The 72,089-nt window shown below is 40.8% G+C and overlaps 1 long non-coding RNA gene and 1 pseudogene across 1 annotated transcript; one reads left to right on the top strand and one right to left on the bottom strand.

The window, feature by feature from the left end:
* Positions 1 to 12,415: 12,415 nt before the first annotated feature.
* LOC112448045 (uncharacterized) lies at positions 12,416 to 31,271 on the bottom strand. The gene is made up of 3 exons (XR_003036379.2): positions 31,113 to 31,271; positions 21,775 to 21,894; positions 12,416 to 14,339 (listed from the first exon to the last, which is right to left on the bottom strand). It is a non-coding gene; the product is annotated as an uncharacterized lncRNA (long non-coding RNA).
* An 8,591-nt stretch (positions 31,272 to 39,862) lies between these two features.
* On the top strand, positions 39,863 to 47,332 carry LOC132346100 (protein Mis18-beta-like; annotated as a pseudogene).
* The last annotated feature ends 24,757 nt before the right edge of the window (positions 47,333 to 72,089 follow it).

Raw genomic sequence — 72,089 nt, 5'->3', positions numbered from 1 at the left:
GCTGGATTTTAAAGAGGCAGAGGAACCAGAGATCAAATTGCCAACCTATTTTGGATCATGAAGAAAGCAAGGGAGTTCCAGAAAAACATCTATTTCTGCTTCACTGACAATGCTAAAACCTTTGACTGTGTGGATAACAACAAACTGGAAAATTCCTGAAGAGATGGAAATACCAGACCACCTTACCTGTCTCCTGACAAACTTATATGCAGGTCAAGAAGCAACAGTTAAAACCGGGTATGGAACAATAGATTGGTTCAAAATTGGGAAAGCAGTACATCAAGGCTGTATGTTGTCATCCTGCTTATTTAACTTCTATGCAGAGTACATCATGTGAAATGCTAGGCTGGATGAATCCCAAGCTGGAATCAAGATTGCCAGGAGAAATATCAACAACCTCAGATATGCAAATGGTACCACTCTAATGGTGGAAAGTGAAGAGGAATTAAAGAGCCTCTTGATAAAGGTGAAAGAGGAGAGTGAAAAAGCTGGCTTGAAACTCAAAGGTCAAAAAACTAAGTTCATGGCATCTGGTCCCATCACTTCATAGAAAATAGATGAGGGAAAAGTGGAAACAATGACAGATTTTATTTTCCTAGGCTCCAAGATCACTGTGGACCAGTGACTGCAGCCATGAAATTTTAAAAAAAGACTCACTCCTTGGAAGGAAAACCATAACAAATCTAGACAGCGTATTAAAAAGCAGAGACATCACTTTGCTGACAAAGGTCCAAATAGTCAAAGCTGTGGTTTTTCCAGTAGTCTTGTCCAGAGGTGAGTGTTACAATAACGAAGACTGAGCACCAAAGAATTGATGCTTTCAAATTCTGTACTGGAGAAGACTCTTGAGAGTCCCTTGGATAGCAGGAAGATCAAACCAGTCAATCCTAAAGGAAATCAACCCTGAATATTCATTGGAAAGACTGATGCCGAAGTGAAGCTCCAGTCCTTTGGCCACCTGATGCAAAGAGCTGACTCATTGGAAAACACCTGATCCTAGGAAAGATGGAAGGCAAAAAGAGAAAGGGGCAGCAGAGGATGAGATAATTAGATAGCATCACTGACTCAGTGGACATGAATTTGAGCAAACTTCGGGAGATAGTGAAGGACAGAGGAGCCTGGTGTACTACATATAGTGCATGGGGTCACAAACAGTTGGACACAACTTAGCAACTGAACAACAGCAGCATTGTAAACAAACTTTCAGGTAATCATCTTTTTAGCTCCTCCACCTACATTTTCAGAGGTACCTGAGGTCCCCCATTTCTTGGGTTGTTTGAGAGTTCTAAAATGTAATATTCTTGCTTTTTCTCCCCTACTGCAGGCTTAGGATTCAGTTTTCCTGGTTCTGCTGTCAGTTGTCATTAGTCCATCTGCTTTCCAGCTTCCAGGATTCTTACTTTGTTTTCTTCCCTCCTGTTCTCTATGTCTTTATGTGTCTTTAAAAAAGGGGGATGGGGGGACTTCCCTGGGGTTCAGTGGTAAACAGTCTGCCTGCAAATGCAAAAGACACAGGTAGATCCTTTGTCTCGGAAGATTCCACATGCTACAGGGCAACTAAACCTGTGCAGTAGTGACTTACTAGCAAAATTTTTCCTTCCTGTCCACGAAACTCTGTGCTTTGCTAGCCTAGAGGTGTTAGTTCCAAAAGGTGGAATGTTTCCACCAGGCGACACAACAGGCGACAGCACAATAATTCCATTTAACTGGAAGTTAAGGCTGCTGCCTGGCCAAATTAGGCTCCGCATGCATCTTAATCAGTAAGCACAGAAGGAAATTTCTGTGTTGACTGGGGTGATTGATCCTGACTACCAGGGGAAAACTGCACTATTGCTTCACATGAAGGTAAGGAAGAGTATGTCTGAAATACAGGAGGTCCCTTAGTATCACCATACCCTGTGATTAAGGCCAGTGGAAAACTAAAACAACCCAATCCATTCAGGACTACTAATACCCCAGGCCCTTCAGGAATAAAGATTTGGGTCACTCCACCAGGTAAAGAACCATAATCAGCTGAAGTGCTTGCTGAAGACAAAAGGAATACAGAATTGGCAGTGGAAGTAGGCAGTTATAAATACCAGCTATGATCAAAAAGCTAGTTATAGAAATGAGGATGTAATTGTCATGAGTATTCTTCCTTATTTTGTTACAAGTATGTGTTTATGTATCTTAAATATCTTTGTTTTCTTCCCTCTCTTATTCCTTTATCATATAAAATATTTGGTTTTATATCATAGAATTTAAGTATTATTAATTTTACATCATACAGTTTAAGTTACGTGAAATCAAAGAACAGAATAAACACCATTCCAGGATATTACCTTCTCTTCTGCAGATGTGGTTAGTATGTTTCTGTCCATATACAGGATAGTTGTATCATCATAGGTAGAATTATGACATTATTGTCTTTATTTAGATATTAAACTTGTTTTAAGGAGAGGCACATGGGTGCCAAATTTACAAGGGGTGGATTTGTGATGGTTAATTTTATGTGTCAGCTTAACTGGGCCATTGGGTGTTCAGCATTTAGTCAAATTATTCAGGGTGGTCTGTGAGGATGTATTGAGGTAAGCCAACATTTGAATGAGTACCCTGAGTAAAGCAGATTGCTCTGCCTAATGTGAGTAACCTTATCCAATCAAGCAGAGACCTAAATAGAATAAAAAGGTTGAGTAAGAGGGAACTCATCCTACCTGACTGCTTTGAGCCAAGACATTGACTTTTTTCCCTGTCTTTGGACTTGAACTGAAACATTAGCACTTTTTGGGTCTTGAGTCTGTCAGCTTTTAAACTGAAACTTATACCATTGGCTCTCCTGGTTCTTAGGCCTTCAGACTCAGACTATACCTATATATCAGTTCTAGATCTCCTGCTTTCCCACTGCAGATCTTAGAAACTCTCAGCCTCCAAAATCATGTGAGGTAATTCCTCATAATAAATACCCCTCCCTCCCCATGTATATCTGTATCTACATATCTATATTGTATCTCCTATTGGTTCCATTCCTTTGGAGAATCCTAACTCATATAGATGGAGAAGGCAATGGCACCCTACTCCAGTACTCTTGCCTGGAAAATCCCATGGACAGAGGAGCCTGGAAGGCTGCAGTCCATGGGGTCGCTAAGGGTCGGACACGACTGAGCGACTTCACTTTCACTTTTCACTTTCATGCATTGGAGAGGGAAATGGCAGCACACTCCAATGTTCTTGCCTGGAGAATCCCAGGGATGGGGGAGCCTGGTGGGCTGCCATCTATGGGGTCGCACAGAGTCATACGTGACTGAAGCGACTTAGCAGCAGCAGCAGCAGCAACTAATATAGATACCTTAATTATAAATAGAAAGATGATTGTACTATTTAAAAAATCTTGTTAATTATTCAATTCTTATTAATAACCATATACTATAGATTTTATGTATCTCTTAACAGTTTCAAAGTATATTTTATTATTTATTGTTTACTATCCATTAAGTTTCCTGGGATAAGTAGATTGCTAGAGAAATCAATAAGATGTATTTCTAAACAATATGTCTTTTTAAATATAAAAATTTAAATATTCTTTGTAAGTTAAGTCATATTCACCATGTACGTGACAATAGAAGCAGGAGGAAGCAAATGTTACAAACAAGGTAAAATTATGAATATGTGTGTCTCAGAGAAGTGGATGTTGTTCAGTTTACCTATGGCCTCATTTGAAGCTAGTACCACTTGTTATTATCCCTTACTTGAAGACCTGGCCAATGTTAAATGGTTTGCTTTCCCTCTTTTGTAAACTGTTTTATTTTCCTTCCAATTCTAATTCTGCCCAATTGCTCTATTGAAGTGAAGTCCTTTAATCTCCCCTGTTCTGATTGATATTTTAATTATTCAGTTATTTCCAGCTGCGTCCACCTCAACTTTGTTTGAAGAACAGGGAGCTATGCTTTCTGTATTTGAGTAATAAAACTAGGGACTAGGTCATTTTTTTTCCTCCCAAAAATTAGAGAAAGAAATTATCCACCAAGAAAAACTGTCCCATTTTTTCTGAGTACCATAAAGGAGATAGTGGCCTATCTGTTCCCTTTTGTTAGTCTAGTAACATTTTAAAGAGTATAACAATTATTTAAAACAATTACTTGGTTTTACAGCAAATCAATCAGTCAATCAATCAATCAATCTTGGACTTGTCACATGTGAACTAAGATCTCATTTTGACTTTCCTGGATACCTAGATTGTATTCCTAGGTCTTCAGAGACAGAGATTCTCTGTGCATTTGAGAATAACTACTGGCTGATATGATAGAGGCAATAATGTGACGTGGAACTTGCCAGTAGGCTTCCATCAAGATAGCCTGTCTGTTGGATCTCTTGATTTCAACAAACAAAAACCAACACAATCAACTTAAGCAAAAAGTAGAAAATATAAGGATGAAACCAAGGCCATGTCTCAGGATGGGACTGAAACTGTGCACCAGACACTCTCTTTGTTCTACTTTGTGTCTCTTTACCCCAGTGTTCATGGTAGAAAAAATGGCTGAACAAACTCCAGTTTTTATATCTCATACATTAAAGATTTCAACCTAGACAAAGACCAGATCTTTTACACCCAGTTTCAAGTTTTCTAAGGATGAATCTGTTCAGCCCAAACTTACAGCCAGGACAAAAATTGGGGGCCATAATTCATACCCATGGCTGCCTGGAGGCTATCCTGTTACCATGTAGATGAGAGCAACTTCCCTAAAAGTCTGCAGAGGAGGGAGGCTGGATGACAGACTTAACAGGTATCTACTGCAAGGCCCTCCCTCATAGAAAACTGATCTTAAACAGTAGCCTACTGGAGTCCATGTTGTGGAAAAGGAAGTGGATAGAATTAAGATAGGTTAGGTAAAATGAATTTTGAGGCAACTGGGCTTTTGGGGATCACTTTAATATTTATCATAAGTATGTTTTTAAAAATATATAGCTCATTATTTGAACAATTCTTATACAAAGAGATTTAATTAACTGTAGCAAATTTGTTCCTGGATCTTGAGCCATATTCAAATTCAAATGTATGTTAATTATCCAGGTCAGCTTTTCAGGGGTTCAACTCAATTGTCATAGAGCCTGAAATGACCATAATGTACAAGCAGTGACTCAACTGTTTGTATCCCGTGAACCAGTGGGTTCCAGTCTAAGATCCCTGGACATCTATGAGTCCATAAGGGAAGAATTGAAGGTCCATAAGCTTTTTGCAGTATTTCATATAGTTGAAAGGAAGTCACTGAGGGTCCAGTGGTAAAGAATCCATTTTCCAGTGCAGGGGACGTGAGTTTGATCGCTGGCAGGGGAACTAATAGTCTACATGCCAGGGGCAACTAAGCCCACGCACCACAACTACTGAGCCGGAATGCCACAACTACAGAAGCCTGCACAACACAATGAAGACCCAGTGGGGTAGAAAAAAAAATCGAATTTCTCTGTTCTATAATGGAATTATATCAAGTCAGGGCAGCAAGTCTGTTTTACAGTGCTGATCTGAAGCTCTGGTTTAATGCACAGATACTGACATCCATATTGATATATACACATACAGTGACTGGTTAAATAAATTCTGGGTCCACTTCCCATGGACTATCAGGGAAGTCCCAGAAATTTGAGTCAGGTAAGTATATGATTTCCTTTCAACTTTATGAACTGCAAAAAGCTTGTGGATCTTCAGTTCTTCCCTTATGGGCTCCTAGATGTCCAGGGATTTCAGGCTGGAACCCACCTATTTATAGGATAAAAACAACTGAGTCACTGCTTGTCCATTATGGTCACTTCAGGCACTATGATAATTGGCGAGATGTGATTTTAATACATGTTTATATGGCTGCTATTATTCTGTTTATACGGGCTTCCCTAGTAGCTCAAACAGTAAAGCATCTGCCTGGGTTCAATCCCTGGTTCAGGACGACCCCCTGGAGAAGGAAATGGCAACCCACTCCAGGATTCTTACCTGGAGAGTTTCATGGACAGAGGAGCCTGGTGGGCTGCAGTCCTTGGGGTCACAAAGAGTCAGACACTACTGAGTGACTAACACACATACACACATTCTGTTTATAGGGGGCTTCCCTGGTGGCTCAGTGGTAAAGCATTTGCCTGTCAAAGCAGGAGGCTCCAGTTCCATCCCTGAGTTGGGAAAATCCCCTGGAGAAGGAAATGGCAGCCCTCTCCAGTATTCTTGCCTGCAAATCCCATGGACAGAGGAACCTGGCAAGCTGCAGTCCAAGAGGTTGCAAAAGAGTTGGACACAACTGAGTGACTAAACAACAACATTCTATTTATATTCTAAAGACTGTTGAAAGAGAAATTTAAAGCTCAAGATTACTAAAGTCATTTTTCCTGGAGATCTATAAACATGAGATAATTAGCCAGCTCTCTAAAATAATGATCTCTTGGAAATCCTTTTACTTTCCTCTTAAAATATATTAAAATATCATCTACCCCATTATTAGAAAATATATTGATTAGGTGAATATAATGCCTTAATGACAGAGACCTGTGGGTAATAAATTTTTTCCAGAAATGATCTGCCTTTACAACATGGATTTTAGGTCATCCTGTGAATGACAAGACCTTGATGTTGAGGATTTTCAGCAAGTCCTCATCTCCATAATGATAGTAAGCACTTGGTTATTTCTCTGCTTTATCCATGATTAGGCCTTCTGGATCCATATGTAAGGACAAAATGGACAAGAAGAATTGCTAAGATATTAACTCTCTATTTATAGTCCAAGTTTTCAGAAATCTTTTAAGCCCTAGGCAGTTGTACATTCAGTTGAGTTCAGTTCAGTCACTCAGTTGCGTCCGACTCTTTGTGACCCCATGAATCACAGCACGCCAGGCCTCCCTGTCTGTCACCAACTCCCGGAGTTTATTCAAACTCACGTCCATCGAGTCAGTGATGCCATCCAGCCATCTCATCTTCTGTCATCCCCTTCTCCTCCTGCCCCTAATTCCTCCCAGCATCAGAGTCTTTTCCTATGAGTCAACTCTTCGCATGAGGTGGCCAAAGTATTGGAGTTTCAGCTTTAGCATCAGTCTTTCCAAAGAACATCCAGGACTGATCTCCTTTAGAATGGACTGGTTGGATCTCCTTGCAGTCCAAGGGACTCTCAACAGTCTTCTTCAACACCACAGTTCAAAAGCATCAATTCTTCGGCACTCAGCCTTCTTCACAGTCCAACTCTCACATCCATACATGACCACTGGAAAAACCATAGCCTTGACTAGATGGACTTTGTTGGCAAAGTAATATCTCTACTTTTGAATATGCTGTCTAGGTTGGTCATAACTTTCCTTCCAAGGAGTAAGCATCTTTTAATTTCATAGCTGCAATCACCATCTGCAGTGATTTTGGAGCCCCCAAAATAAAGTCTGACACTGTTTCCACTGTTTCTCCATCTATTTCCCATGAAGTTGATGGGACCAGATGCCATGATCTTAGTTTTCTGAATGTTGAGCTTTAAGCCAACTTTTTCACTGTCCTCTTTCACTTTCATCAAGAGGCTTTTGAGTTCCTCTTCACTTTCTGCCATAAGGGTGGTGTCATCTGCATATCTGAGGTTATTGATATTTCTCCCTGCAATCTTGATTCCAGGTTGTGCTTCTTCCAGCCCAGCAGTTCTCATGATGTACTCTGCATAGAAGTTAAATAAGCAGGGTGATAATATACAGCCTTGACTTACTCCTTTTCCTATTTGGAGCCAGTCTGTTGTTCCATGTCCAGTTCTAACTGTTGCTTCCTGACCTGCATACAAATTTCTCAAGAGGGAGGTACTCCCATCTCTTTCAGAATTTTCCACAGTTTATTGTGATCCACACAGTCAAAGGCTTTGGCATAGTCAAGAAAGCAGAAATAGATGTTTTTCTGGAACTTTCTTGCTTTTTCCATGATCCAGCGGATGTTGGCAATTTGACTCTGGTTCCTTTGCCTTTTCTAAAAGCAGCTTGAACATCTGGAAGTTCACAGTTCACGTATTGCCAAAGCCTGGCTTGGAGAATTTTGAACATTACTTTACTAGCGTGTGAGATAAGTGCAATTGTGCAGTGGTTTGAGCATTCTTTGGTATTGCCTTTCTTTGGGATTGGAATGAAAACTGATCTTTTCCAGTCCTGTGGCCACTGCTGAGTTTTCCAAATTTGCTGGCATATTGAGTGCATCACTTTCACAGCATCATCTTCCAGGATTTGAAATAGCTCAACTGGAATTCCATCATCTCCACTAGCTTTGTTCGTAGTGATGCTTTCTAAGGCCCACTTGACTTCACACTCCAGGATGTCTGGCCCTAGTATAATTGCCTAAAATTTACTTTGGAACAAAGCTATTCCTCTTCTTAAAGCCAAGACATGTCAGTAGGTCACTTTCAGCAGCTTTGAATTCAGCTCTCTCACCTCACCAAGATTCAAACTTCTACACTAAGTTGCTGTTCCAGTCTACCCTTCAGAATAGTAATTAATCTTAATTCAGATTAGAAAACCCATAATTGCAACATCATCTTTAAATATACCCTCTACTTCAGTCTTAGAAATGATACATCTAAGTTTGAAAAGAAGTTGATGGGATTAGAAGCAGTATTGAAGACAAATTCTAACAGGAAACAGTTTTTTTTTTTTTTAAAGCATTGTTTTAAATATAAAGCTACAAAAAATAAATATACAGCTACATATTTATTGAAAATTGATTCATATGTGATGGACAAATCACTTCCCAAATGTGCTTCTTTGTAAAGCTATGAAAAGCAAGGAGAAGTAGGTAGGCCATACATTATTGAGTGTAAGGTCTTCTCAACCTTAAATGCTTGTACAGGATATTCTTTTTAAAACAAATGTAGTGAAAATTCCCCTTTTCTTCCTTGAAGCATCTGTGAGTCTTTCTTTAGATAAAATGAGCTTTTTTGGTGAGCACATGACAAGGAAGAGGTTCAGTGTAACAAGCAATCATGTTATTTTAAAAATCTCCATCTCAAATTAAGTTTACATATGGCAGCTTTTTAGAGAGGCTGGGTTGCAACATGTGAGCAATTTAAAAGTGTAACGTTTCATTTACAGGTTCAGAGTAGCTTTCAATTCCCATACTAGTGTGCTTCTAATTAAATCTTAATTGTACCATTCATTATGAATTGAAAGAAACACTGATATACTGGATTTTCTACAAGAGGAACACAAGATGGCCCTCATAAAATAGCTGGCTAATCCAAAGAAAAGGAGTAAAATGTAGAAATGATCCTCAAAATTAAAACCTAACATTTGAAGTTGCATGATTATTAAGTTATCACAAATAATCTTTTTTATAGACCCAAATGATATAAATATATATGATTAGTTATAGTATATCACCAGAATGCATGAGGAACAGTGAGTGAGTAGGTAGCAAATGTAATGAAAATGACCCATCCTATCATTTAAGTTGCTACTTTATCGTGTATCAGTTTAATATATCCTTGTGAAATAAACATTTTTAGTTGGTTTATCTTAAGGTCAGAAGAAGAAAGGACCAAAACTGTAAGTGAGGCCAGTGCTTCTTTCTCATGGGACAGGAGTTTTTCTGAATTGTAGGATAACTACATTTGTCTCATTATACCTCTTTGGCATGTGCTTGGAATCTGAGTTTTCAACATAGCATGAAATAATTTTCAAAAATAAATCAATGCCCCTTCCATTTTTAATTCCTCCTGTTTATAGTCATCATTCCTGAAATCTGGTGACTTTGAATTTAAAATTTAAATGAGCTCGTTCTCTTGTAAACAACTCTATAGAGAATAAATGAAACAATAACTTTAAAAAAATATCCTAAGAAAGTTTCCATGAACCTTGTGGAACTGAAGTTGAAAACAAAAGGTGTATTTCTGATATCCAGAGAGCTGGAAGATAGCATCTCAGCCCTAGGTTTTTTGATTGTCTGGAACTGACCATTTATTCTTTTTTAGATATAAAGAAAATACATAATAATGTACCAAACACCCGTGTATTCACAAACCAGATCTTAACAATTAACAGTCTGTTGTGTTGTTTAAAGTCATCTTTATAAAAGTAATTTTTAAAATTCTCCTTCATTTTTCCTCTAATCCCATTCCCTCCTATTCCTTTCTCCTCTAATCCCATTCTCTCCTATTCCTTTCTCCCCAGTCCAGGCTATAACCCTCCTAATTTGGTGTGAGTATTAGTATCTATGATAGTGTTAGTTGCTCAGTTGTGTCCAACTCTTTGCAACCCCATGGACTGTAGCCTGCCAGGCAACTCTGTTCATGGAATTCTCTAGGCAAGAATACTGGAGTGGGTAGCTATTCCCTTCTCCGGGGGATCTTCCCAACCCAGGGATTGAACTCAGGTCTCCTGCATTGCAGGCAGATTCTATATTGTCTGAGCCACCAGGGAAGCCCATTAGTATCTACTGCTTCATAACAAATTACCCCAAAACTTGATGGCTTAAAACACCACCATGTATTACCTCATAGTTTCTGTATATCAGGAATATGTGTGGTGTAGCTGGATCGTCAGGCTCAGGATCTTTCACAAGGCCTCCAATAGAGTGTCAGCTGGAACTGCAGTCATGCCTAGGTTCAACTGGGGCAGAATCCACTTCCAGGTTCACTCACTGGTTGTTGGCAGGATTCAGTTCCTTGAGAATTGTTGTACTGAGGACTACAGTTCTTCCTGGCTCTTGGCTAGAGGCTGCCTTCAATTCTTTGCCACAAGAGCAGCTCACAACATGAAACTTACTTCATCAAAGCTAGAAGAGCCAGAGCCAACAAAGGAGAAGTCACAGTTTTTTATACTTCATCTTGAAAGTGACTCTGTTCATTACAAGCAAGTCACTAAGCCTAGGCCAAACTTAAGGGGAGGAAATTATACCAGAGCATGAAGTCTAGGAGGCAGGATTCATTGAAAGCCATCTTGGGGGCTGGCTAATGTATATCACTTCATGGCAAATAGATGGAGAAACAATGGAAACAGTGGCTGACTTTATTTTTCTGGGCTCCAAAATCACTGCAAATGGTGACTGCAGCCATGAAATTAAAATATGCTTATTTCTTGGAAGGAAAGTTATGACTAACCTAGACAGCATATTATAAAGTGGAGACATTACTTTGTCAACAAAGGTCCATCTAGTCAAGGCTAGGGTTTTTCCAGTGGTCATGTATAGATGTGAGAGTTGGACTACAAAGAAAGCTGAGTGCCGAAGAATTGATGTTTTTGAACTGTTGCGTTGGAGAAGACTCTTAAGAGTCCCTTGGACTGCAAGGAGATCCAACCAGTCCATCCTAAAGGAGATCAGTCCTGGGTGTTCATTGGAAGGACTGATGTTGAAGCTGAAACTCCAGTACTTTGGCCACCTGATGCGAAGAGCTGACTCATTTGAAAAGACCCTGATGCTGGTAAAGATTGAGGGCAGGAGGAGAAGGGGACGACAGAGGATGAGATGGTTGGATGGCATCACTGATACAATGAACATGGGTTTGGGTGGACTCCGAGAGTTGGTGATGGACAGGGAGGCCTGGCGTGCTGCGGTTCATGGGGTCACAAAGAGTCGGACACAACTGAGCGACTGAACTGAACTGAACTGAATGTATATCTTTAAAATAGCTAATCATTATATCAGTTCAGTTCAGTTCAGTCGCTCAGTCGTGTCCAACTCCTTGCGACCCTATGAATCGCAGCACGCCAGGCCTCCCTGTCCATCACCAACTCCCAGAGTTCACTCAGACTCACATCCATCGAGTCAGTGATGCCATCCAGCCATCTCATCCTCTGTCATCCCCTTCTCCTCCTGCCCCCAATCCCTCCCAGCATCAGAGTCTTTTCCAATGAGTCAACTCTTCGCATGAGGTAGCCAAAGTACTGGAGTTTCAGCTTTAGCATCATTCCTTCCAAAGAAATCCCGGGGCTGATCTCCTTTAGAATGGACTGGTTGGATCTCCTTGCAGTCCAAGGGACTCTCAAGAGTCTTCTCCAACACCACAGTTCAAAAGCATCTATTCTTCAGTGCTCAGCTTTCTTCACAGTCCAACTCTCACATCCATACATGACCACAGGAAAAACCCTAGCCTTGATTAGACAGACCTTTGTTGGCAAAGTGATGTCTCTGCTTTTGAATATGCTGTCTAGGTTGGTCATAACTTTTCTTCCAAGTTGTAAGCATCTTTTAATTTCATGGCTGCAGTCACCATCTGCAATGATTTTGGAGCCCCAAAAAATAAAGTCTGACACTGTTTCCACTGTTTCCCCATCTATTTCCCATGAAGTGATGGGACTGGATGCCATGATCTTCATTTTCTGAATGTTGAGTTTTAAGCCAACTTTTTCACTATATACTTTTGTATAAATACCTATCAGTGAACATTTTGTATATATAAGTATGTAAATGTTACATGTTTTCATTTACAGAAATGGTTACATAATGTGTGAATTATTATGCATCTTGCTCTTTCATCTCAATATTATATTTTTGACATCTATTCATTGATCAATTTAGATCTAGTAAGTACCTTGTATCCACTCTTCAGTGTTCGGTCTATGGATTAACACATTTTACTGAAAATTCTACTCATTCATTTTCCTATTAATGGACATTTATTTCCTTTTTTATTTTTGGTGTTACAAATGAAGTGACAATTAACATCTCTGGTTATGTCTCTTTGAGTACATAAGCAAGAGTTTCTAAAAACCTAGAAGTTATTGAAATATTATTATATATTTGCAAATTGTTCTTCTAAAGTGATTATACCTGTTTATACTTATGCCAGTAGTTTAAGAGATTTACATTTACCCAGCTTGCATGCCAACCCTTAGCTGGTAATACATGCTATCTCATTGTTATTTTACTTTTTTTCTTTTTCCTGATTACCTATAAAGCTGATCATCTTTTCACATGTTGATAAATCATTTGGATTTTTTAGTCTCTTTAGTCTCTGGTGTTCACATACTATGACCATCTTCCTACTGGATTGTTTGTGCTTTTCATTACACTTTGATTATATGCCTTTTGTTTTATAAAAAACAGTTTTAATATAGCCAAATATTAGTTCTTGGCCTTTATGATTTATGGTTTTTGTTTCTAGTTCAAGAAATCTTCTGTGATCCAAAATGCTAAAGACACTGTCTATATTTTCTTCAAGCAGTTTACAAGCTTTGGGTTTTTACACTTAGAGCTTTAATCTATTTTAAATTTGCTTTTCTGTTTTGTGTGAAGTAGGGATCTTAATTTTCTGTATGGAAAGTGAGTTCCAACTTCATTTATTAACTCATCTGTCCTCTCACCCCTGATTTTAAATATCAGTTCTGTCATAGATTAGTATCCCTTAAAGGCATGAGTTCTGTTTCTGGAATTTCTGTTTCACTCAGCTGATCTCTTTGAACATTCCTGAACCAATACCAAACTATCTTAATTGCCAAAACTTTATAATTACTAAATACTTTAAAGAACAGGTCCCACTTCCTTGTTCATTTTTTTTCAGAATTGTTTGGAATATTTGTAGATATTTGTTCTTCCATTTGCATTTTAATCAGATTCTCAAGTTGCATAAAAATCCAGGTGGGATTTTTATTGGAATTATTTTAAATTTACACATATCCTGAAACTGAGTCTTCCCAAACAAGAACATAGTATTACCTCCATTTTTAACAAGCCTTCCTTATATCCTTCATAATATGCTGTAGTTTTCTTCTGTAAAAAAGTATACATCTTTTGTTAGATTTAGTCCCAGATACCTTATAGTATGTTTAATATAGTGAATGTTATCTTTCTTTCCTGTTAGATTTTTAATTTTTTATTGCTGATTTATAGAAATGCTGTTGATTTGTATGTTATAAATTTCACCATTAATTTTACAAGATTGCCTATAATTTACCTTAAATTTTCCATGTAGATTATTGTAGCATCTTCAAATAAGAGCCATTTTTACTTTTTCTTTCGGGGTGTATATTTGTCATTTATTTTGCGCATCCAGCATCTCAGCTCCTTTCTGTGTTTAAGGAATTTCCTGCATTATGAGTCTGGTTGTAAGACAAAGACTTCTTCCTCGTTAGGAGCTTAAAATATTTCAGACTTCTCTCCCAGCCTTCTTTGCAGCTGAGGAATAGGCATTTAATGACTCTGGTAGTGATAGCAGTGACAGTAACAACAGTGACGGAGCAGAGGTAGCGTTGGTGTCAGCAGGAGTAGCAGCTGCAGTCAGCTTGCAGGAGTAGACGTGACAGTGGTCCAACAGTAATGTCTGAGGCTCAATGGTGGCAGCAGAGGATTTCTTCTCAGACTGTTTCTACCACATGTTATGGGCTCTTGTGGAAATGCAGCCATAAGCCTGGTGTTTCAACTCTCCCAATGATTCTGTGAACTGACAGATATTCTCGTAGTAAGCTCTTTCTGCTTAATCAGCCAGAGTCAACAGTATCTATTGCTCATAACTAAGAACAGTAAAGCATATATTTTAGATCTTTAAACCTCTAAATCTCAGTGGATTTCCAAGGATCTCTGTATAATGTTGAATAATAGGAGTGATAGTATATAGTATTATCTTGTTTCCAACTTTAAAAGGGAATTTTTCTGAAGTTTTAAAATACTTAGCATACTGTTTGTGTATGTTTTTAGTAGATACCAAATAATCAGGTTAGGGAAATTCTCTTCTATTAATATTTTACTGAGAGGTTATTTAAAGTCATGAGTGGGGATTGCATTTTATCAAATGATTTTAAATGTATCTTTTGAGATAATCATATAATATTTATTCTTTGGTATGTTAATATGGTCAATTAAATTAATAGTTACCTAAAGTTATCATTTTTGCACTCAATTTATTTTGCATTTGTGCTCATGAGATTAAAGTTTTATTTTCTTCTACTTCACTTTGGGTTTCAAGGTTATTCCAGCTTCATAAAATGAATTTGGTAGCTTTCCCTCTCCTTTTTTCTAGGACAGTTTGCAAGGATACAATTTTTCTTTCTTCATGGACTGGTATAACTCACCTATGCCTGTATATTAATCATGTTTTTTTTTTAATGTTTGATATTTTATGATGCCTTGACATCTTGGGGCCTTATAGACTTGAGGAGGGACTGCTCCTTCCTGGACTAGACTATTCAGAGACATAACAAACAATTTTGCCTTTGAGCATGTCTTTGTTCCTGAATTTCCAGATGTACAAACTGGATTTAGAAAAGGCAGAAGAACCAGAGGTCAAATTGTCAACCTTTCTTGGATCATAGAGAAAGCAACGGAGTTCAGGAAAAACATCTACTTCTGCTTTACTGACTGCACTAAAGCCTTTGACTATATGGATCGCAACAAACTGTAGAAAATTCTTAGAGATGAGAATGCCAGACCACCTTACCTGTCTCCTGAGAAACCTGTATGCAGGTCAAGAAGCAACTGTTAGAACTGGACATAGAGCAACTGACTGGTTCAAAACTGGGAAAGGAGTACAAAAAGACTATATTGTCACCCTGCTTATTGAACTTTTCTGCAGAGTACATCAGATGAAATCCTGGGCTGGATGAATCCCAAGCTGGAATTAAGACTGCCGGAAGAAATATCAGCAACCTCAGATATGCAGTTGATACCACTCTAATGGCAGAAAGCGAAGAGGAACTAAAGAGCCTCTTGATGAAGGTGAGAGAGAAAAATCTGGCTTAAAACTCAGCATTCAAAAAACTAAGAACATGGGATCTGGTTCCATCACTTCATGGCAAATAGATGGAAGAATGAAAACAGTGACAGATTTTATTTTCTTGGGCTCCAGAATCACTGCAGACGGTGACTGCAACCATGAAATTTAAAGATGCTTGCTCCTCTTTCAAGAACATTCTTTTGGACTCTGTGGGAGAGGGACAGGGTGGGTTGATTTGGGAGAATGGCATTGAAACATGTATAATATCATATATAAAATGAATCATCAGTCCAGGTTCGATGCATGATACAGGATGCTTGGGGCTGGTGCACTGGGATGACCCAGAGGGATGGTACGGGGAGGGAGGTGGGAGGGGGGTTCAGGATGGGGAACACGTGTATACCCGTGGCAGATTCATGTTGATGTATGGCAAAACCAATACAATATTGTAAAGTAATTAACCTCCAATTAAAATAAATATATTAAAAAAAAATGTTTGCTCCTTGGAAGGAAAGCTATGACCAACCTAGACAGCATATTAAAAAGAAGAAACATCACTTTATTGACAAAGGTCCATATAGTTAAAGCTATGGTTTTTCCAGTAGTCATGTAGAGAGGTGAGAGATGAACCATAAAGACAGCTGAGAACTGAAGAATTGATGCTTTCAAATTGTGGTGCTGGAGAAGACTCTTGATGGCTTGCCTGGTGGCTCAGTTGTTAAACAATCTGCCTGTAATGTAGGAGACTGGCTGCAGTGCAAAAGATCTGGGTTCGATCCCTGGGTCGGGAAGATCCCCTAGAGAAGGAAATGGCAACCCACTCCAGTATTCTTGCCTGGGAAATCTCATGGACGGAGGAGCCTCGTGGGCTCTAGTCTGTGGGTTCATAAGAGTCAGACATGACTTAGTGACTGCTTGAGAGACCCTTGGACAGCAAGGAGATCAAACTAGTTAATCCTAAAGGAAACAACCCTGTATATTCATTGGAAGGACTGATGATGAAGCTCCAGTACTTTGGCCGCCTGATTCAAACAGCCAACTCATTGGAAAAACAACCTGATGCTGGGGAAGGTTGAAGGCAGGAGGAGAAAGGGGCAACAGAGGAGGAGATGGTTGGATAGCATCACCAACTCAATGGACAGGAGTTTGAGCAAGCTTTGGGGTATAGTGAAGGACAGGGAAGCCTGGCATGCTGCAGTCCATGGGATCACAAAGAGTCAAACACAACTTAGTGACTGAACAACAACGTCTTTGTTGTGCAAACCAAACAACCCTAGTCTAGATCTCCCTCCTTTTATCTGAGTGCTGTAGTCTGGGACTTTTATCCCCCAGTGGTAAATCATCCTAGGGCCAGTAAACTGGACAACTAGGAACTACCCCCTTATAGCCCAGAGCCTGCCAGAACTGCCAGCCTATCCAGTTCTAAATGTGCTCAGTTTGCCTACCATGCCCCATCCATTCCTTCCCACTAAAAACCACAATCAAGGAGCTGGTTATACCTTCCTCCTTGCTCCTTCTGCCTCTTGATCATCCCTGCTTTCATTTGTGGCCCCTCTGCTTGGCATGTTGTGCCTTCTATTTCTAGAGATCTGAAAGTATAAAAACTTCTTCCTTCATGACAATAACTTTTGTGGCTTAAGGTCTTAATACCTGATTAAAATAAATCCTGAGTATATTTTAAAACAGCCTTATACTTTTCAGAGGAATAGTTTTCTATACCAGTAAAATTTTCTTAACAGTTATTGCTCTATTCAGTTTTTCTGTTCCTTCTTGACTGTTAGTGATTTTTATTTTTCTAGAAAATTGACTATTATATCTTTTTCCAAACACACCGGCAAAATTAATAAAATGTTCCTGATTTTTAAATTATTTACAACTTCTGTAGTTGTGTTGCCCTTTAAAATTTCTAGTAATGTTCACTTAATGCCACTATCTTATTTTCTTGATTATGTTATAAAAGGTATGTCTATCTTTTTGGTCTTTTCAAACAAACTGCACTTGGTTTTGTTAATCATATATTTATTTTTCTGTTTGTTTTCATTTTAATTTCTAATTTTATCTTTATTTTTTCTTTTACTCTACTTTCTATGGATTTTTTTTTTTTTTGTAGCTTCTGGTGTTGAATGCCTAATCCCATTTATTTTTAGTTGTTCTTATTTTCAAATACATTCTCCACTCCCCAGTTTTAAAGAACTCCCCATGTTCAAAGAACTCAATTAGTGTAATACTCCTGGCCTCTCCATCCCTTTACTTACTTCACTGCAGAGCAAGTAAAGAGACTTATTTGATTGGTGAATTTTAGAAGAGTTCTAAATTCTTCTAAGAACTAAGGACATTTAGCTTAACTCTTCTCCCTTCTTTTTGAAAGTTAATGACCAGCAAAGACCATGAGCTCTCCTCTGCTATCCCATGATATCTCATCTTGACCGGATCCAGTGTGAGGGAGCCTGTCCACACCTAGTGTTCTTGTGTATAAACTCCCGGTTCTGGACCTGTGTTCCCACCTGGTTTGCTACTGTTTCTCCATGAAAGCAACCTAGTCCCTTAAGATTGCCATCTTTCTTACCTTCCTGTGTGTCTTACAGAATAAAAGCATATTCCTTAGGGTTTGTAAATTGTAGAGGCCATGTCAATGAAGTATACTTAATATTCTTCCAAGTTATAGTTACTGTGAAAATCATATAAAGGTATTAAATGAATATTGGAATAGTGGGGGGGGGAGTGGCTAACAATGATTCAACATTATAGAGCAGCCATTATCACTATTCTTTATATATTCTTTTGCCATGATATATATATATTTTCGTACTTGTAATCATGTAACATATCTAGCATATATATTTTTCATGTCTAGTACTCTTGTCTGGAAAATCCCATGGACGGAGGATCCTGGTAGGCTGCAGTCCATGGTGTCGCTAAGAGTCTGACACGACTGAGCGACTTCACTTTCACTTTTCACTTTGATGCATTGGAGAAGGAAATGGCAACCCACTCCAGTGTTCTTGCCTGGAGAATCTGACGGGGGAGCCTGGTGGGCTGCTGTCTATGGGGTCGCACAGAGTCGGACACGACTGAAGCGACTTAGCAGCAGCAGCAGCAGAATGTCTTCATACTTATAATTTTCAATGACAGCATATTTCATTGAGTAGACATTTCATAATGTAACCACACCATATCACTTTCAATTTTAACACTGTAATAAACATTTTCACATATTTTATATTTCCTATCTTTAAAATTTTTCCTTGGGATTAATATTTATAGTTGTTGAATTAAATAAAATGATCATTTTTGTGAATCTTCATGTGGGTTCCAGTTATATCCCAAATAACTGTTAGTTTATAATAATTTATGTAATGCACAAGTACCTCAGTTATACCAAAACCTTGCCAAAATTGGATAATTTAAAAAAATTTAATATAGGTGGGTTTTTTGTTATTAACTAGTACATTTGAACATATTTTGCTTTCTATAAAACCAGATTTCCCTCTCTTTTTTTTGGGAATATCTGTGATTTTTCCTACTGATTTTTTGAAGTTTTAATGTTTCCTTTTTCAGTGTGTATGAGTTATTTATATAAGATATGAATACTTTTGAGATACTTGCTATAAATTTTCCCTGGTACTTAAAAATATTTGAGATAACACACAAAAAGATATACATAAGCTTAAAATTAATATAAGGATTTTTTTAAAGCTGGGGGAAAAAAAAAGGAATCTCTTATGCTAATCATACTGCTGCTACTGCTGCTACTGCTGCTAAGTCGCTTCAGTCGTGTCCGACTCTGTGCAACCCCAGACAGCAGGCCTCCAGGCTCCCCCATCCCTGGGATTCTCCAGGCAAGAACACTGGAGTGGGTTGCCATTTCCTTCTCCAATGCATGAAAGTGAGAAGCGAAAGTGAAGTCGCTCAGTCGTGTCTGACTCTTCGAGACCCCATGGACTGCAGGAGCTAGCAAATGACCTATTGTGAAATTTAGCCCTATACTTAGTCTATCAACATGAGGTTCAGCTCCTGGTCTGGCACTTACTATTTACCTCTAATTTACCTATTTAACCACATGAAGCCACAGTGTTCCCATCTAGTAGCAACTGTACTTTTATAATAAGGAGTAAAAGAAAAATGTGTAGAATTCCTGGCACCTGTTATTGGTAGTTACAAAATTCTCATTATCAGAAAATGACAAACATAATTATCCTTTATAGAAGATGAAACTTCCCTGGTACTAAATTCTTAAAATTACCACCTATCACATATATAGTTCCCCTTCTTTCTTCTCAAAGCTGGGGTGGGCTTAGTAAAGCATGTGGTTGAAAAGAACCATGTGACTAATTCTGGCTAATGAATTTTGAGCAGATCTCTTTTGGGCTAGAACATTTGACTGTTTATACAAGACCTTTCAAAATCCTCTTTCTATTGGTCGTGGCAACTGGCAGTATTGGAGAAGGTAATTTGTTCCATTAGCCTGGGTCTCAGAGTGGAAAAGCAAGGAGCAGAAGCCTCTAGCCTCACTGCAGTGGCTATGTAGCATGGTTGGCGGTTTAGTTGCTAAGTCACGTCTGACTCTTGCGATCCCATGGACTGTAGCCTGCCAGGCTCCTCTGCCCATGGGATTTTCCAGGCAAGAATACTGGAGTGGGTTACCATTTCCTTCTCCAGGGGATCTTCCCAACCCAGGAACCGAACCTGGGTCTCCTGCATTGCAGGCAGATTCTTTACCAACTGAGCTATTCATGAGCAATAAATAAATCTTTGTTCTTATAAACCACTAAGATTTGAGGTTGTTACTAAAACATAACCTAAACTCTCCTAACTGAAACAAGAAAAATAAGTTTCTTCATCCCTACATGTTACTGCTCTAGGGACCTCTATAAATACATGAGAAAGCTGCAAAATTGACTTGTGCTGAACCCCTGTTTGGGCTTCCCAGGTAGCATTAGTGATAACCTACTTGCTGATGCAGGAGACATAAGAGACTCAGATTCTATCCCTGGGTCAGAAAGATCCCCTGGAGGAGGGCACAGCAACACACTCCAGTATTCTTGCCTGGAGAATCTCATAGACAGAGGGGCCTGGCAGGCTAAGTCCATGGGGCTCAGAGAGTTGGACATGACTGAAGCAACTTGTCACACATGCACGCACTCCCATTTACAGATGGACCTACCTAGTCTACAGTAGCAACATGCTGGTCAGGTTCTGTCTACTTGAGTACCACACTGTCCACGAAACAGCAGCCCTTCCAGGGAAAGGGATTAATACTACTCACTACCCTCTATTTACCTTTTATTTTGATGAATGAAAGAATCCTTTTATGAAACAGCTTATGGACAGTGAGAGAACTGTTAAGTAGCCCAAATATGTAAGATGAAATCCTAAACAGTTTGCTATTTTCAAATTGTCAACTAGTTATCTCTATGACATTTGTTGAATAAACCTTCCCTCTTAATTTTTTTGCTATACCTCCTTATCCTACATTATTTTATATAATTATCTATATCCAGCCTATTCCAAATTTATATATGTTTTTATACCACTGTGTCAGTATTTCAACAAATGTTACTAATATTTTCATAATTTGCAAAATACTTGAAGCAATGAAAAGTGAATGGATAAACTTGTGGTATATCCATATGGTCACATATTATTCAGAGATTTTTTTAAAAAGATGAAGAAGATACAATAGCAGAGTAGAAAGACCCTGAGGCCACCTGAGGAGTTCATAGACACACCAAAAACTATCCACACACACACAACTATCCACAGAACAACTATCAGTGCAAACCACTGAAACCTACCAAGAAAGATCTACAACTAAAGAAGGAACCACAACAAGACAGTTTGGAGGGCTGGACTCACAGTTCAGTCAAGTCCAATACTCCCAGGTGGGTGACCAACAAACTTGAGAATAATTACTTTGCAGATTCTCCCAAAGGAGTGAGAAGTCTGAGCCCCACATTGGGCTCCCCAGCCTGGGAGTACTGCATGAGGAAGACAAGCCCCTAGACGTTTGGCTTTGAAGGCCAGTGGGCTTTACTTTCAGGAGTCCTAGAGTGCTGGGGCAAATAGAGACTTCACTCTTAAGGGCACACACTAACTCTCGCATACTCTGGGACCCAGAGCAGAAGCAGTGATTTGAGAGGAGCCTGGGTCAGACTTCCTTACTAACCTTGAAGAGTCTTCTGGAGAGGCAGGAAGCAACTGCGGCTCACCCTGGGAATGTAGACACTGGCAGCAGCCATTTCGGGGTGCTTCTTCTACCATATGGACACTGGTGCTGGAGACCTACCTGGCAGCAGAAAAATAGAAAAGTAGTGAGGCGGAAAACACATATAGCAGAGGTCCCAGCATAAGCCTAATGGAGATGAGCTCTGGGATTCACACATCTGAGCACATCGGTGGGGTTGGAGGTGTGAGGGTGTGGGAAGGCAGCTGCTAAAGTCTGGAGCTTGAGAAACCCAAGGGCTTGCTGAGAAATAATGGATTCCTGAGGCCAGGGGCTTGACATTTGGTTCAGGGACAAAGGGATAGGTAGAGAAGTGATTTTGAGCATAATAAGAAATTTGGCTTATACTGGCTTCTCAAGTTCAGCCCCTTAAAATCCTCTTCTTCTAAGCAAAGGATCTGAAAGAACTAAACCAGCAAGAACTAAAAGATATAGTTTTTTAAATTATGCTGTCTGTAAAAAGTTAAGATCTTGAGTCTTCAGAGGCATCAACATTAGTGACTCTTCAGGAAGGATCAGGGACTTATCTGTGAGGGGAGAAGAGCCAGGAGTATGTCCTGATAGTATTTCAGGGCACTTGCACGTTCAGGCTGGTGCAGAGATGAGCGGTGCCCAGAATGGAGACTTTGTTGGGACAAAATAGGACACATTACTAGAGCATATCAGAGGAAAAGGGCTGATGTCCCAGGATGGCCACAGGACTAGTTCTAGGGACAGCATGTAAGACTCCCAGGGAGTTCTCAGAAACAAAGCGTCTGGAGTTCCCACAAAGAAATACTAATGCACTTCTTTACTACCTGTTTGGAAAACATAAGATATTTTTTGACCCTACAGTTACCCTTTTGCTCATTTCCATGTTTGGTAGTTTCCCCTCATTTCTCCTTCAGATAGTCCTTCTCCACTCAAGAGAAGCTAATACTAGCCCTTGTATGGACATTACATTCCCGTTATATGCCCCCACCTCCACCAGCCATGATTTTCTATACCCCATTTGTGTATAAAGTTTGGAACTTACTTCTATTCTAATGTGAAGAATATTCCACTGGGGCTTGCCAGGGTCAAGATCAGAACTCAGTCTTATGAATACACTTCTCATCTGAAGAGGGAGGTCATTTGCGGGGTGGGGGTTGGGGAGACGTCAGTCATCTGACTAAGTTTGGAAAGCTCAGACACAAAACTAGAACACTGGTCAGAATCTAAGGAGGGAGACAGCCTCTCTCAAGTTAGATTCCTGGGAGTTTAAATAGCACTAAGTTCATGCTTGACTGATTGAGGTCAAAGTGGCATCTACTAGGTAGAGGAAGGAGAACCTAAAGATTTCTCTCTCTGCATTCTCTGACTGATGGTGTGAGTCTTTAATCATGGGTCATGCTGTCTTACAAACTGTGTTTATTTCCATTTATCATCCCTTTTTCTAGTTAGCCTTGAGTAGAATCTTTTCTTAATGTTCTAACCATATCTCTGCTGTACTACGAGGAAACAAGAGGGCTGACTGTCCACTTTTGGCTTCTGGGGTGAAGAATCTGAACTTTATTTAAATAAGAATGACATTTTACTGGAGGCTCTTAAGTTTTTTTTTTAATGTAAGTTAATGTTACCCTTCCAGAACTTTTTGAGTTTTAACATTGTTACAGGTTTTTCCCACTGTTGAAGGAATTTTCAAACATTTAGAAATCACATGTAGCAGACATTTTTGGACAGAAGTAACTAGAAATCCTTCTATAGTGGAAATCTCCTGTTGTCAGGACTGCTTTCTGACTCATAGTACCCTGGCTTTTTTTTTAATGGAAGTATAGTTGATTTTATTATGTTAGTTTCAAGTGTGCAGCACAGTGATTCAGTATTTCTGCAGGTTATGCTCCATCATAAGGTATTACTTCAGTTCAGTTCAGTTCAGTCATTCAGTCATGTCTGACCCTTTGCAACCCCATGGATTGCAGCACACCAGGCTGTTCATCACCAACTCCCGGAGCTTGCTCAAACTCATATCCATTGAGTCAGTGTTGGCATCCAACCATCTCATCCCGTTGTCCCCTTCTCCTGCCTTCAGTTTTTCCCAGCATCAGGGTCTTTTCCAAGGAGTCAATTCTTTGCATCAGTATTGGAGTTTCAGCTTCAACATCAGTCTTTCCAATGAATATTCAGTACTGATTTCCTTTAGGATTGATTGGTTTGGTCTCCTTGAAGTCCAAGGGACTCTCATGAGTCTTCTCCAACACCACAGTTCAAAAGCATTAATTCTTCGGTGCTCAGCTTTCTTTGAGGTCCAATTCTCCCATCCATACATGACAACTGGAAAAACCATAGCCTTAACTGGATGGACCTTGGTTGGCAATGTAATGTCTCTGCTTTTTAATATGCTGTCTAGGTTGGTCATAGCTTTTCTTCTAAGGAGCAAGCATCTTTCTTTTAATTTCACGGCTGCAATCACCATCTGCAGTGATTTTGGAGCCCCCCAAAATAAAGTCTGTCACTGTTTCTATTGTTTCTCCATCTATTTGCCATGAAGTGATGGGACTGGATGCCATAATCTTAGTTTTCTGAATGTAAAGTTTTAAGCCTACTTTTTCACTCTCCTATTTCACTTTCATCAAGAGGGCTCTTTAGGTCTTTGGTTTCTGCCATAAGGGTCGTGTCATCTGTGTATCTGAGGTTATTGATATTTCTCCCAGCAGTCTTGATTCCAGCTTATGCTTCATCCAGATACAAATTACTCTATATAAAATAAATAGGCAACAAGGATATACTGTGTAGTATAGGGATTACACACATTATAACCTCTCCCCTTTGGTAACCACAGTTTACTTCCCATATCTGTGAGTCTGTTTCTGTTATGCACATACATTCATTTGTATTACCTTTTTAGATTCCACATATAAGTGATATCATATAGTATTTGTCTTTATCTGTCTGACTTATCCCACTAAAGCATAATATTCTCTAGGCCCATCCACATTGCCGCAAATGGCAGTATTTCATTTTCTATAACTGAGTCATAGACTATCTTCTCAATTCAGTTGTCTATGTTTTAATTATTATTATTTTTTAAATATTTTGGCTGCACTGTACAGCACGTGGGATCTTATTTCCATGACCAGGGATTGAACCCACGTCACCTGCCTTGGATGCACAGAGTCTTAATTGCTGGGCCACCAGGGATGTCCCTCAGTCATCTATTGATGGACACTTGGGTTGCTCCATGTCTTGGCTATTATAAATAGTTCACACAATAGCTGCTGTGAACACTAGGGTGTGTGTATCCTTTCATATTAGTGTTTTCATTTTTCCAGATATATATCCAGGAGTGGAATTGCTGGATCATATGTTAGTTCCATTTTTAGTTTTTTGAGGACATACCATACTGTTTTCCATAGTTGCTGTACCAATTTACATTGCCACCAACAGTGTTCAAAGTTTCCCTTTTCTCCACATCCTCTCCAGCATTTGTTGTTTGTAGACTTTTTGTTGATAGCCTGTCTTACATTTTGTGCTCTGCAGCTCTTCCAGTATTTCTCACTCTCACTCCAACCCAGTCTGATATCTTTAAAATTCTCTAATAGCCTTAAACAAACCATGAATTCAAAGACTAGTAAAATTCAACTTCATATACCTCAGCACTCAAGGTACTCATTGCCTCCTAGAGGTTGGAACCAATCTTTTTAAAAAAATTTTCAATTGGAGGATAATTGTTTTACAATGTTGTGTTGGTTTCTGTCCTACAACATGAATCAGTCATAACTATTCTTTCCTTCCCACTCCCACCCCATCTTACCCATCTAGGTCATCACAGAGCACCAGGCTAGGCTCCCTGTGTTATACAGCAGTTTCCCACTAGCTATCTGTTTTACATATGGTAGTGTATATATGTCAATGCCACCTTCTCAATTTGTCCCACTTTTTCCTTCCTTCCCTGTATCCATAAGTCCATTCTCTACATCTATATCTCCATTCCTTCCCTGCACATAGGTTCATCAGTACCATTTTTTTCTAGATTCCATATATATGCTTTAATATACTGTCTTTGTTTTTCTTTGACTTAATTTCATTCCATATGTGGAGCCAATCTTTGTCTGACTACCATCCCTTGTGGTCAAAGAAGTCAGGAATAAGGGTATTCTTATTGCTTACCATTCTGCAGAATGAATGACTTGGTTTCATGAAAATGTAGGAGATAATATGTGTCAGAGAACAAAGAGGGTTGGGCTTGATGTAGGTGGATCAGCATTTCATTTATGCCCAACCACCATCTCTCTCTTGCTGTCTCTACAATAGAGATTTGAATGCCAGATACAGCTTTCCCAGCTCTCTAGCAGTTTAGGATGCCATATGACCCAGTTCTGACCCAAAAGAATACTGCTAGGGGGGTTCTGGTGAAGCATATGTTTCCCTAATTGACAGGAATAGATGTGGCTGGCATGGCCTTTTCTTGAGCTCCCGTCTTCTGTCTTGAATGCAGAAATAATGACTGGACATGCAACAGCCACCTTGAGACCCTGCGGAAAAGACTGAGAGACAACAGCTATCCTATAATCATTAAGTCACTAAAGCAAAGCAGCTGCTGACCTCTGGCCTTCTCATTGTGTAAGGAAAATAAAATCCTGCTTGTTCAAGACCCTGGAATTTGTGTTTCTGATACTTTTAGCTAAACACAAACAGCCTTTATTATAAACAGCCAGTTCTGGGGACCAGAATATTTCTGAGTGAGAAGAGTATCCCCTTTGGTTTATCTGTCAAAAACTATGCAAACAAAAAGTTGACTCAAACAATGAAGATGGGATTTGGGCTTTCAGATGTTCATTACTAAGCAAATCAAATTTCTTGTATCTGGTGTTCCAGACCAGAGTGATCCAAGCTGATTAATTCCCAATTAAGATTTTTAAGTCAAAGACTAACTCTTTAAGTCCAGTTTTTAAATACTCCTTTGATTTCAAGTTGCAGGACACCAGGAAGCATTATTGCCTGTCATGTTTCTTGTCATAGAAAAGGATTTGGAGTCAGACATCAGAAGATTTGAATTTTGGATTTGTGTGTGCCCCAAAGGCACTATGTTGCCCCCAAAGTGACTTCTCTGTCACTCCTCTATACAATAAGAAAATTGATATGTATCACTGGTAAAAAAAAATAATTTACTTGAAATATGCTTTGAAAAGGATGATGTGCTTCTCCTAGTGAAATGCCTGATTCAAAGTTATAGAGTAATGGGAACTTTATAATGAGGGAGTGATATCACCTGAACACACTGATCAATCTGCTGCTGCTGCTGCTAAGTCGCTTCAGTCGTGTCCGACTCTGTGCGACCCCATAGGTGGCAGCCCACCAGGCTCCTCCGTCCCTGGGATTTTCCAGGCAAGAACACTGGAGTGGGTTGCCATTTCCTTCTCCAGTGCATGAAAGTGAAAAGTGAAAGTGAAGTCGCTCAGTCATGTCCAACTCTTAGAGACCCCATGGACCGCAGCCTACCAGGCTCCTCCATCCATGGGATTTTCCAGGCAGGAGTACTGGAGTGGGTCACCAGTGCCTTCTCCACTGATCAACCTGAGCTTCACTCAAACCAGAACAAGACATTGTAGGCCTCCTGATTCTGTGCAATGTGAAATTCACCTCTAATATATAGTTGCCCAAACAATGGAAGAAAAAAAAGAACCTGAATTTATTCATTTTTAGATCTTATTTCTAATCTTCAGAAAATGCGGAAGATAGAAAATCAAGTTGAACTTCTGCTTCACTGACACATGACACTGACACATTCAAAACTTGAATTGTTTTAATGCTTATTTAACTTATATGCTGAGTACATCATGCAAAATTCTGGGCTGGATGAAGCACAAGCTGGAATCAAGATTGCTGGGACAAATATCAATAACCTCAGATTGGCAGGTGACACCACCCTTATGGCAAAAAGCAAAGAGGAACTAAAGAGCCTCTTGATGAAAGAGGAGAGTGAAAGTACTGGCTTAACACTCAGCATTCAAAAAACGAAGATCATGGCATCCAGTCCCATCACTTCATGGCAAATAGGTGGGGAAACAATGGAAACAGTGAGAGACTTTATTTTCTTGGGCTCCAAAATCACTGCAGATGGTGACTGCAGCCATGAAATTAAAAGACGATTGCTCCTTGGAAGAAAAGCTATGACAAACCTAGACAGCATTATTAAAAAGCAGAGACATTACTCTGCCAATGAAGGTCCGTCTGATCAAAGCTATAGTTTTTCCAGTGGCCATGTATGGAAGTGAGAGTTGGACTATTAAGAAAGCTGAGCACCGAAGAATTGATGCTTTTGAACTGTGGTGTTGGAGAAGACTCATGAGAGTCCCTTGGACTTCAGGGAGATCAAACCAGTCAGTCCTAAAGGAAATCAGTCCTGACTATTCATTGGAAGGACTGATGCTGAAGCCGAAACTCCAATACTTTGGCCACCTGATGTGAAGAACTGACTCCTTGGAAAAGACCCTGATTCTGGGAAGGATTGAAGGCAGGAGGAGAGAGGATTGAATGACAGAGGATGAGATAGTTGGATGGCATAACCAATTCAATGGACATGAGTTGTCCAAGCTTGTCCAAGTTGTCCAAGTTGAGCAAGCTCCAGGAGCTGATGATGGACAGGGAATCCTGGTGTGCTGCAGTCCGTGGGGTCACAAAGAGTCAGACATGACTGAGTGACTGAACTGAACTGAACTGAATGACTGTACATTCTTCTCTTTGCTTCACAGTGTTCAGACTCAGTCCAAGTAGTAAAAAAAAATCACCTTTGAAGTTAGCCAGAGAAGCTACGAAACATTCTGGCTGTTTTCAGAACAATGGCTACAATACTAGGACGTACTGAGTGTGTCGTGATGCTCTGATGAACAGGAAAAACTGAACAGGGTGCATGTGTCAAGAGTTCGTGAAAGCTTTAAAGAGAAGATACAGTGGTCTGAGGAGAGTGCCCTGTTCCAAAGTGGGGTCACCACAGCTCTGCCTCTTGTTCCAGGGGTGCCCATAGGAATTATAATTCATTTGCCAGGGCTCTTTGTTGACTTGGTGTCCCTTATCTCAAGCCTAGGTCATTGGGTCTGATTTGGCCCAAGGCAATGATGGCTATACCAGGGAGGCGAAGTGGAGAAACTGTAAAAGCAGCATATGTTGTCACTGAGAAAACTCTGTGGGACATAGTGCTGTCTGTTCTCATGGGAACATGTACTTACCTCTTATTATGTTTTCTGCAGTCTATTTCTTTGGCAAAAATGTGCTACAACTATTTCATCAAGGTTTGTCAAGAGAGGCAATTTGCCCTCTGTCCAGGGCACCAAACTGATCTCCTGACCTGCTTTAATCAAAGCAGATTTCAGAACAATTGTGTCCTCTGTGTGTCTGCCTGCCCTCATGTCCCTCTCCCCCACATTTAGCACTTGCATTGGAGAGACATAAGCATACCATGTAGATTTGTCTTCCTATAATGCACTGAAACACAGCCACTGACAGCGTCTTCATCACACCCCTCAGCAGTGGTTGTTCTCAGTTGCCAGAGTGGATAGAACTTGGTACGTTGAATTTTTGCCTTAGTTACTATCACTTAGCTAAGACTGACAGGTTAGGATGGTGGGAGGCAGTGCTTTGTCTAGAGTAAAGGAAGTTTCTGGAACTTGCGTGCTCTCTGAGACAGGCAGGCAGATGCTGCCAGTGTCTAACAGAGACCTCCATCTTCCCTCTGTAATCATAGAACTTCTGACATTCACTGGAGAGAAACAGAAGAAATTAGAGGTCCCTGCCTGATCAGTGACACCAGTCAGGCCACAAGCACTGAGGATGCACACTTGACCCAAGGAGCCCAAAGGGCTTGGTCTCTCCTTCTTCCCAGTTCTCTCGACCTGAATTCCACCTGCTGTCATGTGATCTCTGCTGTTTTCTGCCTTCTCCAATTTTCCTTTTTATTATTTACCCTTTCCCACTCTCTCTTCCTTCTCCCTTCCTTCTCCCATATACAGATGTTTGGGCAGGAGGCCCTCACAAGCCTTCCTTATATTCTTAACTTTCATTTTCTTCCACCAGGGGTCGGCTTTGTTTCTTTTTTCTGAGGCTGAGGAAGCTCCCACAGGGTGAGAGATCTTAGTCCAGAAACAGCCTTTTTTTGGTAGGCTTGGGAGATCCAGTGGTCAGGCCACAGGCAAGATGTGCCCACCGGGGCAGGGGGTGGGGGGGGTGGGGGGAGCTGGAATCCAATTTGCCATCAAAATGCCAACTTTCTGCCCCATTTGAGCCATTTGAGCATTTGAGTCGGATCACGTCTTCCAGGTTGTGCTTACCAGGAAGTGTTGTGGGCCATTGGGGTCAAGACACCAACACTACAATGCAAATACTTGAGCAGTCCAATATCCTAACTGAAAAGAAAGGGCCTGCAGGTTCTGCCCACTTGCCATTGGGGCTGGGGAGCAGAGGGATTTAATCCCATTGGATCTGAGCCCAAGGAGGTTGATTAGGGTGGGGGAACTGAAGCTGAACACCTCAGCCCAGACAGCGTGGGCCAGGCCCAGGTGCCCAGCTGACACTAGGTGAGGCCAGAGGTGGGCACGCTGATGTCAATTCTGTGCCTTCTAAGGTTCCTCCAGCTGGCCCTGGTGGCATGCAGGAGCAGCCAAAACCCACTATGGGACATTCATTTCCAAAAGCCTTTTCCTCTTCTTGTTCTTCCTCCTGTTTGTTCCTTCTCATTTGTATCTGTCTGTCTGGCTGCAAACCAAAAAAGGCACCCAAATATAAAAGTCAAGTAGAATTTTAAAAATCGTATGGCTTGTGCAGCTTCAGCCCCTCCCCCCTTTATATTGTGTTGCAAAACAACATGGTGACTTTTGGACAAGATTTTTCTGTTTTGCGAATACCACAATAGAGATACGATGAATGCGGCTGGTGCAATGTTTGGTTGTGTCAAATTCAGTCCCACAGGCTGGCTTGGGCCAGCACTGGGGCTCCGCTTTGTGTTATGTTCACGGAGAAGATATTAATTAAAAGAAATACATGATTAAAAAGTAATGAGTTGAATAAAAATTATCTCAGCTCATTTTCTGATTATGTTAATTGTTAAAAACCCTTCAATCACGCCGTTGCAGTCAATGGGCTTTAATGTGAAATTAGTGGGCTCTTGATAACTTACAGTCCAGAATAATCCTGGCAGTTTAGTCATCATTCCTAATAACAAGGATGTTGCTAAGAACAGAAATTTTACATGATTTTGATACATTCAGCCCTTCCCCCAACGTGTCATTTAAAAAAAGAAAGAAAAAAAAAAAAACCGCTTAGCCTACCCGAGGATTTCCAACTTCTTGGGGATCGACCGCGGCCTTGGGGGACTTGAGTTTGTGTTCCAGCCGCTTTCGTTTCCCGCGCGCCGTCCCTCCTCGGAGAGTCTGTGATTGCTAGATGTGCCTTTGCGAGACTGAGCGCGCAGTTTCCCCGACTGGCCCGGCCGGGGCGTGGCGCAGCGCCTGGGGCTGTATGCGGGGAATGGGGATAGAGGGCGAGGACAGATTTCACAGCTACGCGGGCTGGAGGGGCCGGACGGCTGCTTGGGCACCGGTCTATCTGCAGCGGGCGAGTAGGACTGTGCGTAAACGCGTCGAGATAGCGGTGGTGCGCCCTGTGGGGTTGCTGGGCAGGGGCAGGCCGAGTTTGTGGCGTGTGTGAATTAATGTGTGTGCCTACCGCTCTAGCGTTTTTGGAGCTTTGGATGTCACTGTTCTTAGAACCCATACAAAGCAAAGAGTGGGCAGAGGGTCAAGCCAACTAGGGAAAGGTTCCGTGTGCCTCAGAAGCTGAATCTTGCTCCTGACAAAGTGCCTAGGGTAGAATAGGTTCTTAATGTGTTTAGGAGGTGGGGATTTAAATGAAAGCTAGTAAATTAGTACATGATCTGATGAGTGATGACAGCTGGTGCTTTCAGCAGCCCCTGACCCTCCTAGGACACCCCATCCTGGACCAAATTTAGAGCCAAGATTCGGAGTAAGAGGAGGGTTAATCACTGGTCGAGGGTGAAGAGGGATATTTGTCACGTATAACATAAACTTTCTCCTTTTTTCACTCTTAACGAGTGGAGGGAGAAAATAAATGCCCTACACTCTTTTTTTGGCTTCTTGGGAAAGAGTGTTGCACAAATTCAGCCTGTGAGGGAGGTGTGACTGGGAGAGTTGTGGTGTCCTGGACCTTAGAGGGGTATGGGCAATGGGCTGCCTGAAGTGGGAGAGACATCTCAGTCCACCTGATGCTGGACATATAGGAACCTTAAAACTTCCCATTAGAGGTGCTTTTGACACCTTGACCAGCCACCACCTGCCATCTAGCTGGAGTTAAAGATATTGTCTGCAGACAGAAAGATCCAAGCCCTATTTTTCTCCCAAGAGAAAAAGTGGAGGAAATTGCCTTTCTTGAGTTCTGTCTGAAATCATACATCCTTAAAGATAAGCCTGTAGATAATGGTATGCAGAAGTCTGTGGGGGGAGGAGTCAGCAAGGTGGGGAGTAGGAAGGGAAACAAGAGAGAAAAGATATGATTCATTCGTAAAGCATGAGTTTCTGTATTTCAAAGCGCCATTTTCAAAGCTTCTACCTTTAAAACTATCGGTCTGGATGAGGTAGGGAATTTGGTGTTTCTTGTTTTCTGTTTCTTTTCTACCTCCAAAAGAGCAATTTTCTTTAAAAAAATTTTTTTAATATGCTTCCATCTTCTCAAGCCTAAACAGCAAAGACTCTTCCCTGGGGAGTAGGAGGTGAAGTTTTCAGAAACGACTGGGACTCTTCCCAAGGCTAATTCTTGTTCGCTTCTCTATTTGCATCCGCTGTAGGGCTGAGGATCATTTTAATAAATAACAATGAACGGGAATGGCATCTAGAGGGCTTGTCGGCAACATTTAAAAGCCAATAGAGTTTATAATTCTACTCTATCATTTCTTATTGATTAGAGTAATCAAGATAAAAAGCTAGCCAGCTCGGAGAACTTCAGCGGCATATCATTAAAGATAAGAGTCAGTTAATTCTGGAACTGGGGTAATGTGGCTGAAATGAAGAGTTCATTTGCATGAGATTCTGAGCCCAGTAACAAGGGGACAAAAATCACTAATTAGGATTGCAGAATGTCGGTCGCCCTCTCTGCAAGCACCCTTTCCAGATATCGGTGGAAGCAGGGATTCCACGTTTATGTAAATCTGGGGCTGGGCAGAACCATCTCACTCTCATTGGCTTTATAGATGGTGATTATCACTACCTGCCACCACCTCATAGCCATCCTCTCTGGGTGGGATGTCTCACCTGGGTGGGTGCAGGTCAGACAGGTTGGACAGCCTCCTTCAGTATCCTTCCCACTTCCTGACTGCAGGACCACAACGATGGCTAGTTCAGCCACTCCCTTAAGGAGGCTCATGGGCATGTGTCTGGTGCCGTGCTGGGGTGAGTCTCCCTGTCCAGTGTTCACCTCGGACTCTGGCCTGATTGGTGGGGCCACCTGGGACTGTCCCAGCTCTGGTGCAGCCCACACCGGGTGAAGGGTGTGAGCGCCACACAGGCCCAGTGAGAAGACTGGGGCATCTGCCCTGGCGAGCATCCTGAAGGAGGCCTGGGTCTCAGAGCCAAAGACCATGACCCGCACCTGGATAGTACCCTCTGCCTGACCTGGCATTTCTGACAGAGCCAGTATCTGGATGCTCAAGGGTATTTCAAGAGTGTGCATGATCCATGTGTGCCTGGGTGTGCAGAAATGTGTGCATGTCTGTGTGACTCTGTATGTGGATGAGTGCAGGTCTTGTGTAAATATGATTGTTTCCAAAGCTTGTTGCTCCCTGAATGTTACTCTCTGTGTGTGTACATGTGTGTGATAATGTATGTGTTAATGGTATGCAGCGTGTCATGTGTACACATGTAGTGTGTGATGTGCATGTGGTGTGCTGTGGGGAATGAAGTCTGGAGAGGTTCCTCAGAGAGATAACTACAACAGGCTTCATGGGGTGGGTGCCTAGGTGTTGGGGACCAGGGTGTGGAGTGGGGTGAAGGGGTTGAGGGTGAAGTGGGTGGCTGGGAGGAACAGGAGCTGCTGGCAGGCTACACCTCTAAGGCCTGAGGAAGGAGATGATGAAAAAAACACCTTCATCCCCCATGTGGCCCTTCCTCATTGCCCTGAGCAACCAGAAGCAGCCTCACCACTTGATCACGGGAGGTCCCTGAGGACCTGGCCCCCAGGAGGGCCTGGCAAGGGAAAATGAAAGTAGCCAAAAGGCACCTTGGACTGGCTTTGCAGCCTCATGAGAGAAGTGGGCTCGGAGAGGTCGCTGGACTGTATGTTCTGGCCCTTTCTTTTGGAATTCAGGTCCTCCAAACCCTGTGCTGGCCATCAACCCTGCATCTGTGAGCAAGGGAGCAGCAGTGAGGGAGAGAGCAGCGGGAGGCTGCAGGGCCACCCCTCCCCAGACGCTGCAGTAGCGCCAGGAATCCTGCCCTGCATCCCCGCTTTACTTTACCCCTCACTTGGCTTCGGCATAAAGGAATCAAGGCCTATGTCATATAATTGTAGGTGTCAGCGTGGAAAGTGGCTGTGTATGCACACTCTCACAGGTCTTTCTGTGTCTGCTCCAGCGATTCCCGGGACTCTCACACCCCACCCCCAGCCCACAGTGCTGTGGGTCCCAGCTACTGTGGAAGACTGGAGGCTGCGTGGAGCCCATGGCCCGTGGACCCAGTGCACGCGTGTGTCATGCAGCTGCGCCAGGACCCAGCCTCCAAGTCTGCGCACCCACGGAGCTGCAGGGGCTGTGGAGAGAGGGTTGAGCGGGTGTCCCAGGCGGCGGCTGGACCCAGGCAGGAGAGGCCCAACCGCCCAAGCAGGAGGTGCCCAAGAGGAGTGCATTCCTTTAGCATCGTCACTCCACAACCCCCCCCCCATTCCTCTCTCCTGGGACCTTTTTGTATCCATGCACAGCTGGGGGCTCCCTCACCCCCCACCCCTGGGCCTCCCCATACAGAATAAAGTCAGTCTGTATTTAATGGTTATGGCGGATGTGAGAGGGATTTGGCAGAGGCAGAAGAGAGGCCTTTGGCTCTCAAATATCGCTCCTTACGTCGTGTGAGTCTACCAACCCACCACGACCCCATATTCTTGTGTGGGTGTCTGACTCGAATGACAAGCGAGCTGATTTTTTCAGTACATAGCTGGGAAATGTAGTGAGTGATAATAGAGATTTCTCTTTCATTTTTTACGCTTGACTTGGTTATTGTTGCTTTTCTTTTCCCGTGATTCCTTCTGAGGATTAGCTCTGACTTCCCCACTATTGGCGGTCAAAGTGGCCCCGACTTGGGATGACAATTGACGGGGATCAAGGGATTGCCCATTCTGTGCCTGTAAGAACGGATTCGTGCCAGAGAAACTCATCAAGTGGAGGCGGAGAATAAAGACCGTTCGGGGGTAAATGTATTCATTGAGAAGGGTTCTCCCAAATTGCTTCTAAGTTTTTTTAATGAAAAGTAACGATTGCAGCAATCAGCGGCTTTTTGGCGGATTACAAATCTGGAGGGAGCTGTGGCGCTGCATTGAAAAGTTCCCCCCGCCTTCGCACAGGGCAGCCGGTTCACAGGAGCAGTGCTAGGGTGGGGGTCCAGTCGCCAGACAAAGACGGGAACAGGCGAGCGGAGGAGGGTGCCTCTGGGGTGCTCGAGCGAGCACACCCAGTAACTGGACGAAGGGTCTTCCACCTTGGTGGCACTTGTGTGGCGGGGATCCCCGGAGGAAGACGAGGGGCAGGGTGCTGGGGAAGTGCCAAGAGAGATCAATCCCACCACTGAGTGGGATTATGCCACTGAGTAAATTCCAGGCATCTGGAACCAGGAAGGTGCACTAGAAGAGCAGGTGACCACAGAAGGCAGAGGAACAGAAGGTGCCTCCTTGTCCCCCACCTCCACCTCGGACCTATGAATGCTAGTTCTTCTTTTGGGGACATGTTATTTTGCAAACTGGAACCAAAGCGTGGCTGGGTCTGGGAGGATCTTACCTAGGTGTTATGGGCAGGAGGAGGGAAAGCTGGGTCTCCTCCTTCTCCAAGGAGGGGGCGGAACCCCCGACTGCAGTACCCTGATCAGCTGGACTCATACCAGTGCGAATGATGCTTCCATATACTTTGATATGGCTCACACCAGTCCTCTTTGCCACTGAGGAACCGGAATGCATGCCCTCACCCTCATAGAATCCTGGTGTGCAGTCTCCAGACCTGCAGGCAGGCAGGCCCAAGCGGAGGGGCTCCAAACCCCAGGACTGGGAGAGTTGCCTTAGAACATGGGGGGAGGGGGAACGCAGAGAGCAAACACTGTTCCCACAGAGGTTGAAATCAGCAGCAGCAACCTAAGGCTGCTCACATTCATTCTGACTTTTTTACATATTAAAAAAAAAATAGTGTATCTTAGCAGGGGTGTGGGAGATATGTTTTTTCACATCGACTTCTCTAAGGTTCTCTGAAGTAAATAAGGGGAGTAGAGAGACAAGGGTGGGGAAGAGAAGAAAAAGACTCTCCCCTCTCCCACTCACCCCCCTTCTCAAGTTTAAAAAGAATAAATGCAGCAGGCAAGTCCGTAGCCCTGAAGGTTTAACTTTTTTTCTTTGCAGCTTGTCAATGCGACCATTGCTTTGATGGGAGGCTCCTCAAGGTGACACATTTCTGAACTTCACCCCCTTTTCAAACTAACTCCCTACCTCCTTGTTAGTGGCCAGCTCTGAACTTCTGCAGAGTGTTTTTGTGTGAGTCAAGGCTCATTCACGGGCGCTTTTGTGGGCCTCTCCTCCTTTCAGGCCTCAGCGTGTTACACCAATTAAAGGGCGACGTGCTGTAAATGTAATGGGCCGCGCAGCAATTGTTTCTGACAAGCAACAAAACACATAGATCCACCCCTTAGATTAGGCCGTTGAAGGGGAGGTTGAGGCCGGTCAGTTTACTGAATAGTTTGTGAACTGTAATTCTGAGGACTCCTGTGAAAAAAAGTCTCTTCCCCTCTCCCTTGCCTTGCTCCCCCTCCCCAAAAGTACCAAAGAAAAAAAGAGAGAGAAACAAGCGACATCTATGGCGCAAAATCAGGGTCACTAGAGAAAAAAACCCGGATGAGGGACTTGTCCTTTCATTTGGACTGTCTGGAAAACTCCTTCAGTTCTTTCCTCTCTTCCCTACTCTTTGAACCTGGACATCAGTTTTACTGGCCACAGCAGCCTTCTCCCCTGATGGTGAGCTTGGTCCCCCGTCATTAGACACTGGATCAGGGTAAGAATTAGAAATTGATTGCTATAGAAAATTCCGTTGATTTCATTGATCTGGTCCTGGTGGGACATCAGTGAGTCACAGGCTGCAGCTTCCCCTGGCAGGTCACGCAACCCTGGCTTCCCCTCCAGCCTCCAGTCCTTCTCCTCAGCCTTGCATGCTATAAAGGTCTCTAACGCCAGCACTCTGCCTTGCTGTCTCTGTCCTCCTAAGATTTCCTTCTCTTTTCCAGTGTGTTGGATCTTAGCTAGCTTCTGCAAGAGCGCATTTTACCTGGAAAGGAGATGTTAAGAAATCACCTACTCACTCCATCTTCATCACAAGTTCTGTGGCCAAGAAAAGAGAAGTGACTTGTCCAAGGTCACAAAGCAAGTAGCTGAGCTGTGACTGGAGTTCAGATCTCCCATCCCATCAAGCACACTCCCACACCTCACTGCCCTGCCTTCCCAACCTGCCTCTTAGATGGTTCCTTTGCCTTGTATCATGCTCAGGTACTCCCAGCTCCTGAGGCTTTGCTTATTTGGTCTTGTTCTCACTCTTCTGCTCCCCCATCCTACCACACTCTGCCCATCCCTAGCCTTCTCAAACCAATTCTGTTCAACAGATAGTTATTGAATATCAGTTACATACAAAGAACATTTTGCCTTTTCTATGAAACTTTCTCCAGCTACTCTTATCCACTAAGTCCACTCCCCACTCAAATTCCTCTAGCTGGAAAACACCCCATCAGTTTCTGCCTGGAACTCTCCTATCTATTCTTCAAAACCCTCCTCAAAAGATACATCTGTGAAGCCCTCTCATAGGCAGAGCCCCTTGAGGAAGGAAGGAGGTTTAACCTGACTGAGGAACTTAATGAAGTCCAGTGTAAGTGGAGAGAGGGGCAAAGGTCAGATCTCCTAGCTTGTGGGTCACATTAAGGATTTGGGATTTTACTTTGGAAGCAATGGGAAGCCATTGAACAGCTTTGAGCAGTGAAAGTCCCTTGTCTAGATTGAATTTCTTGAGAACAGAGACTGGGTTCCTTCCATCTTTGTGTCCTTCTTCTGCTGTCCCAGTGTCTGGTATTTAAGGCTCAAAAACCATTTCCTTAGTATATAAGTGAACCAATAACTCATTAAATGCACATCACCCAGCCCTTCCTATCCCTTAATTCTGGCTAACCAGGTTGTAAATGCCAGGGTGGTAGGAACCAAGTGACGATGTCTTTGAATTCTTAACAGAACCTAATTGAACTCGTTCCGTGCTAGGAATAAAGTATACACTTATCTATTGACTAAAGGTATGTAAGCGAAAGAACCAAGAATAAGAAGATGGAGACTTCTTATCTTTCGCAGTACTTACAGCCTTAACTTGGGGAATGTGTGGCTTAAACCACTCTGAAGCCTTGGTTTCTTCATTAATAAAATGGGGACAATGCTACTTTATTCATGGATTATGAGGACTAAGTACCATTTGTATGATAATAACTTCATTGCAAAGTAATATGTTAATGAATAAAAATTAGTGCACTTTCCTGGGTCAAGGCAAGACCAGTGGTGAAGACCACTTTTAAGACCACTTTAAAATGACAAAAGGTGGTCCAGGAGCAGTAGGGATCCTGGAAGAACTACTCTGACTCAGAGTAGCCTTCCCTTCTCTTACTGTTGGCTCAGAGCCCAGCTGGTCCCACATCTTCCCCCAGGGCGTGTCACCACTGCTGACACCCTTCACGCTTGGCTCCCTCTGCTCTTGCTCTCAGAAGCCTGTTTCAGAAAAGCCCGAATTCCCTTGTTGCATGTAGAAGGCTGCACTTGGAGACAGGACAACTAGCTGCTGGGACACCATGCCGAAATCACACAGATTCTCAACCCTGCTAAACCAGGCCAAAGAACCACTCATGGCAAGAGCAGACGGAGCCTACCAGCCCCTGGCTGCTCACCAGACTCTACTGCCCAGTGACTGTGGTTCTTGTCCTGGAGGCTTGCACGTCCTCAGGGATGAAATGTGAGTAAAAGAGCAGAGACTGTGGTGTGTTGGGGTGAGCATGCTTGTGTGTGTGTGTGTTCATGTTCCAAAAGCACGTTAGTTTTAGCCTCTGACAAACAATAGTGGAAAAGAATCCTCAAAGAGGAAAGGGAATTTTTTGTTTAAGTTTCTATATCCAAATGAAATATTTTTTAAAAAACTACCTCTTAACTACCATTTAAGAACAGAGAGGAGAGAGACATAGGTTTCTTACCTTTCCCTGTTGTGCCTTCATCTGAACTTTTTTTTTTTTTTTTAATTTCAAGGAGCAAGAGTAAAAGCTCATATTCATAAAACTGTGAAGCCAAGTCAGCCAGCCACCCTGCCAGGGAGAACTCCAGGAGCCTGCAGAGGCATCCAGCGGGGTGGTGGGAATCGTTTGACTAGTCACGTCCTCCCCCTCCCATGGAGATGGCTGGTGAGTCTGAGGAGCTAAGTAGATGCCAAACCACAGGCCTGCTGTGGGAATGAATATGTCTTTAGAGACTTTTCACTCCATCCTGATGTGTGTGTTGTTAAATCCTCTCCCATAGACCCCAGACAACAACAAGAGCTATCTTTCCTTCTCCTACTGATGCAAACATCCCTCTGCCCCAAGGAATGTATATTCCTTCAGCTTAGTGTCACCTCTCACAACGGTCAGTGATTTCAGTCAAAGATTCTAGACACTTCTTTGTATTTTCCTGCACCAAAATCCTCTCAGAGGATATTTTTCAGATAATCTTCTCCACAGCTAATGGAGTTGTTCATTTTCATAGGATAACTTTTGGGGCTGGGGAGTGCAAGGTAGTGAAGGGGGCGGGTTGCTGAGCATCACTGGGGGAGTGGAGGGTATAGAGGAATTTCCCTGGGGTGTGAGAAGACAGGAGCTTTGGAAGAAAAGACCTAGATAGAGCCTCTGATACCTGGAGAAGAGATATTCAAACGTGGTTTATGACTGCACTTATGCCATATGAAAGCAGAGCAGCACTGCCCTTAGCCCCAGGTGGAAGGTGGGGAGGCAGAAACCGAAACAAGTAAATTCAATTATATCTGAAAAAAGAATAGGCTAAATGAGGATTCAGTCCTTGGGGCTGTTCCAGGAAATATTTGTGAAAAGTTGGTTGAAAGAATACCACTATCCAATCCTAATTTCTCTATTATATAAAGGCCCAAACTTCTTTGCAGTTTCTGATTAGAAAATGTTTCCCTGATTTTGTCTTTGCTACTGGCATGTGACCTCTTAATTTAATTTTGGTCTTTGCTTATACAAACCAATTGCCGTGGAAACTTTTTCCTGTGGTGCAGCAAAGACAGGGGGGAAAGTAGAACATCAGTAATTATATATTGTGTTTCTAATTCACTTAATTAGTAGTTATCAAGCATCCTTAATGGTTCATAGCCACAAACTAGGTTTATATCTGAGGGCATCAGCCTGCTTCAGAAATCTCTCATGTGTGTCTCTGTGATACAGAAAGAGGGAGATTGTTTTTAGTAGACTGAAGTTAGAATTCACCGGTCTGATGCCCCAACACTTTTCTGCTGCCTTCTGCCTATGCCCCGCTCCTAGCTGAGCCACTGAGGTTGCTGCCTGGTCAGTTATGCCACTGCCCAATTTACCCAAATAGTCAGTCAGTCAGAGGGAAGATCTAAAATCTGATATTATAAAAAAAATTAATTTTTTACTTTTCAGTCACTTGCCTGAGCTGCTAAAGAAAACATTCCTGGGTTTCTCCAATTCCTCTTCTCAGAGAGTGCTGTTAACTTTTTGAGAGAACTCTCATGTCTATGGGAAATGCTGTGCATTTGAGAAAAAAGACTAAATTAGTGAGAAAACACAGACTTAGAATATGTGGTGCATTTTTTATCATGTGCCATTCCACAGCAGATGAAATTCAGAGATGTTACATTCAGTTGTGTAAGTTTCACACTGCACAATGACAGAGGAAAATGTTCCATCAGACTATGGATGGAATTGGGTCTTCTGCTCATGGGGGTGGGAGGTAAGGAAGAAGGGTCCCTCACATGCTAGTGATCTTTATTTCACCAATTAATGAAACTGTAATAGACATTGAAAATAATATATTTCATTTGGATGAAATGACAGATTTTAATCTCTGGCCCCAGGCAACTTGGGTCTGACTCTGTCTCTGGCATATATCAGCTGAGTTATCATGGACAAGTTGCTTCATATCTCTGTGTTTCAATTCCTCATCTATAAAATAATAGATAAAGTTTAATAAAAAGAGTAACTGGTTCATAGGTTTTTGAGGATTGAATAAATTCATACATATAAATAGATAGGATAGTATCTAGCACATAGTAATTGCTCAATTAATATTAGCTATTGTTATCATGTATTATATTGAAAGACATGTATTTTGTGACAAGGGATAGAAACACAGCTTTCTTACTGTTCTGTTTGCATGCGTGCTAAGTTGCTTCAGTTGTGTCCGACTCTTTGCGACGCTATGGACTGTAGCCCACCAGGCTGTTCTGTCCATGGGATTCTCCAAGCAAGAATACTGGAGTGGTTTGCCATGCCCTCCTCCAGGGGATCTTCCCCACCCAGGGATTGAACCCACATCTCTTACGTTTCCTGCATTGGCAGGCAGGTTCTTTACCACTAGTGCCACCTGGGAAGCCCACTGTTCTGTTTAGAAAACAGTAAAGGCCCTACATGGTTTGGCAGGAAGAAGGTATATACTCAAGTAGGACAGAACAGGTTTAGTTCTGTTATAACCATCTATTGTGACCTTGGCTATGTCCTCTATAGCTGCAGTCTCCTCATAAGCAAACTGAGGATGATGAAAGTATCTATCTTGCAAGGCTGGTGTGAAGATTAAAGACAAAACATGGAAAGTGTTCAGTACAGTGCCTGACCCTGGACAGACTCTCAAATAGTGTTAGCTATTGGAGTAGCTATTGAAATAGTGTTAGTACATTGGAGTAGAGACAAGACATGACATTTGTATACTGTTATATATAGTCAATGTTCCAGCTTTGGTGAAAAAAATCTTCTCCCCCACCTCAGCCAAGGACAGTGATCTAAAAATTATTATGTGGGATTTATATTCAGGCCCAAGCCCTCTTCTCAGTTGCTGGACCTTGGTGTTTGTCCTGCTTCCCCCAACTCGTTCTAGGCCCTGGTCAAAAGAAACATTTGCAGGAACTCCGAAAATAGGCCAGGGGAGATAGAGAGTATATCCTTAGTGCGTTTTTGATGTGTGAGTGTTTCAAGTACGAGACTTATCAGCTCCATGAGGACAAGGATCATGTCTATTCAACAACATGTTCCCAGTATCCTTGGTGAGTATTTGCTGAATAAGCTTAAAAGAAACGAATACACTATTAATGACTTTCTTGTACAGTAGCAACTTAGTTAAACATATACTCAGTGAATGAGCCCTCAACTTATATATTTGTTTTCCTACTTTACTACTTTCACTTTGTGGAAAAAAAAAAAAAGCCAAAATAACTAGTTCCTATGAGGAATTTGGTATAAAAAAAAAAAAAAAAAACCCTAATATGATCTAGAATATGCACAAATTCCGGAGAAGGCAATGGCACCCCACTCCAGTACTCTTGCCTGGAAAATCCCATGGATGGAGGAGCCTGGAAGGCTGCAGGCCATGGGGTCGCTGACGGTTGGACACGACTGAACGACTTCACTTTCACTTTTCACTTTCCTGCATTGGAGAAGGAAATGGCAACCCACTCCAGTGTTCTTGCCTGGAGAATCCCAGGGACGGGGGAGCCTGGTGGGCTGCTGTCTATGGGGTCGCACAGAATCGGACATGACTGAAGTGACTTAGCAGCAGCAGCATGCACAAATTCAGCCCAATTTCCTGTCCTTGTATATGGAGATCATTCACACTGTAAAAGTCATTCAACAAACATTTATAGTACAAGTCCTATATACCAGAGATAAAAGCTGAAGCTTTCAACTTTCAAGTTAATTTTACATATAAATTGAGAGTGATTACCCCCAGATAAAAAGAAAAGTATTTCTACCGTCATTTCCTCTTTCTCATATGAGGAAAGCAGGGCTCAGAGAGGCTCAGTGACATGCCAGAGGTTCCTTGGCTGATACAGCTGGGATGAATGTAGTGTTCTGACTCTCTAAACTCAGTACTGTTTCTACTTTTCCCTGAGATCTCTTCCATGGGAATTGCTATTAAAACTTAGGATTCACGTATCACCAAAAGGGAGCAAATATTGTCACTATCTTAAAAAGAGAGGAAAGTAAACATTTTAGAAATACTTTACAATAGAGTTTTTTTAAATAAAAGAAATTTGTGGTTAACACAAAATTTTTATCAGAAAATGAGTCATAATACTTCACTCAGTATGCCTATTATCCAAACTTAAATTTAATTATTTAGGACTTAAAATAGACAAAATAAGGTATCTTTGGACATTTCTAACAATCTGAACAGAAATTTTCAGCATGAATTTCCTCAGTGGATGTTTTATGATTGACAACCCCGGCCAGGCCCATCCCACCTTGAGGTGGCTGAGAGAGCCTTTGTAAGAGAGGATGGGTAGACCTGCCCAGGTGAACTAACATGAGAAGCCACAGGGCCTGGTGGTAAGGAGCAAGGTGGGGGAAAGAGGAAGAAATAACTGTAGTTTCCCAAGAAGTCCCGCTAGACTTCCACTGTATCCATTTAATAACGACCCCTCCCCCAATACATAAGTAACTTTGAATGGGTCTTTAACCCTTACAGTCAAATTTGCTTTGATTAGGACAGTTATGACAAAGGCCACCCTCAAGACGAAATGGAGGTGAGGTGTAAAGAATCATCCCAGAGAAAACTGCAGTGCCTTGTGTCCTTCAATCTCCCCACCCTCACCTACTTCTTAGCCATTCTCCTATAGGTGTCCCACACTCACATTCTGACCTTTGCATCTGAAAGATCCTAACTGCTGTCCTTTTAAACCTGTCCTTTTTGCAAAGTGCCTCAAGTTTCAAAATCAGTTACAATGAGCTTTTCAGGTAGGTGCTAAGATCTGACCAAGTAACTTACCCTAAAGTGAGTTATGCCTAGAGAAATCACAATGCAACAGAAGATCTTATGAGCGTAAATGAAACTCTGATCTGTGGGGTTTATGTGTGAAATGTTTCAGGGGCCCATGGATAGAGTCTCTGGGTCAGGTGCTCACCCTGACCAATAAGCTGAGGACACAGGAGCATGTACCCCATGAGGCAGGTGAGGGTAGATTATTTTAGAAGGGGATATGTGTGGGGGCAGTGATTGCTATCTCCTTTAGATGGTCCTTATATTTGTCTACTCAGGCTACCATAACAAAATTCTATAGATTGTGTAACTCAGACAACAGAAATTTATTTTCTTATAGCTTTGGAAGCTGGAAAGCCCAGGATCAAAGTACTGGTCAGTCTGGTTTCTGGTGAGAGCTCTCTTCCTAGCGTACAGATGTGCATCCTCACGTGAGGAAGAGAGGACTCCAGTGTCTCTTCCTCTTCTTATAAGGATGCCAGCCCTATTGATTTAAGGCCCCACTTTTATGGCCTCATTAAACCCATGTCACCCCCCAATAAACCCTATCTCCAAATATAGTCACACTGGGGGGTTAGGACTTAAGCATATGAATTGAGGGGGCATATTCAGTCCATAACATTCTGACCCCTGCTGCTGCTGCTAAGTCACTTCAGTCATGTCCGACTCTGTGCGACCCCATAGATGGCAGCCCACCAGGCTCCCCTGTCCCTGGGATTCTCCAGGCAAGAACACTGGAGTGGGCTGCCATTTCCTTCTCCAAAGCATGGAAGTGAAAAGTGAAAGTGAAGTCGCTCAGTCATATCCAACTCTTAGTGACCCCATGGACTGCAGCAAATACACGTACTCCATCCTTACAACCCCTAAGGTTTTAATTTATTCTGGCATCAACTCTAAAGTCTAAAGTCCAGAGTCTAACCTAAATAGCATCTAAATCAGAAATGGGTGAGACTCATCCTAAAGAAAAACTCCTTTCCTAACCAGACAAGTTAAATGTTGAAAATACAGTGGGGAGGCAAGCATAGTATAGACATTGTTGTTCCAAAAGGAAGAGACAGGAAAGAAGGAAAGAGTGACAGGTCCGAGGCAAGTCTAAAACCTAGCAAGAGAAATTCCATTAGATCTTAAAGGCTTGAGTATAATCCTCTTTGGTTTGATGCATTGCCCTCGGGGCCACTGAGGTGGCAGTGTCACCCTCAAGGCTCTGTGGGCAGCCCTACTCCTCCAGCTCTCTGCTGAGAGCCCTCACCATGGCTTTTTTCAAGGGCCCCAGGTTCTGAAACCAGGAAGGAAACAGCCTTGCCCCCTGGGCCTATGTTAGGCAGCTCACCTTCATATCATTCTCTTTTCTTGAAGGATAGCCCATGTTAGCAACCTTCCTTCATTCTATCCCATTTTCTTGAAGCTAGCAGCATTTCTGGTGGTATAATCTCTATTTCTGGCATCTGCTGAGATGACTGATTGGATCTATGGTTCACACTCATCTTAATCTCATTAAAAGGCTGTTCAGCCACCCACACCCTTAGAGTTCTCTTCAGAACATCTACCTCATTTTTTTTGTGATGGATACTTTGAGAATTTTCCAGTCTTTAAGTTCCAGTTCCTTTTTGCTTGAAGATTCTTTCTTCAACTCATCTCTTTCCTCTTGTATTTTATTAAAAGCAGTAAGGATGACTAAAACTACATCTTCAATACTTTGCTTTAGAAATCACCTTTGCTAAATACCCAGTTTCATTGCTGGCAAGTTTAATCTTTCACAAAACACTACAGCACAATTCAGCCAAGTTCTTATCCACTATATAATAAAGAGCACCTTTCCTCCAGTTTCCAATAACCTATTCCTCACTTCTACTTGAAATTTCATGAGAATAGTCTTTAACATTCACATTTCTACAAACATTCTGCTAAGTATTTTCTAAGAAGATGCAGGCTTTCTCTCTAGCTCTCTTTTTCTTTCTGAGCTCTCACCAGAATCACCTTTAACATCCATGTTTCTACCACTAGTCCCTTAATGGCAATATAGACTTTTTATTAGCATGCACCTCAAAGCTCCTCTGGCCTCCACCTATTTTCCAGTTCCAAAGCAGCTTCCACATTTTTAGGTATTTGTTACAGCAGCATTCTACTTCATGGTACCAAAATCTGTATTTGTCAGGGTTCTCTGGAGAATCAGAACCAATAGGATGAATATCTATATAGAAATAGATTTGTTGTAAGGAATTGTCTCACACATTTATGGAGGTTGACAGGTCCCAGAATCTGCAGTCAGCAACCTGGACCCACAAGAGTTAATGGTGTAGTTGCAGTCCAAGTTCAAAGGCCTGAGAACTAGGACAGCCAATAATGTACAGTTAACCCTTAAACAACATCAGTTTGAACTTTAAAAGTCCATTTATATGCAAATTTTTTCACTAAATACTTACTACACCATCCAAGGTTGGTTGATTCTGCAGATGCAGCTTTGCAGATGAAGGGCTAACTGTACATAACTTTGTACAGTTGAGGGTCGGCACCCCAACAGTGGCATTGTTCAAGAACCAAGTATAGGCAGGAGGATGGCAGCTCAGCCTCAGAGGCATTGCTCTCACTTTGCAAAGCAGCTGTGGGGTGACTTTTGTGATGGGGATAAGAAGGCGATTGATGAACCTTCTTTTACAACTTCCATGGAGTGAGACATGCAAGTGGTGAAAGGGTCTTCTCTGCTCAGCCCTGCAGGGCTGGAGCTGGAGGAGATGCCATCCAGCCCATGACTGCTGTGGTGGTTGCAACCAGAGAGGTGCTCCATGTTCCAGTATGCACAGCACCGTGCTGTGCTCACTGACTCTGTGCACCTCCCCTGGGACCTGTTGAGAGCCCCTGGGGCCAGGAGCTTCTCCAGAGTCACAATAATGTAGTTTAGGAGGCTCCCTTCCTCGTTGGCCTTGAAAGTTCCCTCAAAGGCAACACTTAAAACCTTTTACTCTGTAGTTCCTGTGATTTTTCCATTGGTTTCCATCTGTATTCTACCTATGCTGCCCTGGCTGCCTTGAGAGGTCACTTCTGCCTTTCCAGTGACAAAATGGTGTGTTTCTTCTTAAAAGCAAAAGCCATAGTAGATGCACCCGAGATGGATATTCACAACACATCTCTACCAGAAATGGTTGCAGATCTGAAAGAGAAGATGATGTTAGTGCATACTCATTTAAATTTGCTCTTGAAGATTCTAAAGGAAGTGATTCTTGATCAGTTCAAGGCAAAAGACTGATCCAGAATCAAAGCTGGAGTATCAGGGTCAGGCCTTATTGCTGTCTTCAACAACTGGTGCTATTTGATCACTTCTCAAGAAAGATCAACTTCAAGAATAGATGGGAGGGGCTTCCCTGGTGGCTCAGTGGTAAAGAGTCTGCCTGCCAATGCAGGAGATGTGGGTTTTATCGCTGGTCCAGGAAGATCCTACATGTTGTGGAGCAACTAAGCCTGTGACCACAGCTATGAGCCTGCGCTCTAGAGTCCAGAAGCCGCAGCTACTGAATCCACATGCCACAGCTACTAAAGCTCACGCACAAAACGGCCCATGCTGTGCAACGAGAAGCCACTGCAATGAGAAGCCCACGCACCACAACTAAGAGAGTAGCCCCTGCTCACCACAACTAGAGAAAAGCCTGCACAGCAATGAAGACCCAACACAGCCAATAAACAAATAAAATTATAAAAAAGAAAAAAAATCAGCTGTAGCTCCAGTCCAAGAACTGGTGGTCTCAAGATCCAAGAAGAACCGATGTTTCATCTCAAGTCCAAAGGCAGGAAAAAACTGATATCCCAGCTCAAAGGCTGTCAAGTAGGAGGTGTTCCCTCTTACTCTTTTTGTTTATTCAAGTCCTCAACTGATGCATAAGCCCCATCCACATTAGGAAGGCCAATCTGCTTTACTCAGCTACTGATTTGAATGTTTACTTCAGTCTAAAACACCCCCACAGACACATCCAGAATAATGTCTGACCAAATATCTGGGTATCCCTTGGCTCATTCAAGTTGATACATAAAATTAAACACCACAGTTCTCAACCTCATAAATCACCTTAGATACATAAGTGCACATTGGAATCCCACTTTAAGTTGGAGCTTTAAAAACATACCATTCTATAGTCCTACCCTCAGAAATCCTTAGGTAATTGGTCTGAGGTGCATCTTAGAAATTTTCAAAGCTCCTCTGATGTCTCTTAAAATGCAGTTAAGGTGGACAGATAAAGTGCTTCAGCAAGCACTCTTTGAAGCAGAGAAGTCACACGGGAGCAATTTATGTGTGTGGCTCAGCCACCACCAACTAGCCACTAAGAGACTGTTAATTCAATTAGTTGAGGGTCCTTTATACATTGCTAACCATAGCAGCAAAGAAATATGAAGCAATTTAACAACATGCTAAGTACACATTACAATAAAACTGAAATCAAAGGTACAAAGCTTTGGGGGCTGGGAATAGAGATCCTTTGGATGGGGAAGGTAATTGCTTTACAATGTTGTGTTAGTTTCTATTGTACAACAATGTGAATCAGCTGTAAGTATACATATATCCCCTCCCTCTTGAGCCTCTCTCCCACCCATCCCCATCCCACCCGCTAGGTCATCATAGAGTACCAAGCTGAGCTGCCTGTGCTATACAGCAGCTTCAGTGTTGGGGTATTATGTTAAATTTTCATGTTGATAACATATAGAGCTATGACATGGGCTTCCCCAGTGGCTCAGTGATAAAGAATCCTCCTGCCAATTCAGGAGATACAGGAGATAGGAGTTCGATCCCTGGGTTGAGAAGATCCCCCGGAGGAGGGCATGGCAACCCACTCTAGTATTTTTGCCTGGAGAATCCCATGGACAGAGGAGCCTGGTGGGCTAAAGTCCATAGGGTTGAAAAGAGTTGGGCACGACTGAAGCAACTGAGCACACAGAGAGAGCTAAGACATGTAAAGCTTGTGTTTCATAATTTATGTTTTTTTATTCCGTGCGCTTTTAATCATTTAGCTGTTTGACAGTTACTACTATTTTCTCTGTAAAGCTGGGGACACTTGCCCTCCCTCTTTTTCCTCAGCCCTGTGCCTTCAGCCAGGAAGGGAGGGATAACTAAAGGGGCTGCTCACAGGACCTTGGTGGCAGCTGCTGTTCCAGGCCCTGGTCTGAGCCATGAAGTTTAGCCTCCTGTGTGGGGAGGAGCTGGGAGGATGACAGAGGAAAGGAACTCTCCTTGGCTGAGAAAGATAAGGGCCTCGGTGTGAGTAACTTTGTATATGTAGAATAGTAGTTTTGGTCCTTTCCATGGTGATGCTAAGAACTGAGAGTGACACTCCCTTGTCTGAGCAACCCTTACCCACTCTGGGGTGGCATAAGTAAGGCAAACCAAAATGGCGATGTACTGTCTAGGTGAGGTTTTGTACGGTATTTGCTCAATATCAGTCCAGAGAGACACAGAGGTACATAGAGATGTTTTGCGTGGTAAACAAGGGCCACATTGTTTTGTTCCAACTTTTGCCATTGAAGAATTATGCAAAAACTCCCAAGACTAAAAGATGCCGATACCTTAAGAACTTACTGATAACTTGGAAAACCATAGAACCAACCCTGTAATGTAGTTTAAAAAATAAGTATCACAGTGTAGACAGTTGGGGAAGATGGATGGTGGTGATAGGTACACAATAAAGTGAATGTACTGAATGCCACTGAATTGTACACTTAAAAATAGTTTAAATGATGTAGAGAAAAAAAAAGTTCTATATTAAAAAATAAAGGCATTTCATATTCAGAATTAACACCACCTTAAATACATAATACCAAAACAGAAGCCCTGAAGGCTCTACTGTCTAAATTACAAATTCTGGGTTCAAGTAAGCAGGAGAGGAGACAAGAAACGGGATGGCAGAGAGGTCGTGACTATGCAACCACCACCAAATACGCAGACTTCTATTTCCCTTGTGGTTCTCAAGATGGCAAAGAGACTCAAAAGTTTTTCCTTAGTTGAGCTGGTGTTTTGGTTGCAGAGAATCAACAGGAAGGGAGAGAGACAGGGAGAAGTCTTCCTCCTCAAAGCAACCAAAAGAGTCCGGGAGCCCACCAGACCTGGACAGCCGCGCCCAGCCCGAGCTGCCCTAGTCCTCGGCACTGCTGGAGCCGCGGTGCTGCCGCAGAGCGTCTGGCACCGCGGCCCACCCCGGGGGAGAGCTCCTAACTCCCAGGGCCTCCTGTGGCTTCCAGGCGGGAGCAGAAGCTTCTCCCGCCTCCCTCGTGCTCCCTCGCCTTCCAGGTTCAATAAGGATTACATCATGGAACAAGAATGCGGGGCAGCCTGAGAATCAAAGCCGTCACAATCAGCGGCTGGTTAACTGTACTGTTGCTGAAACACATCCTTCCCACCCCCTCCTTTCTCCCCTCCCCCACCCCAGACCTCTGCTTTTCGTATTATTAAGGATAGCATTATTGGGGAGAGGAAAATCTGATCAAAACTGTCGACCGCCAACAGCAGACTTTCTATGGATTCTATAAAGGCCACCTTAACAATTTCCCTAATTAATGGATGACATCTTTGGCTGAAGGAGAGGCGATGGATTCGACTCTGTCTTCGTCTTTGTTAACCTTCTAATTAACTTTCGTAGGTCACCCAGGTCTCCCAAACCTAAAAAGTGAAGAGGCCCATTGTGTGAGGAGCAGTAAACTTACTTTTTCTGCTGGGGTACTTAAAAGGGAGAACGATTATAGGCTGAGAAAAATAACTCCATTTAAAAGCTTTGTGGCTGCAGAGAATGCATAGGTCCCTCCCTTAGAAAATAATTGAAACACCTTTTATACCAATATTTCTATGCATAATAAAAACAAATTAGCAAAATGCATCTAAATTCAGCAGCACTTTCAAATTACCTTTTTTGGAATGTAAGCCTCTACAAGTCAACAAAGGAGCAGGAGTTGAGAGAATATTGCAACTGCAACAGCTCTCAGTCTGTATGCAGAGTGAGTGCGACATTGGGCCAGGCTGGGATATCTGAGTCACCTCCTGGAAGAAATGCTTCTAATTTACTGCCTTTGCCCAGGCTGGGTGTGGACTGCCAGGGGGACCCAAAAACTGTTCGCAAGTGAGCAGGTCTTTTTTTTGAATAGCATTGTCTTTGGAAGTTCAAAATGTTTAATGGTCTTGGTGAAAAACAGAAACCACCATCGTAGAAAAGCCAGAAAGCAAGTGAAACTTCACCATGATCATTGGAATTGATAAAACAAATTTTAAAAATATAAGAGGGGTTCTTGTTGGAATTTTCATTTTGGTAGCTTTTTCAGACTATGCAGATGTATTGTGGTTTCTGCCCCAGTTCCTTGGCATCTCTGGCCCAGCAGAGGAGACACTGAGGGAAGAGCAGGTGCTCAGCCTAAAGTGGAACTGAAATGAAGGCTCCTTTAAAGGCGGGCTTTGCCTAAAGGGAATGAGATTCCTAACCCAAGGAAAACAGTAGTGTGACTTTACTATTGTTTTCTGATTACAAACAGAACCAGAGTTAATTGTAGAACAGTATAAAGATTTTAAATACTGTCAATATTTTAATCATGCCTTTCCATTCATTCTCCTATGCATCCTCAAATTTTTACCCATTTCATTGTTATATTCTTTTTTTAGTTCCTGTAATACCATAACATTTTTTTCTGTATTACAAGTGAGAACAAGATCCTGTCCTGCCCACACACCCAGATTGAAGGTGTAGCGGGTAACTTTAAGAAATCTCTTTTCTGGAAAGCTGCCACTTGTGGAGAAAACAGTGCTCTCATGCATTGCTGTGGGAATTTAAATTGCTGTAACCTCTCTGGAATAGAGAGAAATTTGGCTTTATTTATAATATTACAAAAACATACCTTCTTTGAGGTAGTAATGTCTCTTTAGGAAGCTTCCCTAGAGATATAACTACCATAAGTACAAAATGGCATATGTAGAAGTTACTCTTTGCAGCACTGTTCATAATATATTGAAAGCTATCTAAATGTCCACTAATAGGGGACTGGTTAAAGAAATACAGTATATCCATCAAGTGGAATATTATGCAGCTATAAAAAAGAGATGGGTATGCTCATTATATGCCAATTTGGAATGGTCTTCATAACAGCCTGTTGAGTAAAAAACAGCAACAACAAAATACAGCAGAACAGTGATGTAAATTATGCTGTTTGTAGGGAAAGGCGAGGTTTAAATATTCATAAACATTTTCTTCTAGTAGCAGTTATCTTGGGAGAAGAGACCTGAGTGGCTGAGGAACAGCTGTGGGAGGGAGAATGCTGTATAACTTTTGTATCATTTGAATTTGTACTGTGTGAATATATTGCCTATTCAAAAAATTAAAACATAATTTTAAAATGTCAAAAAGAGAAAGGTTGCCATTTTCTAATCTGCTCTGTGCATAGCTCTATACAATTCAAGGGTAGCCCAGTCATGAGATGTCCTATTTATTTCCATATACTAAATAGCTTATTTTAGATTTCTCAAAGTCTGCCTAGATTAAAAGATCCCTAAAATGGAAGGTACACAGTCACTCTCTCTTTGAAATCTTTAAATGTTTCTTAATGAAAACAGAATAATGCATTCTGTGATTTAATTGTTCAAATTTAAAGTTCAACAAACTGTAAGTCTGTATAAATGAAACATTCACGGGCTTCATCAGCACATACATCGGGACAAATGCTTTGGGCCTCAGAGTAATGGAAATACTTTGAGATGTGCCAAGAAACATATAAAGAAGTCAAATATTTTGGTAGTATTCTGTTGTTTATTTTGGCTGCACAACATGGCTTTCAGGATATTAGTTCCCCGACCAAGGACTGAACCCTGGCTCAAGGCAGTGAAAGCATAGTCCCAACCACTGGACTGCCAGGGAGTTTCCAAATAAAATCCTGTATTACACAAATTCTTTTTGCTCACAATAGTCTGATTTACTTGTATCAATCAGTTTAAGTTATTCATGGTTTATGAGCTATACTATTTTTAGTGATTAAACTAAAACCTAGAACCAATGTTACCCTCTCCTCATTCCTCAGCCCATTCTGTCAAATGGCATTGGAAATGATTAGGCTGAACATATGAAATTAGTGTGTGTCAGTGGTACAATAGCAGCAGTTTCAAGTTTCAGCCTAATAATTTTCATCATCATAATGTTGTTGCCTATAGCTATATAACAGAGATATTGTTATAGCTGTCTGTCCACCATACATTTCTTTCTTCCTTGTTAGCAGAATTCCCATTTAATTCCCATTTAGTAAGGCAATAAATCTCAATTCAACTATATACATGGGATTCTCATTTCTTTTGTCTGTGATTGGTTTAGATTTGGGCATGTGATACAGTTCTAGGCCAATGAGATATAAGAAAAGACAACTAAAAGTTTCTGAGATAGATTTCTCTTCCACCAGACATTTTTAGGTCCAGATGGATTGCCCAGAGTTCCTGCAGTCATCTTACTACTGTTAATACAAAATGTGCAGACATCATGGGCATGCTAGGATGACACAATAGGAGAAAGGAAGTTGGATCTCCATAATAGTACTGAGTGGTTGTATTAAACAACTCTGTAATCCTCTGACCTTGTGCTTCTTGTTAAATGACATGATAATTTTCTGCACAGTTTAAGCCATTTTGAATTGGTTTTCTGTTACATTCCAATAATAGACCATCGTGGTAAATATTTTTACCACTTTAAGTGGTGTGAAGCCCAGGTAGTATCCTGTAAAAGCTCCTCAAGAAAAGAAACCTCCTTTAGTAGTTCTGTTTTGTAGTCCTCTAGTAAAAATTCTCTTAAATCATAAAAATGCCCCCTCAACATCTTTAGTCATTAGTGAAATGCAAATTAACACCATAATGAGATACTGCTTCACACCCACTAGAATGGCTATAAGCAAAAAGATGGACAATAACAAATGTTGTACATTGCTGATGAAAATAAAATGATGCAGCCACTTTGGAAAATAGTTTGGCAATTCCCCCGAAAAGTTAAACATAGAGTTATTGTATAACCAGGTAATTCCTGGTAACTCCTAGATATATGTTCAAGAATATTAAAAATATAACATTTACACAAAAACATACACAGGAATGTTCATAACAGCATTATTCATAAAAACCAAAAGGGAAAGAAAGCACAAATGTCTATCAACTGATGAATGGATAAATAAAATTAGCATATTCATCTACAGAATATTATTTGGTTATAAAAAGAAATGAAATACTGATGCATACTACAAGATGAATCTTGAAAACATTATGCTAAATGAAAGAAGCCAAACATAAAATACCACACAGTATATGATTTCACTTATATGAAATGTCCAGAATAGGCAAATTCATAGAAACAGAAAGTTTCAAAATACATATGACCAATTTGTTAAGACTATTTTTTATGTAATCAAAGCTGCATTTTTGCAGTCATTTAAGCAAAAATGAGTGAAGATTCTATCCTCCAGAAAACTGTAAACTTCATGAAAGCATTGTCCCCCTCCTGTGTCTTGGTGCCAGCACATCCAACTGGACCACACACACTGCAGAATACGTAAGTGAATGGATCTTGGTGCATTTTCTGAACAATTCTGGGCTTAGTTCCTAAAATAGGCCTCTGTTCACTTATCTGCAAAATGGGGCTAGAGCAGTAACTACTTTAGAGGATGAATGTGAGGATTAAATGAGATACGAGAGCTCATTTAAACTTTGCAGAGTTCCTGGGACATAATAAGCATTAATAAGAGATAGTCATTGCTGTTTTGTTTTATTGTTGTTTTAAGTATTAGTACTGTTATTGTATTTTGGAACCTTATGCCCACTCATCACAAGATGTAGAAATTTTTTATCAGCTGGCATGAGCAATTCTTGAGTGATATTGTTTAAGTATATATTCGTTCTTAGAAATTGAAGAAGAAAGGATTAGTAATTTCCAACAAAAAAGTGTTGGAAATTCAGATTCAACAGTCATAGGATTTTATAACAGCATATTAGTACATGAAAAAAATTTACAAAAGTATAATAGATTTGCTATTGTTCAGTTGTTCAGTCTTGTCCAACTCTTTGCAACCCCATGGACTGCACCAAGCTAGGCTTCCCTGTCCTTCACTATCTCCTGGAGTTTGCTCAAACTCATGTCCATTGAGTCAGTGATGCCATCCAACCATCTCATCCTCTGTCATCCCTTTCTCCTCCTGCCTTCTGTCTTTCCCAGCATCAGGGTCTTTTCCAGTGAGTCAGCTCTTTGCATCAGGTGGCCAAAGTATTGTAGCTTCAGCATCAGTCCTTCTAATGAATATTTAGGGTTGATTTCCTTTAGAGTTGACTGGTTTGATGTCCTTGCTGTCCAAGGCACTGTCAAGAGTCTTCTCCAGCACCACAATTCAAAAGCATCAATTCTTCAATGCTCAGCCTTCTTTGTGGTTCAGTTCTCGCATCCATACATGACTACTGGAAAAAACTACGTGTGCTCAGTCACTCAGTCGTGTCCGACTCTTTGTGACCCCATGGACTGTAGCCCGCCAAGCTCCTTTGTCCATGGGCACTTCTCCAGGCAAGAACACTGGAATGGGTTGCCATGCCCTCCTCCAGGGGATCTTCCCAACCCAGGGATCGAACCCATGTCTCCCGCACTGCAGGTGGATTCTCTACTGACTGAGCTACCAGGGAAGCCTGGAAAAAGTGTACTTTGTCTATACAGACCTTTTTCAGCAAAGTGATATCTCTGCTTTTTAATATGCTGTCTAGGTTTGTCATAGCTTTCCTTCCAAGGAGCAGGCGTCTTTTAATTTCATGGCTGCAGTCACAGTCCACAGTGATTTTGGAGCCCGAGAAAATAAAGTCTGGCACTGTTCCCATTTCCCCCCCATCTATTTGCCATGAAGTAATGGGACCAGATGCCATGATCTTAGTTTTCTGAATGTTGTGTTTTATTGAATTTCTATAAATGATCCAGTCTGAAACATTATTTTTCTTAACTATTTTTCATATACTCCACTAAACTTAAAATACCAGAGTCCTTAAGTTAACTTTAGGTCATTTTTCAGCCTCTGTTACAAGTTTTTAAATTGTCTCCCTCATCCCCCACCCTTCCCACTTACCAGTTTATAACATGTATCTTATTTGAATGAAATATTTTTCACCATATGTGAAATTTAACATATACTCATAGGATACAGATTGAGTCAACAACTGTTTGGGGGTAGGTAGGGGTGTGCTGGAGGCCAAACTTCTCCTCCCATCTCAAGGAAAAAATTTAGGTAAGTGATTTATCTAGTGTCACATAACCTGCTAATGGGATTTTGAAAGGAAATTCAGGACAAAGGTACTCTTCTTTTCTGCTGCTACAGCACACAAACCCTCTCCATCATACAACACATGGGCAAACAATAGACAAGCAGCAAAACATTTCCCTAGCTGTGACATCAAATATTATGAGGACAAGCATAGGGAAAATGAAAAGTGCATAGTTTTTAAGTGCATTCTTCCAGGTTTCAACCCAGATTTTGATCATTTATATGTTCACAAGTTTCCATTAGGTCAATATGCTTCATTAATCTTGTTTGCCCTTGTGAGAAAAATACAATGGCCAGGGGAAAATGGGAAAAAGATGAGCAAATAAGTGATTTGCTGGAGAGGTTAGAAAATCTGTCAGAATCAATTCTGTGTATTCACACCAACTCTTAACTACCTTCTCTTCACCCCACAAAAATAGAACAGACAGTAGCAAAGAAATAGGAGAATCTTCTAATACCAGGCAGTAATAGAGTCAGCTGTCACCAAACTGGGCCAGAAATAATGGATGGCAACCTCACCCTTGCACACCATTCCTAGTATCAGTTCCTTTCCCTTTCTTCTCATTACCAGTAAGACCCACCTACAAGGGAGAAGATTTCCTCTCAGTGTGAAGAAACTCACGTAAGTTGGATGTTTTCTCTGCTGAAAGGTTATATCTTGTTTATGGACAGGGTTCTCTATGGTTCTTAAAAGTCCATGGGGAGAGGGGCCCTGTGGAGATGGATTATTCCTCAATTCCCCCAAATTTAACCCCTTCATTCAATTCTCCCTTTCTGATTCCTCTCTTCCTTTCTCTTCTCTCTTCTTATTTTGTACCTCCATCTCAACTTTCCTTCCCTTCTCTTTTATCACATCAGTCTTCAGTAGTATATTAATGTTACTCACCAAAGTGATAAAGTCTTGATTCTGAAATTCTAAGGTCTTGATTCTGAATTTGTTTTTCTAAACAAGATAGGTTTAACATTAAGAACTACAGGTGGCCCAAGCATCCCTTTTTATATCCATCCATCCACCAAATAAAGAGGCCATATATTTATCTAGGGATGTATAACATAATTCAGTATACATGCAATTTATGTATACATGTACCTTAAAGAATCTTCTGGATCTGTATAAGGGCCTTTGAAGTTTCTTCTGCATGTTAATTTCTCTCCTAATCCAGATGCCACTGCTCTTTGTGACATTTCAGAGAGGTCACTGAGCACCATCCTTATAACCCTCTAGAGAAGAACAATGGAATGCAGAACTTTTTTTTATTACCCAACCTTTTAGTATTCTTCTTTTTCTTTTCAAGAAAATTCAGTCAAGTCCTAGGAGGTCTTGCCACCAATACTGCTTTCTCTCTAATTCAGTCAGTATTTACCCTCTGCAGAGAAAATTATGAATGTATCTGTGTTCACAGATTTATACATTTCCTGTTTTATGTGATTACTCCCCAGAAGAGACTACCTTGAGCCTCTGCCTAAACCAATCTTTCTGGCCTCCCCATGATTATGCAGTTCAAAGAATCACAGCTTTTACAAATAACCTCCCTCCTGATTTGGAATTCTAAGAGATCCAACTATAATTAACCTGTATATAAACTATAAGGATTTGAAAGAGGTAACAAATGTTAGAGACTGCAGCTTTTAAAGCTATATATTTCATAAACAAAATTCAAACTTAAATTAGAAGCTGTAAAAATATTTTAGGTTTAGCAAAGCAGGTTTTTTAAATCTGCTAATAAAAAATTCATAAATTCTGGAGGAATTAATCTAAAATATTGATACTTCCCACATAAATGCATCAGATGATCTAAATGTATAACTATTTGGGGAGTTTTAATTTTTCTAGCATGAAAACAAGTTTTCTGACACTGGAATATCTTATTTGAATATGGTTTTATACAGTGTAAAAGCTTAGTCTTATATACTGTGCATAAGGAAAACCCATTTGTGTTTAAAATAAAAATTCCTCAAGATATTTTAGGTTCTTGCTGTGTGCTATGTATTTAAAGATAAATTACATTCTGAGTATAAAGCTGTTTTTGTTTATGTGGAAGAATATAAAGAAGAAAATAATTGATAATTCCACCATCCAAATAACCACTATTCATATTTTGTTTCAGTCTTTTGCCTATGCATATATTTTGAAATTCCTTATTTAGACTTTCACTGTTCTGTTTTAAGCAATAAAACTTCATGCTGAGGCAAGACTTGATTTTTAGTGACAGGGAGGGAGAAAAAAAAAGAGAAAGATCAAGGAAGAGAAGCATTGAGGGCACAGGATTCTCTTGCCTTCCTTCCTACTGACTGTTGACACTACTCTCCCACACCTTCTTCTAGAGGTACTCCCCTAATCCTCAAATGGAACACACATACACAAAAGAAAACTTTTCCAAACCTGAAAAACATTGTGAACCCACTGATAATCACTGTGAAGAAAACATCAGCATTCTTTATGTGGTTAGCTGGGCTTTCCTGGTAGCTCAGATGGTGAGGAATCCACCTGCAATGAGGGAGACCTAGGTTTGATCCCTGGGTTGGAAAGAGCCCCTGGAGAAGGGAATGGCAACCCACTCCTGTATTCTTGCCTGGAGAATCCCCATGGACAGAGGAGCATGGCAGGCTACAGTCCATGGGGTCTCAAAGAGTCGAACACAACTGAGCAACTAAGCACACAGGTAATTTGTGGATTTTTGCATTTCTATATTCATCTATTTCTAGGCTTCTAAGAAATCATGAATATCTTCTTTAAAAAAGAATAGACAGTGTATTTTTAATTACCTGAAGACACCCTTTAGAATCTAAAATGGGTATGCCCATTATTCTTATCCCCCTGCAGTGTATCAACAGTAGTTAACTCTCCTCAGACTAGCGCACTTTCTATTTTTAGCTTAAGATACTTACTGAATTTTGACAAGGTTGAGTAAATATCATAGCTTTCCAGAATAGCCTGCATCATTATGACCTAGAACTTAAAACAATTGTTTCTTCCTTTTCCTGTAGTTTTATATGAAAAGCACATTTACCACAAGAACCCCTGGAGAAGGGAATGGCTACCACTTCCAGTATTCTTGCCTGGAGAATTTGTGGACAGAGGAGCCTGGAGGGCTGTAGGCCATGGGGTCACAAAGAGTCAGATATGACTAACACTTTCACTTTCATAGTACTCACAGTAAGCACTGTAGGCTTACAGTGTAGTACTTACAGTAAGCACTAGACTGTGAAAACAGAGTAGCGTGTCAACCTCCTAAGAGGATGCTCAATGTCTCCTTAGACCTGTTTTCATTGAAGCCTTCAAGAATGACATTATTGTATTGTGCTCCATGATTGTGCTATCATTTCACCACCAGAAATTATAGCACTGGCTTCTCTTTCCAGCACTTTGGTGGATTTGATGCTGCAAAAGTTAGTTTTAATGGCAACTTGGCTAGGCTATGGTGCACAATGTTTGGTCAAACACTAGTCTACATATTGCTATAAAGGTATTTCTTAGATGTGGTTAAAGTAAATTTTTGAGTAAAGCAGATTACTCTCTACGATGTGGGTAAGCCTCATCCACTCAGTTGATGGCCTATGAGAAAAGACAGGTCCCCTGAAGATGAAGGAATTCTGCATCCAGACCTGCCTTTGGACTCAAAACTGTAATATCAACTCTTGCTGGAATTTCCAGCCTACCAGTCTGCCCTGTGAATTTTGGATTTGCCAGTCCTCACAGTCTCATGGGTCAATTCTTTAGATTCTCTCTATAGATAAATCGTGTTGGCCAAAAAGTTCATTTGGGTTTTTCCATAACATCTGACAGAAAAACCTGAACAAACATTTTGGGCAACCCAATAGATATACACATATTCTATATTGTGATAAAATATAATCTCTTTCTTTGGAGGACCGTGACTTATACAGATACCCTGAATGATAATCTCAGCTAAGATAACTAAAATGTTTGTTAAAATATTTTTTAAATGGCTTTTTATATACATCACTGAGCCTGCGCAAATCGGAAGGCTTTTTCAGATCCCAAAAAGTGAATTAAAGCAGGAATCCTGATAGATAAACAAGTTCCAAAGCCAGCTTTCACCCTGAAACTTTCCATCAGACTCTGGAGACTCTGAATCTCAACTCTGAGATGATGGTCAGGGATTGCCTAAAGTGGGGGACCTGTTAGGAGAATCCTTACATAAAGTTGAAAATACAAAGAACTACATCCTCAGTGTAAAGATAAATTTAAAAAAATAAACCCTGTTCCAAAGAGGGATGCTATTGCAAGGACATTTGCCTATCTTAATGTTGACACTGGGAGGACAGAAAGAAAGAAAAAACTTCCCTAAGAATTTGGAAGCACAATAAGATCCATCACAGGAGACCTTTCTACCTAATCCATACCACCTATATAACCTCCCAAAGTTTGGAACTATAAAATTTTGAGTATTTCAATATAAAAGGGTTCCACATTGGTAGGACAACCAAGAAACTCAGCCAGAAAAAGCAAGTGCAGATTGCCCCCACACCAGTCTATCTCCAACTTTGGCTTTTAAGAATCCCCATAGATAAACTGTTAAGACAAATGAGAAGCTCACAGAAGAAAAACTTCATAAAACCCAGGAAGAAATGTGGTACTATGAGGTAACGACCGGAAGCAAGCAGCAGACATCAAAAGTGGTCCTGCAAAGACATCAAATATTGACATTAGTGACCAAATACAAATTTTATATGATTAATGAAATAAAAGAGGAGCTTGAAAATATTAGAAAGGAATAAGACATTGTAGAAAAACATCCAAGCATATCTGATATGGAGCCAAATAGTACTTCAGGAAATGAAAAATAATTTTTTAAATGGAGGAAAGGGACTTTTAAACAGCTGTTTAGACCCCATGAAAAAGAGAATCAGTGAACTAGAAAATATATTTAAACATTTTCCAGAACACAGTCCAGGAGACAAAGAGACAAAAACTATAAAAGATGTATTAAGAGTTTTATAACTCCTTATCAGAATTCAGGATCTAACAGAGTAGGGAGAAAGTAATTTCCAAAGAAATAAAGAGATAATAATAGAGGAGAATTTCCCAATATTGTTAAAGGCAACAGTGATCAGATTCAGGAAGCCAAGTGCATCCCAAGCATGATAAATAAAATCTATATGGAGAATTCCAAAGGGCTTCCATGACTGTAAAAATGTAGAACTCCAAAGGGGAGGGAAAACTTTAAAAGCAGTCAGAAAGGAAAGATCATCTGTAAATGTGCAGCCTTAGTTAGACCCAATACTGACTTTTTAACAAAAAGCAATAGGAGCATGAGCGTGCACAGACACACACACACACACACACACACACACACACAATAGCAGAATCATCATTAGTGTGCTGAGAGAAAATAACTATGAATAAACCTAGACAGCATATTAAAAAGCAGAGACATCATTTTGCTGACAAAGGTCCATATAGTCAAAGCTATGGTTTTTCCAGTAGTCATGTACAGATGTGAGAGTTGAACCAAAAGAAGGCTGAGTGCCGAAGAATTGATGCTTTTGAACTGTGTTGCAGAAGAAGGCTCTTGAGAGTCCCTTGGACAGCAAAGAGATCAAACCAGTCTATCCTAAAGAAAATCAACCCTGAATATTCATTGGAAGGACTGACGCTGAAGCACCAGTACTTTGGCCACATGATGCAAAGAGCCGACTCACTGAAAAAGACCCTAATGCTGGGAAAGATTGAGGGCAAGAGAAGAGGGTAACAGAGGATGTGATGGTTGGATGACATCACTGACTCAATGGACATGAGTTTGAGTGAACTCCCAAGAGATAGTGAAAGACAGGAAAGCCTGGTGTGCTGCAGTCCATGGGGTCACAAAGAGTCAGACGTGACTGAGCGACTTAACAAGTATTATATTCCCAGTGAAATATCTTCTAAGAATGAGTGTAAAATATATTTTCAGTCAGCCAAAAATTGAGAGACTTTAACACCTGGTAGACCCTCACCAAGGAGAAGTTTAAGGAGTGTAATCCAGAAAGAAGGAAATATTAATAATCAGAAAAGATACAGCCAAATATGTGGGTAAATCTAAATAAATTTGATTTTATTAATAATTTCTAATCTGTGAGGGGAAAGGAATTAACTAGAACTGGATTCCAAAACTACAAAAGGATACAGTGAAAAGATCTCTAAGGTCCTCATATTGTTAAGGAGGAAGAAAGATACTGATTAACCTTTTTAAGTGAAAATATTAAAATATCTAGGCAACCACTAAAAGAACAGACACCCAGAGACCATCATCACCCTAATACCAAAACCAGACAAAGATATCACAAAAATAGAAAATTACAGGCCAATATCACTGATGAACATAGGTGCAAAAATCCTCAAATTCTAGCAAACAGAATCCAACAATGCATTAAAAGGATCACCAGAAATGCAAGGATTCTTCAGTATATGCAAATCAATCAATGTGGTATACCATATTAACAAATTGAAAGATTAAAAACCATATGATCATCTCAATAGATGCAGAGAAAGCTTTCAACAAAACTCAACACCCATTTATAATGAAAACTCTCCAGAAAGTAGGCATGGAAGGAACATTGCTGTTGTGCAGTTGCCCAGTTGTGTCCAACTCTTTGTGACCCGATGGTCTACAGCACACCCGGCCTCCCTGTCTCTCACCATCTCCCAAAACTTGCCCAAGTTCAGGTCCATTGCATCATGATGCCATCTCATTCTCTGACGCCTTCAGAGTTATGTTCCTCAGAAGGAACATATCTCAACATAATAAAGTCCATATATGACAAACCCACAGCAAACTTTATTCTCAACAGTGAGAAACTGAAAGCATTTCCTCTAAGATCAGGAACAAGACAAGTGTGCCCAATCTTGCCATTATTATTCAACATAGCATTGGAAGTCCTAGCCACAGCAGTCAGAGAAGAAATATCATATATTAACACATATATATGGAATCTAGAATGGTACTTATGAACCTATTTGCAGGGAAGGAATGGAGACTCAGATAAAGAGAATGGACTAGTGGACCCAGTAGGGGAAGGAGAGAGTGGGACAAATGGAGAAAGTAGCATCGACATATATACATTATCATGTATAAAACAGATATCTGATGAGAAGTTGCTATATAACACAGGGAGCCCAGCCTGGCACTCTGTGATGACCTAAAGGGGCAAGATGGGGAGGGAGTTGGAGGGAGGCTCAGGAGGGAAGGAAGACACACACACACACACACACAGTTATGACTGATTCATGTTTTATGGTAGAAACCAATACAATACTATAAAGCAATTTCCCTCAATTAAAAATAAATTGAAAAAAAAAAAACAACAAAAAAGAATAGACACACGAAGAATATAACTTCCAAACAAAAAATTCTCAATCAATGCAAAGTAAGCAAAAAAAGAAGAAACAAATATAAAGCAACAAAAAGATCACAGTAATAAATCCAAGTACACATATCAATATTTATAATACTGTAAATGTATGAATAAGTAAATGTACAGTTTAATGATAAAGATTATCAGAATGAATTAAAAAATTATAAACTTGTTTAAAAGAGATTCTTAAAACAAAGTTATAGAAAGGTTGAATGTCAAAGGATGGAAAACCAAATATTAGCAGAAGAAAGCTAGTGTGGCAAAATTAATATCAGAGAAAATAAACTATGACCAAAGCATTACTAGAAATGAAAACAGTTGCCACCTAGTTCACCAAGAAGATGTCAAGAGACCCTGGAAGTCCAATGGTTAAGACTCCATTTCCTGATCAGAGAACTAATATCCTACTTGCCACACAGCCAAGAAAAAAAAGATATGTCAAGTCTATACCTGGGTGCACCCACAATCATATACTTCCTTTTAGTTCAGCAAAAATACAAAGTTACTGCCATTACCACTGCTATTCAATATTGTATTCAAAATCCTAACCTGTGTAAGTATGACAAAAACAGAAAATTTCTAAGTTAAAGGTTTAGGGATTTAAAAAAAAGATTAAAAGGCTATTATTTACACATAATATTATTAGTCACAGAAAACTCAAAAGAAATTATAGGTGAATTATTAGAATTGATAAGAATTTTTCAGTCAGTATATACTTCCGTACAGCAAAACTATCAATAAGAAAAGATAATTGTGAAAGAATGCTATTATATAGCAAAAATATAATAAATCTGGATACAACCTAATAGAAGTTATGCACCTCATTTATAGAGAAAAATTATACCTTATTGAAAGAAACATTAAAGAAGACTTAAATAAATACCAGGTTATTAGTAGGAAGCTTCAACACATGAAAATGTCAATTCTCCCCATATTGATTAAATCCAATTCTGATGAAAATCCCAGAAATATTTTTTTCTGGAACTTGACAAACTAATTCTGAAATTAAAACAGAAGAACAAAGGGTCAAATGTAGCCAAGTATCCCTAAGAAAAAGTACAAGGTAAGGAGAATTGCCCTCCTGATTATTAAGACTTAGCATACAAGCTATAGTAAGTAAGAAAATAGGATGCTGGCAAAGGGCTAAATAAGGGGGGTAAAGGAATTATGATAGGGAAGCCTGAAATAAATCAAGGCATATATACAGACCTGCTTTTATAATAGAGTTGGCACTAGAGATAAACAGAGAAAAGATTAAGCTAATAGTACTAAGAAAATTTATTAAACAACTGTTAAAAAAAAGAAAAGAAAAACCTAAATTGAACCCTTCAGTGCAGTTCAGTTCAGTTGCTCAGTCATGTCCAACTCTTTGCCACCCCATGGACTGCAGCACGCCAGGTCTCCCTGTCCATCACCAACTCAAACTCATGTCCATTGAGTCGGTGATGCCATCCAACCATCTCATCCTCTGTTGTCCCCTCTCCTCCTGCCTTCAATCTTTCCCAGCATCAGGGTCTTCTCAAATGGGTCAGTTCTTCACACCAGGTGGCCAAAGTATTGGAGTTTCAGCTTCAGCATCAGTCCTTCCAATCAATATTCAGGACTGATTTCCTTTAGGATGGACTGGTTTGATCTCCTTGCACTTCAGGGGACTCTCAAGAGTCTTCTCCAACACCACAGTTCAAAAGCATCAATTCTTCCGTGCTCAACTTTCCTTATAGTCCAAATCTCACATCCATACATGACTACTGGAAAAACCATAGCTTTGACTAGATGGACCTTTGTTGGCAAAGTGATGTCTCTGCTGTCTAGGTTGGTCATAACTTTTCTTCCAAGTCACAATCTTCAGTGATTTTGGAGCCCCCAAAAATAAAGTCTGCCACTGTTTCCACTGTTTCCCCATCTATTTGCCAGGAAGTGATGGGACAGGATGCCATGATCTTAGTTTTCTGAATGTTGAGCATTAAGCCAACTTTTTCACTCTCCTCTTTCACTTTCATCAAGAGGCTCTTTAGTTCCTCTTCACTTTCTGCTATAAGGGTGGTGTCATCTGCATATCTGATTCCAGCTTGTGCTTCATCCAGTCCAGCATTTCTCATGATGTACTTACTCTACATATAAGTTAAATAAGCAGGGTGACAACCTACAGCCCTGATGTACTCCTTTTCCTATTTGGAACCAGTCATTGTTCCATGTCCAGTTCTAACTGTTGCTTCCTGACCTGCATACAGATTTCTCAAGAAGCAGGTCAGGTGGTCTGGTATTCCCATCTCTTAAAGAATTTTCCACAGTTTGTGGTGATCCACACAGTCAAAGGCATAATCAATAAAGCAGAAATAGATGTTTTCTGGAACCCTTACCTCACACTGTACACAAAAATTCACTCCAGTTGGATTAAAAACTTAAATATGGAAAGGTGAAGCTATACAAGTTTTGGGAAACAATTCAGAAGCACATTACAATCTTGCAGTAGTGAAGGCTTTCTAAAATAAGACACAAAAACATCAACCAATGAAGGGAAATATTGATAAATTCCACCATAAAATTAAAACTTTGGTTCATCAAAAGACATTAGAAGACAAATGGAAAGACAGTCACTAAAGGGGAGAAAAGATTTGCCATTCCTATAATTCAGACAATGGATTAGTATCCAAAATATATTCAGAAATTTCCAGCAAATAAAAGTCCAGGACCAGACAGCTTCACAGCTGAATTCTATGAAAAATTTAGAGAAGAGCTAACACCTATCCTACTCAAACTCTTCCAGAAAATTGCAGAGGAAGGTAAACTTCCAAACTCATTCTATGAAACCGCCATCACCCTAATACCAAAACCAGACAAAGATGCCACACAAAAAAGAAAACTACAGGCCAATATCACTGATGAACATAGATACAAAAATTCTTAACAAAATTCTAGCAAACAGAATCCAACAACATATTAAAAAGATCATACATCATGACCAAGTGGGCTTTATCCCAGGGATGCAAGGGTTCTTCAATATTCGCAAATCAATCAATGTGATACACCACATTAACAAGTTGAAAGATAAAAACCATATGATTATATCAATAGATGCAGAGAAAGCCTTTGACAAAATTCAACATCCATTTATGATAAAAACCCTCCAGAAAGCAGGCATAGAAGGAACATTCCTCAACATAACAAAAGCCATATATAATAAACCCACAGCAAACATTATCCTCAATGGTGAAAAATTGAAAGCATTTCCCCTTAAATCAGGAACAAGACAAGAGTGCCCATTCTCACCACTACTATTCAACATAGTTTTGGAAGTTTTAGCCACAGCAATCAGAGAAGAAAATGAAATAAAAGGAATCCAGATTGGAGAAGAAGAAATAAAACTCTTACTGTTTGCAGATGACATGATCCTCTACATAGAAAACCCTAAAGACTCCACCAGAAAATTACTAGAGCTAATCAATGAATATAGTAAAGTTGCAGGATATAAAATTAACACGCAGAAATCACTTGCATTCCTATACACTAACAATGAGAAAACAGAGAAATTAAGGAAACAATTCCATTCACCATTGCAACGAAAAGAATAAAATACTTAAGAATAAATCTACCTAAAAAAACAAAAGACCTCTATATAGAAAACTATAAAACACTGATGAAAGAAATCAAAGATGACACAAATAGATGGAGAAATATACCATGTTCATGGATCAGAAGAATCAATATAGTGAAAATGAGTATACTACCCAAAGCAATCTATAGATTCAATGCAATCCCTATCAAGCTACCAACAGTATTTTTCAGAGAACTGGAACAAATAATTTCACAATTTGTATGGAAATACAAAAAACTTCTAACAGCCAAAGCAATCTTGAGAAAGAAGAATGGAACTGGAGGAATCAATCTGCCTGACTTCAGATTATACTACAAAGCTACAGTCATCAAGACAGTATGGTACTGGCACAAAGACAGAAATATAGATCAATGGAACAAAATAGAAAGCCCAGAGATAAATCCATGCAGCTATGGATACCTTATCTTTGACAAAGAAGGCAAGAATATACAATGGGGAAAAGACAGTATCTTTAACAAATGGTGCTAGGAAAACTGCTCAACCACTTGTAAAAGAATGAAACTAGAACACTTTCTAACACCATACACAAAGATAAAATGAATTAAAGATCTAAACATAAGACCAGAAACTGTAAAACTCCTAGAGGAAAACATAGGCAAAACACTCTCTGACATAAATCACAGCAGGATCCTCTATGATCCACCTCCCAGAGTAATGGAAATAAAAGCAAAAATAAACAAATGGGACCTAATTAAACTTAAAAGCTTTTGCACAACGAAGGAAACTATAAGCAAGGTGAAAAGGCAGCCTTCAGAATGGGAGAAAATAATAGCAAACAAAGCAACTGACAAAAAATTAATCTCAAAAATATACAAGCAGCTCCTGCAGCTCAATTCCAGAAAAATAAATGACCCAATCAGAAAATGGGCCAAAGAACTAAACAGACATTTCTCCAAAGAAGACATACAGATGGCTAACAAACACCTGAGAATATGCTCAACAATACTCATTATCAGAGAAATGCAAATCAAAACCACAATGAGGTACCATCTCATGCTGGTCAGAATGGCTACTATCAAAAAGTCTACAAACAATAAATACTGGAGAGGGTGCGGAGAAAAGAGAACCCTTTTACACTGTTGGTGGGAATGCAAACTAGTACAGCCACTATGGAGAACAGCATGAAGATTCCTTTAAAAACTGGAAATAGAACTGCCATATGAACCAGCAATCCCACTGCTGGGCATACACACCAAGGAAACCAGAATTGAAAGAGACATGTGTACCCCAATGTTCATCGCAGCACTGTTTATAATAGCCAGGACATGGAAGCAACTAGATGTCCATCAGCAGATGAATGGATAAGAAAGCTGTGGTACATGTACACAATAGAATATTACTCAGCCATTAAAAAGAATGCATTTGAATTAGTTCTAATGAGGTGGATGAAACTGGAGCCTATTATACAGAGTGAAGTAAGCCAGAAGGAAAAACACCAATACAGTATAATAACGCATATATATGGAATTTAGAAAGATGGTAATGATGACCCTATATGCAAGACATCAAAAGAGACACAGATATAAAGAACAGTCTTTTGGACTCTGTGGGAGAAGGCGAGGGTGGGATGATTTGAGAGAATAGCATTGAAACATGTATATTATCATATGTGAAACAGATCGCCAGCCCAGGTTTGGTGCATGAGACAGGATGCTCAGGGGTGGTGCACTGGGATAACCCTGAGGGATGGGATGGGGAAGGAGGTGGGAGGGGGGTTCAGGATGGGGAACACATGTACTCCCATGGCTGATTCATGTCAATGTATGGCAAAAACCACTACAATAATGTAAAGTAATTAGCCTCCAATTAAAATTAATTAATTAACTTAAAAAATATATATACACTTTAAGGCTCCTGTGACTCAAATGAAAAACAACTCAATGGGAAAATGAGAAACATCATAAACAGGTATTTCACAAAAGAAAATAAAAGTGGCTAATAGCACAAGGACCTACTGTATGGCACAGGGAACTATATTAAATATCTTGTAATAACTTGCAATAGAAAAGAATCAGAAATATATACATATATGTTAAGTCACTTTGTTGTACACTTGAAATTAACAATATTGTAAATCAACTGTACTTCAATTTTTAAAAAATAGATGGCCCACAGACACCTGAAAAATGTTCAGCCTTGTTAATAGTCAGAAAAATACAAATTAAAACTAGAGATAATTATCTGATATGAATAACAAAAATTTTAAATAAGCCAATAATAACTTGACGAGGATGGGAAGCAGGATCTTCCCTGGTGGTCCAGTGGTTTTGAATTCACCTGCCCATGCAGGGGACATGGGTTGGATTCCTGGTCCAGGAAGATTCCACATGCCACAGGGCAACTAAGCCAGTGCATCACAGCTACTGATGCCCGCATGCCTAGAGCCCATGCTCCACAACAAGAGAAGCCACTGCAGCAAGAAGCCCACACACTGCAACAAAGAGTAGCCCCTGCTCCCCACAGCTAGAGGAAGCCTGAGAGCAGCTGTGAGGACACAGTACAGCCATAAACACATAACTGATTGTAAAAAGGATAGGGAGCAACAGTGACTCTTATCACCTCCTTCTGGGAATGTAAATTAATAGAATCATTTAAGGGAAACAGTTTGAGTAGGTAATAAGGCTGAATAAGAAAGCACTTCTACTCCTGGGTTTATATACTAGAGAAACTCTAGCATATGTATATAGGAGGCATGCACAAGAGAGAATCTGAGAGATAAGAGACAGAGAAAGGGGAAGGGAAGAAGCCAAATGTCCATTCCTAGTAGTGAGGAGCAAGTACCTGTGGCATGCTCACACAGTGGATTATTACATAACAATGAGAATGAAGAAACCATACTGTGTGAGTGTACAATTCATTTAATACCAAAACTAAACACAGTATTGGGAGAAAAATCACTGAAGACTATGTTATATGTTATTATATAATATACATACATTATTTAGAGATACATACATAAGTAGTAAAATTATGAAGAAAGCAAGCAACTGAGTAAAACACAATTCAAGGTGGTGATTATTTCTGGTGTGCTGGTAGGGAGAAGAGATGCAATCCAAGAAACACAAAGGAGTCTCCTTTCAGATACTACTGAGATTGTTTTTTCTAATGTGCTGCTAGGATAGAGCAGTCATTTTATTTCATTCTTTGGTGGAAGTCGCTCAGTCATGTCCAACTCTTTGTGACTCCATGGACTGTAGCCCAGCAGAGTCCTCTGTCTGTGGAATTCTCCAGGCAAGAATACTGGAATGGATTGGCATTCCCTTCTTCAGGGGATCTTCCCAACGCAGGGGTAGAACCTGGGTCTCCTGCACTACAGGTGGATTCTTTACCATCTGAGTATAGATATATTCATACAGTATTTTATATGTATGATACAGTCACAGTCAAATGTTAGATATATGTTAGGATCTTAGCTTCATTCTCTTATTGATTTAAATCTAGTCCATCCTTGGGTGAAGTGCTCCTTCACTTTGACTTATGACTATCATATTCTAAATCTGAAGCTGACCTTGTACCTGCTCTACCATTATCAGAAGTCAGGTTTCTGTCCTTTTCTGGCAACCTAAGCCTGGGGGTACCAAGATCATCATCCTTTCCAGCAGTGTTTGCTCAGCCAGTAAATGCAAGAGGAGAAAAAGAGTTTAATTATAATCAAATTTCCAGGAGATTCTTTCCTCTAATGATGTTCACATACAGTGACTCCAAAATAATTCAAGAGAGTAATGTAGGCCTTGAAAGCTAACCAGAGTAAGTGATGGAAAGACTTGATGCCAGTATGTCACCCCTTTCAGGAGTGGACCTTATCAAAGTCATTTAGTGTCCCCCTCTCAGAAGACCTTCATTGGTAAAATAAAAATGATAAGCAGTTGTGCTGGGTATTCTTAGAAGCTGTGGTCATAAGCTCTCTATTAATAGACAATAGAGCCTGTCATCAGTTCTGTCTAAACCTACACATTGCTGTTAAATGATTCCTTTCAATGTGGAAGTTTTATCACTGACTCCCACTTGTATTTTCATTTTTCATCCTAATAATGTGTTATCACAGTCTTTACACACTCACTCAACTTTTGCTGACATGGAAAAAGCAAAAGATCCTGTCATTTATTTGATTGGAATTTGCAAAGGCATCAATAAACTAAAATCATACTGAGAACTGGTGGGGAAAAATGTTGATTTCCAAATGGGAATTCAAAATATACAGTGGAGTAACAGCTATTCTAGATTTCCACCAGAGATTAGCACATAAGGTACTACTGAAATTCAGAGTTGTGACATCTTTAGATAAATATTTGCCCTTAATTTTCACAGCCTCTGATTCTCAGAGCTCCCCTCTCACTGTGCCAGTACCCTAGCCTGATGTCTTTGGAGGGTTTCTGTACTAAAGCTTAGCCATTTAAGACTTCAGTTAGCCAGACTCAGAGCACAAAAATGCCTGCAGGTTCAAGACAAGAAGCGTTCCCCCATAAAATAAAAACATTGGGATATCATCTGTTAGCACATGCCAGCCCTTCACCCAATAAATGGCTTCCCTTACACCAGCACTTAGTCCTTCCTTCCTGTTGATTCACTTAGGTACCTGGTCCTCGAAGAAGAATGCACCAATCACTTGTATGCAACCACTGCCAACCAAGCTTAGGACTGTCAGAGAGGCTTCTGCACTCCTATTTTGAAAGGAAACAAGAAGAGATGAACTCCTAGTTCCTCCATAAGTGCTTTTCAGACGAGTGACAATATTAATCCTACAATTTGG

The sequence above is a fragment of the Bos taurus genome, chromosome 9, assembly GCF_002263795.3.
Source record: "Bos taurus isolate L1 Dominette 01449 registration number 42190680 breed Hereford chromosome 9, ARS-UCD2.0, whole genome shotgun sequence".
NCBI lineage: Eukaryota > Metazoa > Chordata > Mammalia > Artiodactyla > Bovidae > Bos > Bos taurus.
This window is presented reverse-complemented; position numbering and strand designations above follow the sequence as displayed.